This window comes from Rhinolophus sinicus, chromosome 8 (assembly GCF_057876585.1).
Source record: "Rhinolophus sinicus isolate RSI-liver-muscle chromosome 8, RSI-T2T, whole genome shotgun sequence".
Lineage (NCBI taxonomy): Eukaryota > Metazoa > Chordata > Mammalia > Chiroptera > Rhinolophidae > Rhinolophus > Rhinolophus sinicus.
In genome coordinates this window covers 58716388-58788476 of record NC_142508.1, presented here as the reverse complement: position 1 = coordinate 58788476, position 72089 = coordinate 58716388, and the positions used below count along the sequence as shown (strand labels likewise).

Genomic DNA, 72089 nt, shown 5'->3' with positions numbered 1-72089 from the left:
CTTAATCCCTTCAGCTTTTTCACCCAGCCTCCCAACCCTCCTCCCATCCAGCAACCATCAGTTTTTTCTCTGGATCTATTCTGTTTCTATTTTGTTTGTTCATTTATTTTGTTCTTTAGATTCCACTTATAAGTGAGACCATACAGTATTTGTCTTTTTCTGTCTGACTTATTTCACTTGGCATAATACCCTCTACTTCCACCCATGTCGTCGCAAATGGTAAGATTTCATTCTTTTTTATGGCTAAGTAATATTCCATTGTGTATATGTATCACATCTATATGTAATTGTCTATTGACGGGTACTTGGGTTGCTTCCATATCTTGGCTATAGGGCTCTCACATGTTTTGAATAAAAATTATTTGTTAATACATTTCAATAAGCATTTTGATTTTCTGTACAGTTATTGGAGCCAAATTTAAGTGTTGGGAATTTTATTTGATGGTAGGTAAAACATCTGTTGTAATTGTAGATGCTACTTTAAATTCAGTAAAATTCTATTTTGAAGAAAATATTGTTTGATTTTGTAGCAATAATTCAAATGGAAATTTTGGTATAATACTGCATCTCGGTAAAATCCATGTTCTTAATAAGTTGAGAAATCTATAGATTAGAAATGTATTTAAATTGGCATTTATCACACACCAGCTAGGATGTAGAAGGTCAGGAACTTGAGCCAAGTCTAAGGAGAAGCATTTCATGAGAATTTAGGATATAAAGAGCAACATACCGTGTGCAAGAAACATTGATATTGTTCTCAACTGCTTCATCTACCTAGAATACAAAAGGGGGGGGGGGACAAATAATACAGAAGTCCTTAATAGGTCCAAATATTAAAATTTAAATTACAGAACCCACAACAATGATATACAGAATAACATAGTGATAATTGGGAAGGTCTTTAAGAAAGCTTACTGCTTAGAAAAATTTTGAACCATGTTTTGGAAAAGGAGGTGGCAGCTGTCCATTCCAGAGAGCCAGCTGGAGCATGTGGTTGGGTGGGTGACTGTGTGTAGATGCAAAAAGCAAAGCCAGCACAACATCTTTAGAAGCCTAAAGGTTCCCAGCAGCCAATCAGGAGCTACAATCTCTAAGTGGAATGCTAGATTTTAAAGGTTGTATTAGGAATGCTAGACAAAATGGAAATATCACAGCTTCTTAAACATAAAAGAAGATATAATGAAATTTGCCTATACTTAAGAGTACCCATTTGGCAGCCATTTATTCATTCATACATTCAACATTCACTGAATTTAGCTGAATGTGTACAATGTACCAGGAACTGCTTTATGCAGTGAGAAGAGACCAATAAAGAAAACAAAATCCTTGTCGTCATGGAGAACTAGTAGAGAAAACAAAGCATACTTTATATAAATCTTAGATAACAACACAATATAGAAATGCAATGAAGAAAAACAAGGCAAGGTATGGGGATCCGAGCAGTGGGGGTACCGCTAAGGTGACCAGGGAATTAAGCTAACTGCTTACATAGTTCACTTTATATATATTATAACATATTTAATCCTCACCTCAATTGTATGCTATTATTTTCTTTTATATAGAAGGCAGGTATGCTACTATTTTCTTTTTACAGATGTGGAAACAGACACACAAGATGGCTTAGAAACTTGCCCAAGAGCGCATAAGTAGAAAGTGGCATAGTTATTTCAAAGTCATACTGTGTGGTTTGAGTCCATCTTGCTAATCATCACGTTAATACTGCTCCACGACTCTGAGGAGATGACTTTGAGCTGAGACCTCAATTAAGCAAGGGAGTCAGCCATATGAAAATCTGAAGAGAGACTAATCCAGAGGGAACAGCAGGTGCAAAAGCCCCGATCAAGGGTATGCCTGACATGTCCAAGAACAGCAAAATTGCCTGATGGGGCGGAAGCTGAGTTAGCAAGAAGGAAATTGAAAGGAAACTGGAGTCAGATCGTGAATATATTGTGGTCCATGGAAAGGAGAGTAGATAATAGAGGTCTAAGTGTAGAATCAGAAAGATCAATTAGCGTAACACCATCCAGGTGACTAGTGATGCTGGCTTGGACTGAGGTGTTGACAAGGGTGATGGTCTGTTTGACTATCCACTTGGCGAGGCTACAGTCTCCAGTTATTCATTCGAACATTAATCTAGGGGAAGGTATTTCTGTAGATGTGATCAAAATCCCTAATCTGTTGACTACGTAAAGGAGATAAACCTAGATAAGCTGAAGTGGACCAAATTGAATCAGTTGAACGTATGAATGAAAGCAAGAGTGGACCTGAAGTTTCCCTGAAAAAAGGAAAATCGCCCACCCCAGCCCCGCAGGGGCAGCTGCTTCAATTCTTCGGGACGGACTGCCCTACAGCTTTCCAACTTGCCTATTCAGTCTCCACAGTAACATAAACCAATTCCCTGCAATAGATCTCTCAATACATAGTTCCTATTGTGTGCTAAAGGGGTACACATTGGTCAGATTCAGCATATATGCTGAAGGTAGCGTTAAATATTGGATACAGTGTGGAAGACAGAGAGAAGTACTCTCTTTGCCAACAATAGCACACTGTAATTCTTCTCTCATTGCTGCTGTCAAAAACTGTAGAGTCATCACTTTCTTAAACCTCTTTTAGCATTGTCTTCACACGCCCTCCTGTCTATGGGCAAAAATATCAACAAGAACAAAGCCAGTTGTTCTGCTGCATATCTGGAGGAGCCGTTAAAAATTCCTAAGGCTGTTCAAAATACCTAAGTCTGTAAATTCCTATGAAGGGCCCAGTTACAGAGTTCTTCCCTCAGAGCAGAGACCCTTTGCCGAGAGGCCTAACAGATGTAACAGCAAACAAAATCAATGTCTCCAAATGGGAAAATAGTTAAGTGAGATTTGGTCCATTCACACAATGAAAATTTGTAAGACATTAGAAAATGATGTTTGACCAAAAAAAGTAAATAATAAGGCAAACTAACTATACTATTTTGCCATTAAGGCTGATTCACTATATTTGGGATAGTAATTCAGAGTTCAAACTTTTATGTAAATAGAGCTAGATTTAAATCCTGGGTTAACTGCATATTAGGGCTCATCCTTCTCCGTTTGTTTAAACCGTCTGAACCTCCATTTCCACCTCTCCAGGTTAATGTTGTGAATAGAAAGGCTGAAAGCGCGCCAGTCAACAATCAGTACAGAATAAATCTTGGTATCCTTTGTGATAACTAGGATATCATTGTGTATTTTGTGTGTGTGTGTGTGTGTGTATACATATATGAAAAATAAATACTATTATATAATATAGTTAATATACATATATACACAGAGACAAGATGTATATGTATTATTAATTAGCCTAAAAACACACAAAAGTTTTTTGATTATATACTGAATACCAAATGTGAGTCTCTGGCTGGGTTTGGAGGTTCATTTCATTCAATCAATAAACATTTACTAAGTGCCTTTATGGTCCATGCACAAAATGCTAAGTACAGGGGAAAGAACAGTAAATATAGTTATTTTTTTTTTACTGTTTCCTTTATTTTCCAAGCTTTCTATAATGAGTTTGAATGACTTTTTAAATACTTAAAATTATTGTTAAGCACAATGTAACTTCCCAGTTATTATAAAAGAATATTAAATATATTCTCTCTAGCAGTGGGTGTACAGAAAGGAAACACCAAAAAAGTAACTACGAGGCACCCAGCTGCACCCTGGATAAGAGTGAGTCACTCTGAGCCTATACCTAGCACATCTGCTGTGACTTTCTCTGCTCTCTATGCTTAAGACTCAAATGCCCTCCAGCAGCTCTTGGGTGAGTCCTGCTACTTTTTCAGTGAGGTGTCATCACTGCATCTCCTGATGGCCTTCAGAGTCTCATGGACAGATTTCCTCTGGCCACCAGGCTTCCTGGAAATGTTCTCCAGCAGGAGTTGCCTTTACAGAAGTTGCCTCATCTGTGTTGAAGACAGAGAGTGTATGTTTGGCTCAATTACCCTTTCCACTACCTTCTGTTTCCTGGCTGGAAGAAGAATTGTAAGATATATGGTGTGTCTGGCTCTCCTATCACAGACATCCTCCATGTCCTCAATTTCTGTCTCTGTAAAAGGAATGCAATAACGGCCACCCTGCTCATTTCCCTAAATAGAATAGGTCAGCAGTTATTAAGTGGGTTTAGCAATGCAAACATACAATACTGATATGGAAGAGTGTTATAAACTGTGTGACGTGACTAGGAGCATGTCTCCTTAAAGCATTTTCCTTTGGGGCACTGCTTTCATATCTTACAAAAAGAAGGCCACTACCTGGACCAATTTCACAAAGAGCTACTACAAAGAGAATCGAAAATGTTATTTTAAGCTACTGGAAAATTATCCTCCAAAAAAAATGTCAGCTTAGCGCTTATCGATAATAATTTGAAATACGCAGAATGTCAGGGTGAACTATGTACTGCTGTCCTCACAGATAAAATATACTACATGAGTTCAAAAGCATTTATTTAAATGCCTCTCCTGAGAGGTAACAGGCCTGCTGCTGCTAGAACATTCGGTGCACTAGATGCAGAAAACCCAAGGAGTCTGTGGTTCTGGTGGAAGATTAAGGCCTCTCAGCTCCCCATGTCACTGCCAGCTCCCAGCGTCCTCATCAATCTCTCCAGCAGGCTGTGGGGGTATTGCTTTCTTGCTGCGGTTTTATAAACAGGAGGAAGTGAGCTATTGTTGCCACATACACTCATGCCTGAGTACGAAAAGATAAATAGTTTAACTCTTGAGCTTCGGAAAGTAGAAAATCAGGCTAAATTCCAAGAAAGAAGGAAATTAGGTCACTGCATACCCACAGAAATTGGTTCACAGAAAACCAAGTGCCAGCTTATTCCCTAAGCTCCAGATGCTGATGTCCATGGTGGCATCACACAGACATCAAAGGGACACTGCAGAGACGAGCACCGAGATTATTCATCAATATGCATTATTTGTTTAAGGGTGGTTCTCGATTCCATTTATGCTTTCCCTCTGTGTATAACATCCATGCCAGAATTAATCATTCCTTTCCCTGTGCTCTCCCAGCAGGTTAGTTGTACCTCATTCTGTCTTGCGTTGCCACCAGTTTATATCAGCTAGTCTCAATCTATTCTCTTCCCTTACAGCACCTCACCCCTACCGGACAATATCCCACACAAGATACACCCCACGGGTAGACCCACGGTAGTGCACTGTGCCCAATTCAAAAGCACAGTGTTCTCAGGATAACCTTGAATCCCCTCTGATTTTTTTTCTAAAATAAATGTTCCCAGAAGATCTGCAAGGCTTTAGAAGAACTGAACAACACCGTCAACCAGTTGGATGCGATTTACTGGTATAGAACACCACCAACAGTGGAATGGGCCTTCCTCTCAAGCATACACAAAACATTCGCCAAGATAGAACACACCCTGACAAACCCAACAGAACTGACATCATAAAAGGTATTTTCTCTGACCATAAAGGAATTAATCTAGGATTTGACAGAACTATAATAGGAGAAAGCACAATTATTTGAAAATTAAAGAAAAAAACACACAAATAATCCACATGGGAAAGGCTCCATCTCCAGAGAAATTGGGAAATATTTCAAACTGAATAATAATGAAAATATAGCATACCTGAATTTGTGGCATACAGCTAAAGCAGTCCTTGGAAGGAAATGTTTGGCATTAAATGTTTATATTAGAAAAAAGATATCAAATCAATAACCCAAGAAATTAGAAAAAGAAGAACTAAATAAAGCGAAAGCTAAAAAGCCCCATAATTCTACAGCTCTCACAATCTTGGCATCTATAAAAATTCCCGTTAAGCAATATCTCCAATACCAGGCTTTCTGTAAAAATGTGAGGAAGTGTTTAACATTTCCAGACAAAACACTCCAGTTGAAATATTTGAGTTGCACAACATTTATAGAGCTCCATTGTGAATGAGGCATTTTCCCAGGCACCGGCAGATGAAAAGGGCATGGTTCCTGCTCTCATATGTTTTCATCATAATGTGAAACCAAAAATTAAAAGCTAAAATTGAAGTTTAAAATATGATGGGAATAGTTACACCAATGCACAGGGTGGAGTGTTGCGATCAGGGGAGTCCATGATGACCAGTTTTCTTGAAATTCGTTACTTGTACTATATTTTATTAACTTTGCATTTAATAAAATTGTTTGTAGAGCTTATAACTTATCAAGCTATACTCACCTCTAGTACTATTTCCACCAAAAGAGAACTATGAGAGATAAGGTAACCATGATTACTCCCAGTTAAATTAGTGGAAACTGAGACCTAGAGATCTTATCCATTATGAAGACTTAATAATAGTTTCCAGGACATGGACAATCACAAGCTCTGACAAAACGGGCAGGTACGGGACATGGAGGGATGGCAGCCTCCAACCCTGCCAGCTCCTTCCTTCTCCTTTAGGACGTTCCTTCTCTGATGTAGAGAAGATGCCGTCTCTGAGGTAAGTGGGGGGAATATTTAGTTATGAAGCAATTCCACTTTATCCTACTGCTTACCTGATTGTTTCCAGGAAGCCATGCCTCATAAATCCATCTCTTCTGGGAATATTTACTGTATGCAAACCTTGACCAGGGACATCCTGTTAGAAAGAGTCAATAGATACAGATGGGGCAATAATTAGTTATGTCCCTGATGTGTAACTTAATTTCATTTCACTCTTGCAATAAGTACGCAAGGCAGGCTTTGTTATACCCATTTTAAAGATGGGGAAACTCCAGTGCCGGCGACATATGTGACTTGTCCATAGTTTAGCTCAAGGCAGGGCTGGGGGTCCCAAGGCTGGCAGATTGTGTCTGCATCACATCATAGTTTTATTATAAGTGCACAGGTCTGTGTCATCTGGCTCTGGAGCAGGAACTGAGGAGGGTCTCCTACAGGGCTGGCCCTTGAATGACCACTGTGAGGCCTCAGAACAGACGGGGTGCATAGAAATGTTAAAGAAATTGCTGTTGACTCCGTTGGGGATAATTTGATATTCAGGCAAACACAACAATCCCTATGGGCCTGAAAAAGTAAATGCACACACACCCCACCCCCAACGACTTGGAACTGTGGAAAAATCTGCATGAACGTCTTTTGCCCTTGAAATTCATTTTATAAATTTGTAGGAGATTCATCATAATAGTTTGTCTATGAAGGTACACGATTAGCATCACTAGGTTTAATATTACTTGGTAGGTCTTGACAAGAGATCATTGGTCTTCTAGAAAACACATAACGTAAGGTTGGGACTAATTTTGTGACATCAGTCTTTAAAAGTCTTGGAGCTGTTCACTCTGTGGAGAACTCTGTGGGACTTCTTTTTTTTTTTCCTTTTGATGTGGACCATTTCATTCTGTGCTCCTTTTTCCAACTCAGTGTATTTTATAATGATATCCATCATGTCTGTTTGTCAGTTTATGGCAGCTTAAAAAAATTGCCTCAAGGCCAGTAATGAGAAGAAATCTTTCCCACTTCCTCTAGATTGTTTTATGTGCTTCACAGTTTTCTGCAGCAAATAATAAAAAATAACATTGCTTTCAAAACTGTCCTTTATCTTGCCTCCTTTTCTTCTCCTTGTAATACCTTCCGGTTTACTTCCCTTTGCTTTACTATGCTTATTCTACTGTTTTCTTCATAATTAACAAGATATAAACGAGAATATAGTCTCAAAATGGAAAGACTTCCAAGGGCCTTATTTCAGCTAGCCTTTAATTCAGCATAAACTATCTGGAGTAATATAGACCTAGATATAGATACAGATATAGATATAGATGCCTATTTATCTATCTATGCTTAGCAAACAGTCCAAACTTTAAGAAATGTTTTTTTAATAGCGAAATCAGTGCATGCTAGGATTAGGGTGACCACTTAGCTGAGTTCTCAAGAAACTTCTAGCTAACTTTAATATGGAAAGAAACTTTTATAGTTTCTTCAGTTCCATTCTATTGGCACCTGGAAGCGGAATGAGTCTTGGAAAGCTCAATTCTTACTGCTGTTACTAGAAATACATTGGTAGTAATCAGGAGAAGTTGGAGGGTTTTCCTGGATGACGTATCTTTTACTCCTCTTTTTCCCCATCTTAAATCCCAGCCTATCTAAAACATCAAGTTGTGTAATAATTCTATTCTTGGATTACCACTTAGCAGTGTTTGGCATTTTCACAAAACATTATTTCCACTCCCACTCTACCACCCAAAAGCCTTAAGCTACCTCCCAGAGTCAGCAGGCAGGTAGTAAATTATTCCAAGACCAATATTTTCTAACGAATATTCCCCCTTTCCTGAGAATTATCTGTAGTTAACATGCTTCAGCAACTATCAATTCTTGATCACCCAGCACTTAACAGGGGATGCCTGGAAAATCAGTCTTTCGTAACCGAAAATGGTGAATAAACAAAATTTATGTTTATTTGTTTTTGACCTCAATCAATGTTTGTGTGAAGCAATGAATGAATGAGGAGACGGATGGATGGATGAACAAATAAATGGACAGATGGATGGAGGAAATAGGTCTTTGGGGAAAAGCCCAGCTTTTAAACTAAATTGCAAAGCAAACTGGTGCATGACAGCTCCAACACCTCCCTCCCTGACATTTCTCTGTTCTTTGTTCCTTGAGAGGAACAGCTGGAATCATCTTTCACCCTCATGTACAGCACACCAGCCTCTGCTAAACTCTCCCTTTCCTTAAAGCCAGTAGTGATTTGCTTACATTTTCCCTGGGATCAGGGAAGGAACCTTAGTGACTTAAATTTCTTTGCTCTCTAGATGCCCATTGGCCCATCACTCTTTATACTTTGAAGATAAACAAACAGAGAGTAGTTATGGAACTGTTAGGAAAAAAGCCATGGTGTAAAGAAAATGAAATAATTTTTCAAAAGTAGTTGAAAAGAAAGTTGATACAGCTGAAAATTTTGAGTTGTAGGCCCACAGACAATCTCTGATTCTTTATTTAGGCGTAAAATTCCATCAATACCAAGGCAGAGCCAGTGTCCTATAGAAAAATACCAATAAAAGCCCAGCAGTCTGGAGGAGAATACCCCCCCTCCCAGAGATACAGTAACTTTTGTGCGGATCTGGACCAACTGGGTTCTGCAAAGGTAAAGACTCTATGCCTGCCTGGACTCTCCCAAGGAAAGCAAGAGAAAACCGAGCCTGAACTTTATTATGCCAACAATATAATTCCAGGCATCAATGGAAAAAAAACAAAACAAAAAAAAAAAGTGTATATATATATATATATATATATATATATATATATATATATATATTTCTGTCTTAGTCAGTTTGGGCTGATATTAACAAATTGCCATAGGCTGAATGGCTTTAACAACAAACATTTATTTTTCAGTTCTGGAGACGGGAAAGTCCAAGATCAAGGTCCCGGCAGATCCAATGTCTGGTAAACAGCCTGCATCTTGGTTTGCAGACTGCCGTCTTCTCACTGAAATTCACGTGCCCTTTGTCCTCTTCTTATAAAGCACTAATCCCATCACGAGGACTCCACCTTCATGACCTAATTACCTTCCGAAGGACCTACCTCCAAATACCATCACATTAGAATTCAACATACGAATTTGGAATTTTGGGTGGACACAAAAGGACTACGGCTACTAATATAGTATAATATAATATGAGATACGATATATGATATGATATGTAACATAATATGCACAATAAAGCCTTTTACTCTCAGCTCTCAAACATTATGGGGAAACTGAGGCTGCTTAGTGACTCACATCCACTCACCATCTTTTAAGACTTCTTTTCTTCTCTCCTCTTTTTTTGCTCTCTTTCATCTCCATTATCCACACATGCACAGAATCATATATTTTGTCGTGTTCAGTAAAAAAGGAGATATGCTTATCCAAAGCAAAGTCCCGTGTGTGTATATGTGTGTGTGTGTATGTGTGTGTGTGTGTGTGTGTGTGTGTGTGTGTAAGTCAGTAGTTTATTAAAAGGAATTAACTGTCTAATGAAAAGACTTTGACAGTTAGGTATGGGATTCCCTTGAGCACAAACCAGACTCTTATGGAGAACCTCATCAGTCACTGTGAAATCAGGAAAAGGTGCTAACAAGCCAGGAATAGGCCACAGACTGCCCACAGCAGCAGGATATAATAAGGCCCTCTGTTGGATACTTTTGCTTACATTGAAAAATGGAATTCCTAGGCAATTTGTTACTTTTGAATACCAAATATTCATCAGCAATTTACCATGCTTTGGGCTGCGATCTCCTCTTAGTTAGTTTTTTGGGTTTTTTTCTGGGTGCTGGTCAGTCATTACATTTAGGTCATCAGCCGTTTTGGCCCTCCCTGCCCTATGATCACATTAAATCTGTTTGTCTCTTCACAAAACCATCCTGCTGAGGAGTTCATTATCCAGCCACAGAAAATTGATAGGTGTTGACTGAGAAAAAGTCTCCATAGTGGGAATGTTGGCACCACTGGATGACAAAAAGTGAAGCAGATTATTTTTCTGAATTTCTCAGCCTTTATACCCCAAGTTTCCAAAAGAGATTTGTAAACGCTTCTCACCCTTACTGAAGCAAATAATCCTTCATCTGTGTATTATCTCATGGGATCACTGTATTTTTCAATCACGCTCTTGTGAAATTTTAGCTTACGGTGGCTAAAGGTAGTTATATTTTAGAATGTCTCTAGATAAAAGCAGCAATATTCTATTGTGATAATAATAATATTGTGATTAGCGCTATCACTGAAAATCTATTATATACCAGACATTACTGCTATGAACTGAATGGTAGGGGCTGAATATTTATGTCCCCCCCAAATTCACATGTTAAAACCCTAACCTCCCTCCCCCCCATGTGATAGTATTTGGAGGTGGGGCCTTTGGGAGGTGATTAGAGTTAGATTAGATCATGAGGGTGGACGCTCATGGTGGGATTAATGCCCTTATAAAAAGAGGAAGAGATGCAGGGCTTATCCTTGTCTTTACCTCTACTCTTATATCCCTCCCTCCACTCCCTGTTTAATCCTCTCAGTCTACAGTAGGGTAAGACACCTTCACAGCACAAGCAGAGGGATTGGCTTTGGACAGGTAAACAGGTGGGTCCTTTAGCCTCACAGGAGAAGACAAGGACAGGAAGCACAAATGAAAGGAAGTGAACATTCGGGATGCAGACGTGAGTGAGCACCCATCGGATTTTCTTTGAGAAGAGAAGTGGAGGTGAGATTTACTCCCTGAACGCTTACTTAACTTGATTGGATTAAATTGGATTGGATTGGAGAGGGCAACTGACCCAAATACAATAAAATGAATAAATAGGACACTAACAACGTGGAGAAGCACTCAGAAAAGAACCAAATAAATTGAACAAAGAAAGATACAAGAAAAGAATGATCAACTCTGAACTGTTTTTCCTATACCTGCTCAGAGCTTCTCAGCTTCCCATTTAAGAAACCAGAGGCCTGCTGTCTGATAGCTCTCACCAGCAATAGACCAAAATCTTAGATCATCTTCCCAAACTGTCGCAACTCCTACTAAAAACCAAATCAGCATTTCTTAAAGTAGCTAGCTTTGAAAGACATAGGATAAATTGTTCTCTAGGGCCTGTTTAAGAATTTGGAAAAAATATAAGGCGATTTAAAAAGCAATAAGCTATTTTACTCAGCATTCTGACCATCGAAAAATGCATCCTCCTCTAGCTTTCAGCTCTGTCCCTGCATCTTTGATTTTCATCACCAAGAAATAACATTGCAATGCTTCTCTCCAAATGAATATGTTACTGGCAGTGTCCAGAGTGGGAGAGAATAATCAGAAAACACATATAAGCTTCTCTGCATTCTTCCTGTTAACTGATTGATATAATTTTCACAATTAAAACCATTTACCTTTATCCAAAAACTTTTTTTTTATTTTCTTTTTCTTTTTTAATTTATTGGGGTGACAATTGTTAGTAAAATTACATAGATTTCAGGTGTACAATTCTGTATTACATCATCTATAAATCCCATTGTGTGTTCACCACCCAGAGTCAGTTCTCCTTCCATCACCATATATTTGATACCCCTTACCTTCATCTCCCACCCCCACCCCCCTTACCCTCTGGTATCCAATAACTTAATACAAGAAAACATGCAATGAGCTTAGGGTCTTAGTAAGATATAAAATTTACAAAATGCACCAATACTTGCAATTGAAGTATAACTGTCAGTATTAAAATTTTAATGATATTCAATTTGGTATTAATTTCATTTTATGATGACAGTCACACTATTTCTCAGTAATAACACTCCATTTCCAATTAAATATTGATTCATAATTTTAGATTATTTGCTATGTATTTGTGAATTCTGAAAAATTGAATATAATGATTATTTTTAAATTTCTATAGAAATTTTGAAAATTTTTAAGACCCTTGGAAATCATTTTATTTTCATCCAGAGTAACATTTAACAATGTTTAAATAAACTATCAAAGATGCATCCACTAAACACTGTGTTGTCAATATTTTGGTTCACAGAAAAAATGATAGATTATAATGTTAAACAAAAATAAGCAGGATAAATACAGTGGATTGAACACACAGAAACACTTGGATCCCTCTCCAAATTCCACTAAAGTGCGAGTAAAGGTATTTTTAGACATTGAGACACAAGAACTAAGAGAATGGGAGAAGGAAAAAAAAAATCCACACCACATTTTGGAAACTGGGAAACAGAATTCCATTTGTATTACCCAAATATTAGAAAAAGACAGAAGAAAGACACCTTTTCATGGCTTAAGTGTAGAGGGAAGGAAAGACTACTGTTCCAGGATTGGGGATCAAGAACAGTAAACCCCAAGGCTTGGGATTCAGGGAGGAGAGATCTGTGCCTAGAAAACAAGACTACAGCTAGGTAACTTGAAATGTGAAATGCTTAGCCCTACATTTCAGTTATTATTATTATTTTTTTAGTTAAATTGGCTTCTGGTGACCGAACCACCATTTTTAGCATCTGTTTCCATAGGAAAAGGTGTTTCCCATTAATGCAATCTATTAATGATTCTATACTTTGAAAGCTCACATTTGTAACATCACAAAGCCCAGTCATTCATCAGCCAGATTGCAAAAGTTCACTCCTACAGATAAGCCGTTTTTCATAAATCATGGTGAAATCAGACTGGTAAAGATGGCTCATAAGTCTTCAACATATCTCTCCCTGCTTAGCACCTCCTTGATGCCAGAGTTCTAATATATTGCTGTTGCTTTTCTCATGCATGGCTTATCTCCCTGAATAGGTTATAAGCACAGTGACAGCCAAGGACCATGACTCACCTCCCCCAGACACTCTCAGAAGAGGTCTGGCACCTCACAGTCTCACCCTACACTTAAGTGTTTAATTTCTGATTGGATTCATTTTACCAGTTCATGGCATATGGTGTCGCAAACCCAGAATTCCAGTGGTTTCCACTCAAAAAACTCAGGCACACACATTACATGCCTACGATGGCTTCTAAGGGGGCCAGCACGCACTGTGGTGTCATACAGGCAAAGGAACCTGAGTTGCCTCAACTCCGGAACTTGTCCTTGTTATAAACCTGGGGCCACACTGGAACCACACTACAGCGCCCCTTCATGGCCCAGAAAAGCATTCAAGCCAAACAAAGCATAGCAGAGGGTAGTCAGTTTGGAAACCCCAGCAACTAGACAGTACAACCTAGGAGACATCTGAAGTAAGAGGGGAGTAAGAATTCCTATCATTTTCTAGGGCAGACTGTGGGGGGTCTCCTGGGTTTCAAGAATCCAGATAGGCTGGGCAGTGGGGGGGGGGGGGTTACTTAGTATGCAAAGAGAGTCTGAGAATCAATTGTCGCAACTGGGGCAAGAAGAGCCTTTGAGAATCTGGACATGTGGGAAGCCCACTGGGGACTCCTGGGAACTGCCAGTGAGACTTGCTCTGGGCAAAAGTCCCTGTTTCAGGAGTTCTGCAGGGACGTGGTGAGAGAACAGGTAATCCCATAAATTCTCACTTCACGTGCCTTTGATTTTTTAGTGCTTAGCAAGTTGCCCTCACCTGTGCTTTGCTCACTGCTTCATCTGCTCTCAATCCTGTTTATGTTTTATTTTACCCACTGGATACTCAGTGCTAGTTTTTGCTTTACGCTAATCATAGTTGCCAGCTATTGACTGAATGATACTGCGGCTAGGGAAAGGAGAATGATCTAGCAGGAACATTACAGGGTGAAGATGCCAAGAAAAGCAGAGGGCGAGAAGCCTGGCAATCACACTGAGAAATTCATCAGACAGTATCTGAAGAGATCTGTAGATTTACAGTCTCCTGGTTACTTTGAAAGAATACACCACATATTTAAAAATCAAAATACATGCTTCATAGCATGAACCTTTCACTGAATTAAAATGGAAAGGCACTATAAACATAACAAAAAAAAAAAAAGCCAGACTAGGATAGAGTTGTATGCCAACAATTAAGAGTAAGAGGCGCAAAATCTGTGTAAATGGCCCATTGGACTTGAAGTGGTGGTAGAATGATCCAATATCAACTCATTCGGTGGGGAGAAGGCAGGTTAAGGCACAGGGTGCTCTCTGAATTGAGTTCATAAAATTTATAAAGATACATGAGACAGTTTCCATGATGAAGCACCAACAAGATTACTTATGGCTGAGTTGGGAGCCTTTGTGGAGATTTAGGGTCGCCAAGAAGATAACTTAAGGCCCAAGTCTTGAGTATTGTGAAAAAAAAAGCAATATTTGAAGTTGAATTGTGACTAAAAGTTATGATAGCTGGAGTATATATTGTTTCACTCAGAGCTGATTCTGTATGAGAGACAATGAGTCCCAGACAGCGTCACGAAAAAAGATGATGGTCCCTTTTCAAAATTTTTTCATCTACTACTCTGCTCATTCTTTACCACCTCCGATGTTTTCTCACCCTGTCCGTGCATAAATTTACTGAGATAGGGATGCCCAATTGATTAGAAATGCCTCCGGGTCACTTGGAAACAAAGTGGCTCAGAGCACTGCTGGACAGGACAGCTTAGATAGTCACAAATCATCTGCGTGGCACGGGACCAATGCTGCAATTGGAGTGCACACTTCACTGGAACTCAGAGGAAGATGAGCTGAATTCCTGCTGGTGGAAGAGGGAGGGCTCCGGGCACTTCCTCTGGACCTTACCCATCTGGAGGGATGTCAATACGTAGACTTAAGCATCCAAAAATGTTAACTTTTGAATTAACTCACGAATGGTTGAAGAAACTAGATACAGTCTGTTAGGGATAGAGGAAATCAATGGAAAACATTAGAATTGTCTTCAATATTTGAAGGATTGCCAGGTTGAGAAGGATGAATGTTTGTTGTGAGGTTCTCCATAAAGAAGAGCCGGGATGAACCAAGGGAAGAATTCAAGGAGGAAAACCTGAGGTCCACAGAATAAATTCATTTCTAACAACTTGAATTGAAGAAAATCTTGTTAAAAAGTTAATCTTTTCCTTCAAAAATCAACACAAAGAGACCAATATAAAAAGAACATTCTCCACATAAATAGTCACTCCATCTAGTCAATACCTGGAAAACATACAATGTTGAATCTATTTTTATAAATATGTTAATTATAAATGTTAAAGACAAACACCCCTTTAAAAAGTGTATTCTATGGTGGTTGTTCCCCCATGCCCCTGCCCCCGCATAAACAAGTGAGCTGTGTAGAAGAGAAACTCAGTCAGAAGTCATTTGTATAAGCATTGATCAATTATGAAATCCCACAGCAGAATAATAAGAGAAAAACTGAATTCAGATGAGTAACAAATATGTCAACAACCGCTTTGATGACAAATTCCGTATAAATACATTAAGCAATATGAAAGAGCGCAAAGAAAGAATTTGACACATTTCGATGTCCCTGCTGGCACACACATTCTTCAGAACCCTCTAAAGACCTATTTCTCTGTAACTAGGTTAAGTATCATCGACAGGTGTATTTCAGAAATATGGTAAAGGCACTGAGATTTACAAAAAACGCAGTGGATCTTATTCCTTATGTCACAGTAGAGCTGTGATATATTCCGAGGGCAGACACTCACTCTAATCGTTTGAAACAGAGGGACAGGATCATTCATCCAACTAATCAATATGAATTCCCTGGTCCAGAAAAGAAGTATAAATCAACAGCTGCTCCATGGTCAGTTTCCACATCCACCCCTCCTCCCAACCCAAGGAAGGGGAAAAGAAGAACATGTGCCAGCAGGAAAATGTCTCAGGCTTTTACACTGACGGACACAGCCATTGGGCTGCCAATTCTCCATGGCAGCTGTGCTTAGATCAACGCGGCAGAGGGGAGTTTGTGAGGCTTGGGTTTTTATTACTTTGTGCCTGATCACAGTTTAGGGTATTGCAGAAGATGCTGTTGTTTGTTAGGAACTGTGGAAGGAAAGAAATATGCTGCCAAGTTTGCCCTTACCCGTCTAGCGCGATGCACATTCAGATAAGGGAAGTATTTGGCTTGGCTTGTATCTGGTTCTAGTTAAAGCTGACCAATCGCTGCATTTTTGATGGACACCGAAAAGATACCAGACAGGACTAAGATGCATCTCTCTTCCGCATTGTAATTCTCCCCTTCCCTCAGAGTCAGCCAATGAATTCATGACTGTTATGGTAACTTTGCCCACTCAAGAGCGGAGCGTGGCTTGACATGTGCACGGCCTCCCTCCCCCTTCTTTGCTCTGTGTGTGGATGCTCATACATCATGCATCCTCAGCAGCCTGTCTATTCCTCAGTCATGGCACTGACCCATGGAATGGATTTGAGATTATAGTAATTTCCTTTTCTAGCTCACCAGGCCATGGACTTCGTACATGCGGAAACAGATTTCTTTCACCCTTCTGATGGACCTTGAGATATGCTGCCCATGTCACCCTGCAAGAAAAGGCTCATTGCCCCAGCTGCTGAGCGTGCTGTCAACCTTTAGCAATTGCCTCAGCTACAAAGCTGCCTTGCCCAAGGTCATGCCCCTTCCTGGGGTGGCCTGTATCTAATGGCTGACAGATGTAGGAGTTTAATGTCCTGGCTCAATTTGGGACAATTCTGAATGGCTAATCCAGCCCCAGAGGCTGCCATGGGTTCAAGCAAGAATGTTGTTGGGCCTGGACTACAGCTCAAATTCTCCAACTCCTAATTTTTCCCGTCGCTTCGACAAGTGTTGATCCCAAGGTCACTCCTTATTAAGCACCCTGCTCACTAAACTGTATCTCTGAGTCTGCTTTGCAAAAACCTCATCCTGAGAAAACCCCTGTTTTCATCCCACTGAAGTCTCCAGCCAGCGGTGTACTGGTAAAGGCTGAAAAACGCCTTTTGGGCAGGGGAGCCCTGATCTGTAACGTTTGTGGATTTCTGCAGTGGAAATACTCCCACCATAGCTGATATCAAACTACTGAGGATTTATCAAGCCACTCACAAAAATCCCTGAAAATTTAACTATTGTTTCTCATAAACGAGCAAGCTTAAGTACCTCACCGTCTTTAATCTCCAGTAGATACATAATACATTTCTGACAAATTGAAGAATTATTATCGGTCAAGCTCTTTGTTGTTAGTGTTTCACTTAATCCTCATGGCGACCTTGTGATGTTATATTTTCCATCTGACAGATGAGGAAACAGAATTTCTGAAATGAAGTAAGTTGTTCCAGAAAACTGAAAAACTTGCCTGCACTGCCAAGACTGGGCAAAGATACGAAGTTTTGGAAATATGCTGGCATCCTACTTATTCAACCATCTATTAATTCAGATAATTATTCAGTGTTCATTTTTTTCCAGCTAAGCCATGAAAGATGTCTAGGACTTAGCCCATCTGGAATGGGGGCAAGTGTCCCAAAGTCACAATAGTAAGAAACTGGTGGGCAGGGGGACAAAGCATTAAGACTGAAATATGGGATACATGAGGAACGGGAGGAGAATGAGACTGGGGAGAGACAGAGAGAATGGCCAGGCCCAGGCCCCTGCCTTTCCACTATGAGGTTATCGTCTTGGATCAACATTTAACTGTTGGATTAATCATTTAACCTTGTGTGAGTCGCAGGTAGTTAATTATGTTGCTATTAAGTTGGTGCAAAAGTAATTGCGGTTTAAAAAGTTAAAAACAATTGCAAAAACCACAATTACTTTTGCACCAACCTAATAGTTTTTCAAGGGTTCAGGGACTGCTTATGACCTTAAATTAACATCCCCAGAAATGTCCACGTTAGGGAAAGGAAGAGAGCAAAAAGACCTAAACATAGTCAATAGTAATTAATATATGTATTCCTTCAAATCGTAACTCACGGTGTCAGCAGGTCATCAAATTGACTTAGTGTTAACCAGCATTTTAAAATAAATAATAGAGTAGAAAATATCAGAATGCATCAAATAATACTGTTTTATGAAGATTTCATTTATCTATATTTACAGGCACACACACAAACACAGATATGTATGTATTCACACACAGTGAAATGTGGTGAGAGGCACGAGGCCATCAGCCGTGCAAACCCCATGCTTTGATTCCCATCACTACTCCCTGATTGCATTATGACCCAGCGTGGGAACCTGTCTGTGTGGATACTCAGGGTCCTCAGATTTTAGACTGACAGATTGTTTTGAAGACAAACAAATTCATATAGAGCCTGGAACTGAACAGTTAATAAATGATGATGAGTTTTATGGAAATCCATGATGTAAGAAGAAATTGTCTTTTAGGTTCCAAAATTTTTAGCAGATAAAAGATGCAGTGCTGAAGAGAAAGGAGAACATTATGAGAAATTGTACTCAGGAGGTTTTCTTATTGAGCATTAAAGCTATCGCAGGATTGGTAAGAAGGCAGTTTGGTGGAAGTACCAATACAACGCAGGATGTAGACCACGGACGCCGAGTGAGGTGATAAGAAGCCACTTGAGTGACCTCTCCCAGCTGGCCCCGAGTTTGCTCCTCACCACTGTCTCCCCCTTAGCCTTCCCTTTTGACAAAAATTTAGATATCTGGAAGAAACCTTCCATTTCTACCATCAGGATTACAGAGTAAAAACAAACAAACATGCAGATGTCATCAGTGTGGGTTTTCAGGAAGTTTCCTGTGAAGATTGTTTCCAAATACTGAAAAGAACTGTGTCACCAATAGGTGGCTTTTAACTTTTGGGAAACTATTAAATAAAGTTTTAACTTTGGGGAAACTATCATTTCTTGTTCTAAAGTCAAAACAAATCAAACCCTAATCAGGAGAGAAAGAGAGAAAGGGAGAGAGAGAGCTTTTTAGGATCATGAGCATCAAAGACTTTTAAATTTAGAAATCTAAAATACTTTTAAAAGTTTGAGAAAACAATTTTAAATATTAACAAAATTTTAGGAAAAAATGTAATATATGGGAAACTTTAGAAATGGTAGAAGAAGCCTTTCGTGTGGAGAGAGGAAAGAAATACATAAAGCCAAATAACCTCTAATAATAAATAGCAGTTAAAGAAATATTACAACAAAATTTGGTAAAATTTGCTTTAAAGGGGAAAATACATTAGACAATGTTTTAGTTATTTATTCATTCCTTAACTGCCACTGGGTCTATCTTTTTTTTTTTTTTTCACTGAAGGAAAAATTTTATAGACATATTTCATGGCAAAAATGACAGAACAACATCTGCTCATCGGGGGACTGACCCCACGTAGCATATTTTTTCAATACAAATTGAAATACTTGGGTGAAGGATCAGTTCACCAGGGAAAAAAGAATTAAATGATCCTTGCCCTTAAATGTATTCTCTGGGATCTCGTGGGGAGAGTGTTACTACATGTGGGGGCAGCTCTAATTACAAGAGGTAATTGCAGGTGAATACAAGGCAATTCCCGATCTCAGATGATAAATTATACTGCGAGACAAGGACACCCTGTGTGAAACACTAAGGCTTCCCTCTCCATGACATGGCAAGGAAATGCAAGTCCAAGAAAGACACCCAAGAAAAAAGCACATTTGACAAATACCTACTAACAGGAGCTACTTAGTTCCATCTGCAGTGGAGTTTTAATCAGTAAACATATTGTAGATTAATACCAAAATATACTTATTTGTTAACAGTAAGTAAAAGTCTCTAAGATGAAAGAGTGAATAAGCTGTAGTGGAATGGGGTAAGGAAAGCATCTTTCTTAAATGCTACATAACTTGAGGGTATATTCCAGATCTGAGAGTTACTCGTAAAGTCCATATTCCGTAATTCTTTGTGACTAATGAATGCTCACTGTTAATCATTTCTAACTCCATTAGTCTTTAAGACACATTAGAATCACCTGGAGAGCTATAAAAATACTGATTCCGGGTTCCACTCTCAAGGATTATGATTGAACTGGCATGGGCAGCAGTCTGAGAATCAGGATTTTTAAAAGCTGTCTAGGTCATTCTAAGGTAAGTCAAGGTTTGAGAACCACCACTTTATGGGCACTTAAGATCTGGCTGCTCATCTTTTCCCTTAAATCTCACTGATTCAGTTAACACACTTTGCTGTGGCTCTGCCTCATTCAGTCATTCATTTGCAATTATTTCTATAAGAATACAAGAGGTGTCCTAACAATTGCTCCCAGCTACAAAGCAGTGTCTGATGTTTCGCCTTCTCTGGTTCACTGTTTTACAGCCCTGGTGAGGGCTCATGTTGTGAATCCTCCCTCCCAGAAAAGTCATACTCTGCCAAACGCCACTGTCCTCAAGACCCCCATCACCTCAAAACCTCCCATGAATTGGCAGCATAGTCTCCAGGCCCTCGTACACAATACTCCACAGAGATTTTGTTTCAAAACAGTCTTTGAGTCCATGAGACAAGCTGGTATTCAAATATGCAGGAAAGAAAAATCCCATGATGTTTCCTAATCCCCCCCTCATTATCTTCCAAATGTATTTGAAAGCACAGCCTGTCTGTATTTCACTGTAAAGTTCCTCTCCATTTTGATGAATTCCCAGTTAACACTTGTCTTCTCAGCTTCTCATTTCTCTCTCTTTTTTTTAAAGATTTTATTGGGGAAGGGGAACAGGACTTTATTGGGGAACAGTGTGTACTTCCAGGACTTTTTCCAAGTCAAGTTGTTGTCCTTTCAGTCTTAGTTGTGGAGGGCGCAGCTCAGCTCCAGGTCTAGTTGCTGTTTTCTATTTGCAGGGGGCACAGCCCACCATCCCTTGCAGGAGTCAAACCGGCAACCTTGTGGTTGAGAGGACGCACTCCAACCAACTGGGCCATCCAGGAGCTCAGTGGCAGCTCAGCTCAAGGTGCTGTGTTCAATCTTAGTTGCAGGGGGCGCTACCCACCATCCCTTGTGGGACTTGAGGAATCGAACTGGCAACCTTGTGGTTGAGAGCCCACTGGCCCATGTGGGAATCGAACCGGCAGCATTTGGAGTTAGGAGCATGGAGCTCTAACCGCCTGAGCCACCAGGCCAGCCCCTCATTTCTCTTTATTCTTCCCACCTATTTTATGGATACACAAACCCCTTATTTTCAAATCTCAAGATCAATTGTACTTCGGTTAAGTTTATCCTATAGAAATGCACAAACTTTTGCATAATATTATATATTCAAGGGTGTACACATGCAATGTTATTGGCGCTAGCAAATAATTAGCAAACACCCAAGCATCTCTCAATAAGGCAATGGTTAATAAATCAAAATGTTCCCATCAATTGCAATATTAATAATACTAAAAGGAAGGAGGTGTGCTTGTACATATACAGACAAGCTCTGATACTTTTATATAAAAAAGAAAGTAGCAGAACATGTATAGTATACCCTATCATGTAAAATGTTAGTTGCTATATGGAAACACACACACATACACACACACACACACACACACACACACACACACAGATACATACAAATGCATAGAAAAAGAGGCATGGAAGAAGCCTCCAAGCTATGACTAAAAGTGATTAGATGTAGGGAGGGCTGTAGAATTGAGAATGTAGTGGGATGAAGGAAAATTTACACTTCTGCTTTCATCATTTTTATAATTCCTGTATTCTTTACATATATCTACAGCTTACTTTGGGAATTGTTTTTAAATTAAATGAGAAAATTACCCACCAGATATAGTAATTAAGTCATTGGTAAACTTGGCAAGATCGTCAGTGCAATGGTGGTGGTGGAGGTCAGCAGACAGTGGGTGATGGGAGTGTCTCCAAATCTTTTTGTTGCATCATTTTATTATAATAAATCTACTGTCACATACCCAAAGATAGATCCAGGTTTTATGGAATCTGAAGCTTACATAATTTGGGACTCTCTCTTTTAAAAAAAGAACAAAAAACTGTTCCTATAAAATTATATTAGAATAAGAAATCACAAATATCAAAAACTCAGAATATATCCAGACAAAAATCATAATATTTTATTATTTGTCTAACACACTTTGAGTAATAATTTTCCAAATATTAGCATCTGGCTCTGGATATTTCATGCCTTTCTCTTCCCACTATTTATGGTGCGCAGAGCCGTAGGATGTGGTTCTATGACTCCAGAGATTCTGGTCCTGTGCTTTCACATCATGATGCAAGGTACGTCAGCACGGTGGATGGGAAGAATATTCCTGGAAGACATTGCTATACTGGTATGACTAGCAATAATGTAATTATATATAGAAGGGACTGCAAACCATGCAATATATGATAGTAACCCTAACCATGTGTATCTCTGAATCTATTTCTCTTGAACTGGATTCCCAAAATGCCCATGACCTTTCCAATACTGACAAGAAGAGAAATAGGACAGTGAGTGAGGCAAACTGTGCGTGTGTGTGTGTGTGTGTGTGTGTGTGTGTTTTCAAGAATAATCTTGAGAATATTAAGCTCCTGATGGGGAAACTATCAGGAATATATGTGGAAGACTTTGAAATGAGCAAAAATGATAACCGGCATTTTGTCTAGTGTACCTTTCCAGGCTATCGAGTGTGAAAATAACCCAGATACACCGGTTGTATCACAAATCTCTTCTAATAGTTTAGCACCTGGAATATTTCAAGACACCAACCATCTCCCCTCTATTATGATGGCATCACTGTCTTCTTAAAAACCTGTGATGTCTCTTAACTGCTCTAGACTCAAGTCCTGATTCCAAATCTTGACAGTCAAGGCTTTCAGAATTTGGTCCTGTACCAAATTTCACATCACCCCATAGGGTGTCCCCATCCGATCCACACCCATTTATCTACCTTAGAAATTATTCTCCAGACAAAATGCTCTTCCGTATCTCACTGACTTTCTAGAATATTTGTCCTTTCCTCTTCTTCCATTCAATAAAAACCTTACTTATCCTGTAAGACTTAACTCAAATGCTGCCCTCTAGGTAAAACATAGCTCATTCTATCTCATTGGAATTCATTGCTTCCTCCTCAGTCTCCCCAGGCATTTTGCATAGAACTCTATTATTACACATAACAGAACACATAGCAGTGTCAGGCTTGGAGTTGTAATTGTGCCCTTGTGGACTTTATGGGACCCAAGTGGATCTTGATCTCTGGCCTGCTAGCATGGAGCAAGAGATCAATAAATCTCCGTAGACTTGAATTAGGCTGGATAATTGCCAAATTATGTCACTGAAAGTCAGTCTTGTTAGAAAGCCTGTGAAATGCCAAATGTGGCCTTTACTAAAGGTTGTATTATAGAAGAAGATTACTAAGCAGCTATTGTACTCCAGTGTTAAAAGCTATTTCTCTGGGAAAAAAGAAAAGTTAAAATCATGACTGTCATATAAACATAAAATGAACACTTGTAAAAGACTTTGTTTAACTCATTAATTAATAAGCGGATGGGTAAGAAGCTAAAATTTGTTCAAAGAATTCTGAAACGACAGGCATAGACAGGCAATCGGGAATACTGAGATGAATTTACAAACAGATAGAAAACTGGTGAAGAGCCACAAGGCAACAGTCAATTATATGGCACCAAGCAAAATTTATTTACATTTTGATGGACAATAATCATTTGCATTACTATCAGTTTTCTACAATTTACAGACTTATAAAGTAGCTCAAAGCCAGTGAAAGACACAGATAACCTGGAAAGGTATACTAGAAAGGACATCCATTTTTCATTTTTGCTCATTTCAAAGTCTTTCACATTTTCTAACATCCTCCTTCCCATGATCATAATAATTTCAAAGATTATTCTTGATCACAGAAAAGGCAGGTCTCATTAGGATTGGTCTAGCAGCTTGCTACATGTTAATTGCCTCTTTCCTTGTCCATCACCTCCATTAAAATGTCAACTTCCCAAGGAAAAAGACCCAATTTCTTCACTGTAAATATTAATTCTTTCTTCAGTAAATTCATATTTTCTTGGTTTTGATGATAATAGTTTGGTCAAGTAAAGCCACCGTAATGTGTTTTCTTTTTCCCTCGAGTAGAAAATGTATAAACTGCAGAAGCTAAAGATATATATTTTTTTCAAGTACGTCTTTATCTTGAAAAATGAACTCTTCAATATTAAGGAGTAATGACCTAGTTTGCTGCACTGTTAATATCAATGTGCTCAATCACTAAAGAGCACAGAACAGCTCTGATAGGCTTGTTGCAAATTAGAAACATCACACAACTAATTCCAGCTTTACCATTTCGTCTAAAGAATTTCAACCACATTACTACTGTTTTTGAAATCTGCTAGCAATTTCCTGCTTATAAGGAGACCAACTTAAAGACCCAATTAAGGGATGCTCACTGTGTTTCTATAAAAAGGTGCAACATATAGGCAGACTCTACATTTGAAAGAAACACTGTTACGTGTCGTTGTAACAGAAAACACTGGAAAATGTTTAAATGCCCAAAGGGATATAGTTTTACGAAAAGGTGATTCATTAGTAACATGTATTGTCATGCAGTTATTTTTAAATGATCATTTCTTAAAACTATGTTTCCAAAAGGAAAATACATATAATCCATTAAAATGAAATAGAACATAAAGATTTAGACCTACTTAAAAATATATAATCACTGGAACAAGGCTTCAACAATAACGATACATATTGAAAAGCAGTGGATTATAGGACACGTTTTCTATTTTTGACATTTCCTTTGTTTGTTACATCAATGTGTTACACATTTCTTAAAAAGAAAGGAAGGAAGGAAGAAGTGGTGTTCTATAAAGTCTCTTCTGTAGCCTATAATTTGGGTCCTTGTAATCGAGCAAAGGGTTTCATTATGCTTTGTTTCACTAACAAACATCTGATGTCCTTCCTCGGGTGTGATTTTCATTATAGCTATTTTCAAAGTGCTTGAATTGGGATTTGTTACTTAGTAAGAGGCCTCTTGTTCTTTTAGTCACTAACACAATTTTCACATGGCCTAAAATGCAGAAGTCATCACTTTGTTGAATCCTTTAAGGACTGGGTCACCATGACCTTGAAAATTTCAAAAGAGGAAGGCTTCGACTTCAATAATACCACCCTTCAAATGAGAGGTTTGGGATTTATCATCAGCTTCCAACACTATACCTCTCAGGGCACAGGACCAAAATAGACTGGCATGACTTGACCAAGCTTGGTTTAAGGAGGGACCTTACTAGATTGAAGTCTTGCCCAGTTATTCATGGAAGTTGGTTGGCAAGTGCCAGGAAACAAGCTCTGGGTCAGTGCTGTGTTCTTATTAAAATCGCCTTAATGGAAAATGTCTCACTGGTCAAATGACCGGTTTTTGACCAATTTTTGTGGCAAAAGGAATACCTCCAAACAGATTTATATTCTGTGAAATGTATAAACACCCATTTTATACATCCACAACACATTCTGGAGGAAGCAAAAATATATGATGCAATAAATAACAGTTTATATTTATAAATGTCATTGCCTATGTTCATTCCCCCACTTCTCACATTGCAGATAAAAAGCTAAACTGACCTTACTGTCTAAATGGAGGAGCATACATGCTGGGGTGCTTTTGAATCTGTCATTTATTGCTTACTTATATGCAAAAAATTCTGTTTGAGTATCATTATAAAGTATCGTATTAATTGGGTCTAGATAGAGATTCATGCTTTGGAGGGTGATGTGCTCACCCATTAGAGGTGGATCAATGCTCTCAACCAAAATGTGGTTCAGTTGCCGAGACTCATGACACCACACACTCACCCAGAAGGTATGGACAGATTTACTGCTCACATAATGGAGTTCGCTGTAGAGACCTGGGTGGGCTCTCGAGGCACTGCTGAGAATGCTTGAGAGAGCAGAGAAAAACAACTGGCTTGGCATTTTGTGTTGGTCACAGGGTGGGATGGGGTGAGGAGGACCACGTTTGAGCCAGGGCGTCCTTTGTTTGAACGTCATGCTGGTGCCAAAGGAGGAAAAACCTGGGCTTTCTTACCACCCTTCCCAAAGGTGGGGCAAGAGGGGAAGGAAAGAAGAATGATGAGGCTCAAAAGCTGTCAGTAGTCAAACATCAAAAATGAAGTCAGACTCTTTATTATAAGGGGATAAAGTGGGAATTCAAAACAAGTCTATATTCGCTTACCATTCCCATTAAATCTCTTGTCTCCCAAACTGTTCCCTTTACAGACTCCTGCCCTCTTCAAACCACAAAGTGGAATTACAACATAGTATGGAAAGCAATAAGTAAATCAGTAATTATAATTACAGAGAAAGAGCAAGAGCAACTTGCCCACTTATTCGACTACATTTATTCGATATACATTTATTCAAATGTATAATTAATTAATGGGAGCAGATGAGAGGAATGTATTAGTAAGATTGGGGAAGTCAAGACCGGAACCATGTTGTGAAGAGGTGGAGAGCAGTAAGGAAAACATTTTTGACCAAGGAAATTGAATGTTTAAAGGCCTGGGAAAAAGAGAGCAAGACCCATTGAGAAAATATTCAAGAGCTCAGGCATGGCTATACTGTAAAAGAGTCCTGAGAAATGAGGCTGGAAGTTTCCATGTAGGTCAGGAACAACCTTGAAAACAATGTCCCAGAAAGGTGTGGATTTAAAGGATTTTAAATAAGAAAGCAACAAGATTACACATGCGTGTGAGAAAAACCACCCGGGCAGCCAACTGAAACGGATGGATAAAATGGAAACCAGACGAGAAGCAAGGATACTTATGAGAATATTTTGCACATTGATGCAAAAATAAAATGAGAAAATGACCAGATTAGTCAACAGTGGGGAGAGTGAAGATGTGAGTAGAGATTTTAAAGAGATGGCTGCTTCAGGACTTAGTGGTTGATTCCATGACTACGAAGGGTGGGTAGGGATGCAGAGTAATTAAAGGGCAGAGACAATTAGGAGTGGCCCCTGATCTGGATGAGTAGGCAGGAGACAAACATATTTTGAAGAAGGTGAGCATGAGTTGTCTTCCCGGTAATATCCCAAAAAAGAGAGAGAGCGTTAACGAGAGTGAAGTTGGTGACACCAAACTACTCCAGAAAAAAGACAGGATGAGGCCTCTTGCCCTTCTAAAGGTACAAAAAGATGAAAGTTATATCTCATGACACCTCACAAAATAAAAACATTGCTCCCTAGGGTAGTGATACTATTCAAGAAACTTTGCATGAGGAAAAAAAAGTTTAGAGCCAAGTATAGCCATATTTCATAAACGTTTAGTTTAGGAATGGGTTTATAGACTAGTCTTTCCTGAAAAAAAATTTTTCACATACACTTAGTGATGTCATACCTGGTAGAATACACAAAATAATGTCAGGAAAAATCAGAAAATGAAAGTTTGAACCATACACAACTATTAGTTGTTGCTTAATTGAAAAAGCAGCACAAGTACTGGGTCAAGATTGCAAATAGTATTAAAGGGTATACAAGGAAAAGTAGGTCACCTCCCAGGTCCAGAATGCCAGGTCTCCTCTCTAAAGACAATGACTGTTGCCAGCCTCTTATGTGTTTCTCCAGAAATCGGAATCGCTTTGCTGTGAACACAGCAACTGGCTTTCCAACTAATCTTTCAAAAGGACTTACCGATCAAGAAGTCTGTGTTCCAGTGTCAAGACCCACAGAGCCAGAACTGCCCCTTAAGTGAATTAAGCAGCTGAAGAATAAACAGATCAAAGTAACCAATGGCTCTGAGACCTGGCTGAGTCCCTTTTTACAAGTTGAGTGATTTATTATCTGCTTTTATCTCCTGCAAAGTTTCAGTTCTTTCCATCAGGCTTCTGGCTCCAGGTGGTCACCTGTCTCTCAACAGAGCTCTGAGAATTGTCTTGCCTTAGAACCAACCTGCAACAGCACTGAGTAAGTGGCAGTAATCTAACACTGCAAGAAGGATGCTTAAACAGAGGCCATCTCCTCCCTAACTGGGGGTAAAAATAGTTGCCAGGGGAGAAAAATACTTTGGGAGGTATATTTATGTAGTTACTTCTATTTCATAAACAAAAAATTCAAGGATGTAAATCACGACCACAAAATACTTCAATCCTGAAATGTCTTACTGTTATCCTATCGTCCTTCTAAATATGAGATGCTTGGATAAAGCAAAAAATTTTTAGGTAACCTTTTTTTGATTATGAAAGATACTGATACATTTGATAGAAAATATGAAAAATCCAGGAAAATTGAAAGAATATTAAAATAATCATCATGTCACCATCTAAAGATAACTACTGTTAACATCTGTCTAGCTATTTTCCATCTATATACATTACAGTTGTGCTTTAGATTTTTCTGAGTTTTTTCCCCCCAATATACTAAATTTCCTTCAGACTCAAATCAAAAGAGATATGACAGTGGGCTTTTTGTGTCTTTGTCCCCAAGCAGGGAGCCAGCTGTTTGGGCAGGTGTGGGAATGAGGTAGAGTTCCACTGCAGCAAGTGTTGAAGACATTCTTTCCTTGTACCTTCTACCTCCTCCAGCAGTGCCCTGAGTTACAGAAATTATTCCCAAAACCTGCTCTGTGGAAGATGAGCTTAAGCAAGTGATTTGCACCTATGAGAAAGATTTGTTTGTTTAAGAGTCTCCTTAAATTATAGTTAAGACAGATTTGCTTTGAGTGCTCCTGGTTCAGTTTTAACATTGGGAGAAAGCTCAGCGATAACAAGGGAAGATTATCTGTGCCTATTTGTTTAATGCCAGACTGGCTTGAGCTTCCCCACCATCCAGACTGTATCTATTTTTTCCCCCAGTAGTTTAATTAAAACAAAAAAAAAAAAAAAAAGAGGGGGAAGGGACACAGAGCCTGTTATGGGGAGAAATCTTCCAGTCACATTTTTATATTCAATAACTTAAGGCTACTTTTAAAATACAGTTTCTAATGGAAGTAGAGTATTTATCACTGCCTTCAAAGATACCAAATACTGTTCCAATATAGTCTGGTGCAACTGATGACACATGGAGTATGAATCAATATAGGAAATGCAAGTTACATGGTAAGTCTAGAACACAGCATCACAAGCTCTAGTCAAGTTACATTCTTATGCTTAAATAAAGTCAGTAGATTTTTTTTCATCAGCAGACACTGCTGTATTGCTCTTTTCACAAAGGGATTAGATGACGTTGATATTACTGAACATCAGGTAAAAATAAATATAGATGCCAGTACGAATAGCAAATATGAAAGGGGAATAATGCTAAGGACACTGTTCAGTATAGCAAAATAAGCAACAGCATATTCTCCATCTAAAACTAAGCATCGCATACAGTCTCAAAAATTGAAAACAGTTTTGCTAATCATATACGATATTATACTACTCTAAAAATCCTAAATGGGTGTCAAAAAAGTTGGTTTTACTATCATCTTTCATAATTTAAGCTAGTGTTGAGAAATCTTTAATGACAATAAACTTTTCTAGAAATGTAAAATGAATTCATTGTTTCGGATGTGTTTGGTTGTATTTTGCATCTTGGCTCAAGTCTAAGGATACAGTGTGGTAATCTGGTTTTAGAGGAAAAAGAGAGGCCATGAGAGTAACATAGAATAGTCCATCCAGTTAATTAAGGCCTTTAAAAAAACGAATTTAGACATAATACCTGGACTATTACTATACTGCTCCCTTAACCAGGTCTCCCTGGCCCGGCACCACTTTCCACACGCTACCCCTTCAACCAATGGGAACTTTAACCTGAGTCCTTCAGGTATGTCTTGGTATCTCTGAGAATGTGTATTCTGCATTCCACCAAAGACCTTCCGGGCTTAATAAGGAAGGCAAACAAGTGAAATCGAACTGAGCGACACTGTTGTCAACTAACCACAATATAATTTAAGTGGATTTGAATTTGAATTTGCAATTATTAGAATCCCTCAGATTTTTCTCTTTTGGCTCCTGATAATCCACGTCCTCCTTAATCCTGTGCATCCTCGCTTGCTCCTTCTGATTAATTTAAGTACATTTTTAGAAAAAGTAACACATGCATATTTAAGACTCATAAACATGGTTAAAAAGAAAAACACAAGCAACAGAAAAATGTATGTGATACACGGAGGTATCACCTGCTGCCCGGATCCCCAGTCCCTAGGGCCCTCTCTACAGCAACCACTGTTACCAGACGTGGATCTCCTTCCAGAAATAGTCCCAGATACATATGCACACAGGTGTGTTTATATAAATGTGTAGCTCTCTTTTTCTTCCCCACAAAGTGGGAGCCTACTATGCATATTGTCAGTGTTTTTCTTTTCCACATAGCACAACGAGTCAAGATCGGTGAAGGATATTATTATATATGTCTCTATTATTATAGTTTTATATGCAACCAAGGGGATTATTCAAGCTTCTCAAGGTCACTTCCACCTAAAAAATCACAAAAGTGTCACCTATGTCTTCTTCCAGATGTTGAAGAACAGAACAAGGAGAGAGAGAGCCTGTAGCACTCCCTACCCCAGCAAATATTAATTAGCTCTCAACAGGCTTTGAACCCACTTAATAGTTGTGCTGTCCTGGTCACATTGTTTCATATCAGCGCCCGGGGAGGTAAGTCAGGAGCACCAGGAAACTTGAACATATGCAGAGCCATTTCCTCAGTTACCTCGAGTTGCAATTTTTATTGATTTCCCCCTATTCTTTCAGGTTTGGGGTGGAGGGGAGGCCTTTACAGTTTATGCTTTCTTATATACAAAGTGCTATGGACAGTAAGTCTTTACTCAATGAGAATGCTGAGAATCGCAACAAAATAAAGGTAGTGATAAAGACTATGAGCCAGAGTAGCTAGGTTATCATGGACCATAGATTCTCATGTCTCTCCAGGGCACTTGCAAACTGCTTAAAGTTCAAGGACACATCATAGCATTGCATACCTGAGTGTCACAGAACAGGTCATTTCCATGAGTCAGAACAACACAGTGACCAGATGGATCTCTGTGGGGATTTCCAATTCATCTGGGGCACTTTGACTTCTAAATCTAGAGCTCTAGCTTTTCTGTGTGAGAATTCATTGACACAAAGCAAAATGAACACATTCAGTGGACCATGGTACTTTTCACTGCTACACACATTTTCCAGGGAGTACGTACCATATGTTTTCCCTTTCTTTAAGCTTCTACTTTTGGTTCCTCTGGCAGGCATAATTCATTTACTACTGTTGGCCTGCGTCTATGCTTCTCAGTAAGTGAATAACCCAATAAAAATAATTGCCTTGATCATCTTCTAACCCCATGTTTTATGCTGAATCATATATATTGTGGCCATTGAGAAGTAACAGGTAATATTTAGTCTACGGACAACTTCCAATGACATAGTCTGTTGGAAAGAAAATATACTCTGATCATTTGAGGGAAGAGATGAATACAAAATTATGGTTATACATATGGTTTCAAAACTAAATACTGTTTATCACAGGTATGCTTTAAATCATTGGTGAAACTGTAAGGTTTTATTTATAAAATATAGAAAACAATGTTAGTCATATTTTAATTGTGGGTTTTCAGCATTTTTGTACAGCATTTGTAGGCACACTGCCACTTTTGTGAAATTTTTATATTTTGAACTTTTGTAAGGATGTCATTTCAAATCCAGTATTGTTCCCTTATGTTGACATTTTACTCACTCTTTCATCTTCGTAACAGTGCATGTCTTCTAACTGCGCTGGTTGCAATGCTATCTGCAGGAAGTAAATACTACAGTGCACATAAAGCTCACGTGAGTCATATTCTAGATGAGGAAAAACAGATAATTAAATATTACAATTACATCTGTAATGTCTAATTATTCTAATATCTATAATTATTTGAGACTTCTTATAATGTGACTCCCTGGATGCAATCCAATATACATTTTATTTGTGTGGTCACTTTTGCTAACTAGGTAATTAACATCGTTTCCTTTCATCAACTTTTCATGCCATCCAATAGATAAGATCCGTATAACTTCAAACATGTGAAAACTTCTATTTTATAAAATTTCAAGATTTTCACCCATTTATTCCTATATCAATCAACAATGCTATGATTTTTTCCATTTAGTAAATATATACATATTCATATATACCATGTTTCCCCAAAAATAAGACCTAGCCGGACCATCAGCTCTAATGTGTCTTTTGGAGCAAAAATTAATATAAGACCCGGTCTTATTTTACAATAATATAAGACTCGGTCTTATAATATAATATAATATAATATAATATAATATAATATAATATAATATATCGGGTCTTATATTAATTTTTCCTCCAAAAGATGCATTAGAGCTGATGATCCGGCTAGGTCTTATTTTCGGGGAAAAACAGTATACACATATGTATATATTTACTAAATGGGAGATATATATATATATCTTACAAGGTAGAAATTATTACCAAGGCAGGAAATTGACACCCAGGAAAGCTAGCTAACATGTCCAAGTATTTATATGGCATGTGGGAGCCAAACCTACTGCAGGCAAGCTCTTATAATGTGGCAAGGAGTGAGGTCATAGCCAAAGGATTTTATTATTGCCACAGACAACATCAGAAGAATCGGGAGGAATGTTCTATCCTCGGTGCTGTTGTATCAATCCCTGTGAAGGAACATGATTAGCCAATGGGGCATGTGCTCACTCCAGGACCAATCAATCATTTGGGCCATATGCATATGGTGTTACTACTGACCAGCCCGAGATCACCTTGTGGTCAATGGACAGAAAACTGAGTGGAAGCCCCGCGAGCATTCTATGCAATGAGTGGTAGGGGTGAAGAAGGTCCCCATAGAGATGAGTGATGTTACCAGAGGAGGGGGAGAGTGCTACATTAAATACACACATACGCATAACACAACTCCAAATTCCTTCCACATGCCTCCCATTGAGAAGTCGGTCTCATTCCCCTGGACTTGAATCTGGTTCTGTGCCTTCTTGACCAACGGAATATGGTGGGAGTGATGCTGTCGAGTTTATAGTCCAAAGAGGTAAGAAACAGGCAGCTCTCTTCTCTCTTGGAATGCTCACTCTTGGAAGCCAGTCGCATTGTTACAAGGAAGTTTGTGGGGAAGCCCACGGAGGGAGGAAGCAAAGTCTGAGGCCCTCATGCCCAGCTGAACTCCCAGTCAACAGCCAGGACTAAATGGCCAGTCATGTGATGGAGCCATGTAAGTACATCCTCCAGCCACAGTCAGCCAGGTCCAGCTAATAGCCAAGCCTTCCCTGCTGAGCCCTGCCAAAACTACATGTTTGTGGGCTGGTTATTCTTGTTCTTTTAAGTCACTAAGTGTTGGAGGCATCTGTTATATAAAAATAACCAGAACAACCAATCACCAAGTTTTTCTCTTTCTTTTGTTTTGAACACACAAATTTTGTTCAGCACCCTTTTCCCAGCCCTCTAAGTGCCAGCTTGTGGGAGCCAAACCTATGCATGCAAGCTCTTATTATATGGCAAGGAGTGAAGTCATGGCCACTATGCCAAGCACATTGTACTTGGGCTATAAATATTCATGAAATAATTGAATTATACATTCAGAAGGCATTACCATCTCTTTGTAATGGATAAATGGCACCAAGAACTTAAGTGAATTGCACAAGTGGGTCTTAAACTGAGCTGGAAATAAAAGATTTTCATATGAATGCATTATCTATTAGGACCCTCAGAATAGTCTCTTCGCATTAAGTAAAATCCAACTCTTTCTCATTAACAAGATGATGGTTGGTGGTGAATAGATTCTGAGCTTTAAAAATAAGAATGCTAAAGTATCTGGAAAGATAGGTTATAAACTATTAACAAATAGATAATTTTGGAGAGTAAAACTTGGGGTTTGAGGAAGCAATCGATTTTACCTTCTGCATCATTTTTATTTCTTACAATGAATATACATAAATTTTATACTTTAAAACGACATCAAATTTCCTAGTAATGAAATCTACCTAAAGGTTAGCAGCAACTGTCTTGATGATATGATTATGAGAGTTTTACATTGATATTTAATATCTAAATCATATGCTGGTAGTGAACATACGTTCCCCTACAGATCTCAAAGAATTGAATTTCAAATTCTTTTCCACTAAGATCCCAAATGGTATAAAACATTAAAAAAAACAAAACATTGTACATTACCTGGATGTGTCATACAAGATCAACTGTAATGTACCAAGCTCAGATTCACACATGAAGAAAATTACACATCTGGTCACCCACTCCCACATGCACCAGGAAGCATTACGGAAGGAGAGTTTTGCTCTCATAGGACATAACACCAGTAAGAAAACTGCTTATCACTCCCTAATTAAACCTTGTTACTCTTGAAACTTTTATCTTGCCACAGCAGAGTTTCTAGAAAAGAAGTTGGAAATGTGCCCTTTCTCATGGTTAAGTGGGAAGATGGTAAAAGAGCCCATTTGTGTCTAGTTCTGAGGCTGAAGCACTGCTAAGGGCTACTAAATCTTTGATACTTCTGAAGCTTTCATACTTACGTAAAAGCTGGAAAATTCGTTAATATGGTATTTTAGATTCTCCTCAGTTATAACTGAACATTTTCTCTGGGCATAAAATTTCAGGGTACTCACACTTTGCTTCCTTATTTTCTATTTCTATCAGTAAATTGAGCAATTTTCAGTACAAATTACAAGTTATCAAAGACCAAGCATTTTATTCATTCATTTATACATTCAACCCATAGCTAAAGAGCAGGTACCATGTAACAGGCAATCTACTGAAGAAATATGAAACTGGAAGATATATAAAGAATAATTCCAAGTGATGTCAAAAACACGGCAGTGTGAGGGGTCCCCCTTGATCTCTCCCCTTGAGGTTACAAGTTGAAAAGCTATAATTCAACAAAGGATTTCCCATGCAACACACAAACACGTCTGAGAGATCAGTGCATCGAAACATACGAAGGTGGGCGAATCAGGGTGAACAGGGTAGGAGGGAAAGGAGAAGAGCAGAGACAAGTACCATAGATGCAGCCCAGAGCTCACTGCGGTCCCAGGTGAGGGGAGGATTGAGACTACAGGTGCACTCTCTGTAGCTCCAAGTATTCCTGCCTGAGTGAAGAGCAGGACCCAGTGACTGGGACAGAGAACCTGGGGCAAAGACCAAATACAGAAGTGCGACAGCTGTGGTGTCACTGCCAGGCAGAAAACAAAGCCAGTGAACCAGGCCACCTCCCACAACCCTCCCAGTGCTAGCAGTGGACCCCAGAAGAAACTGTAGCCGTGCATGGTTAAAGAACAGAATATCTACATCCCTGAGAACTGGAGAGATAGTTACTGAGCAGCAGACACACACTATGGCTAATTCCAGTGACAAAGAAGGAGATACAGGAGCGAGGCAGCTGTGGTCTGGCAGTAGTTATTACTTGGAGGAGAACAAAGACACAAACACACCACTAGTCTCTGCCAGCCCACCCTGCCCCCATCTTCCCCAGTGGATCCCAGCAGGGGCACCCAGGGCTGCTGAGGTACACAGCTCAGCATCTGGCTGCAGGGGGAGCACTGGGATTTCAGGGACTCAGAATCCAATTGCCCACTACTTCCTCCTGTGGAGGTTGTACCCTGAGACCAAGGTGACCTGGTCACAGAGGAGAAGCCCACTTCCTCAGGAAATCTTCCACTGTGAGAAGCCAGAATAGGGCAAGAGAGAATAAAACACTTCAGCACTACCTACTGGAAAACAAAAGAAAAACTTCTTTGTACCAACCTGCTGCAAAATTCATTCCTATAGATACCTAGGAAGAGAAATTATCCAACAATTGCAATAAATAACCAAAGTAACAAGGAAGCTCAGAAAGGAAATGAAAAATCTCCAGAAAATAAACTTAAAGACATGGGAATATGTAACTTAAATGACAGAGAATTCAAGGTTACATTTCTAAAAAACCTTAACAAAATGCAAGAAAACTCAGATAGGCAGTTTAATGAACTCAGAAATAAAATCAGTGAACAAAATGAAAACTTTACCAAAGAGACTGACATTTTAGAAAAGAACCAAGAGAAATTCTGGAGCTGAAGAACTCAATAAAAGAGATGAAGAATGAAATAGCCAGCTTAGGAAATACAGCTGACCAGATGGAGGAAAGAATTAGTGATATCAAAGATAGAAATCTGAAAATGACACAGATGGAAGAAGAGAGAGACTTCAGAGTTAAAAGAAATGAAAGAACTCTACAGGAACTATCTGACTCCATCAGAAAGAGCAATATAAGAATAATGGGTATACCAGAAGGAGAAGAGAGGGAGAAGGGCACAGAGAGCCTATTCAAACAAATACTCGACGAGAACTTACCAAACCTGTGGAAAAAACAGGATCTTCAAATCCAAGAAGCAAACAAAACACGCAATTACCTCAATCCTAAAAGGTCTTCTCCAAGGCACATTATATTGAAACTGTCAAAAATTAATGACAAACAAAGAATTCTCAAGGCAGCCAGGGAAAAGAAGGCTACAAACTACAAAGGAAAGCCCATTTGATGATCATCAGAGTTTTCAACAGAAACTCTAGAAACTAGGAGGGAGTGGAATTAAATATTCAAACTATTGAAAGAGAGAAAGTATCAGCCAAGAATAATATGTTCAGCAAAGTTACCCTTTAGATATGAAGGATTAATAAAGATCTTTCAGGTATACAGAAGATGAGGGAATTTTCCACCACAAGGCCTTCATTACTGGAAATACTGAAGGAGGCTATTCTACTTGAAACAAAAGGATACAAATCTATGAGTAAGATTAACAAACAGAAGCAGGAAATGGCAACACCTATACAGAATAGGGCACTATACACTTAAACATACCGTAAAGGGTAAAGGAGATTTAAAAAATATGAAAAAAGGAAAAAGAGAAGAAGACAATTTGCTACTGCAATTCAGAAATGAACTCACAGCATAAACAGGGTTAACTTGTGACAACAAAAGTACAAAACAGAAGGGGATAAAGGTCTGAATTTGCAAAGGGGAAAGGAGATAATATGCATGCTGAAGAAAAAGGACTACTGCATATATAAAACTTTCTTTTACATAAACTTAATGGTAACCGCTCAAAAAAATCCAGAACTGAGACACATAACATAAAAAAAGAGGAAACAGAGGGGGGAAAAAAATCATGGAATACCACCAAACTAAAATAACAGAAACACAAAGGCAAAGAAACAGTGGAGACACTGAGCTACCAAAAAACAAAAGGTAAAATGGCTACAGGAAATCCTCATATATTAATAATGATCCTAAATGTAAAAAGGCATAGAGTAGCAAATTGGATCAAGAAATAAAACCCAACCTTCACGAGACACATCTCAGCTGCAAGGAAAAATATAGACTGAAAATGAAAAGGTGGAAAATGATACTCCAAGCAAATGGCATCCAGAGAAAAGTGGGTGTAACCATGCTTATATCTGATGAAACAGACTTAAGGATAAAAAAGGGAATGAGACAAAAATGGATGTTTCATAATGATAAACAGGACAATACAAGAAGACATAACATAATCAATACATGACTTCACTCAAATGTGGGATATAAAACTGAAAGTAACAAACGAACAAACAAAAAAATCATACACAGACAATAATTTAGTGGCTTCCAGAGGGTAAGGGGGGGGTAGAAGAGGGTAAAGGGGGTCAAATACATGATGATGAAACTGGGTGGTGAACACACAATGCAATATATAGATGATGTATCATAGAATGGTACACTTGAAACCTACATAATTTTACTAACCAATGTCACCCCAATAAATTTAATAAAAATTAAAAAGAATAATTCTTGCTCTAAATGTCCAAAAGGATGATCTCTTATCTGACATGGGCTATGTTAATTGTCTACCCAGCTATAATCCCTACTGTCTAGAAATCAAATTTATATAAACTGAGAGTAGAATGGTGGTTACCAGAGGGAGGGATGTGTGGGGGATAGGAATGGGGAGATGTTAGTGAAAGGATACAAATTTTCATTTATAAGATGACTAAGTCCTGAAGATGTAAAGTATGTTGACTATAGTTAATGATAAAGTATGGTATACTTGAAATTTGCTAAGAGAGTAGATCTTAAGTGTTTTCATCACACACACACACACACACACACACACACAAACAATGACCATATGAGGTAACAGATGTGCTAATTAGCTTAATTGTGGTAATTATTTCATGATGATAACATTTATAAACTTATCACATTGTATCCCTTAAATATATAATTGTACCAATCATACCTCAAATATATAATTTGTCAATCATACCTCAATAAAGCAGGGGAAAAAAGCTGGCAGTAGACTTAGTAACAGACACCTCACCCAAGAAGATATACAGATGGCAAATAAGCATGTGAAAAGATTCTCCATACCGTACGTCCTCAAGGAAATAGAAATTAAAACAAGGAGATACCGCTACACACCTATTAGAATTACCACAACCCAGAACTAGTGAGGATGTGGAGCAAGAGAAACTCTCAATTACTGCTGGTGGGAGTGCAAAATGGTACAGCCACTTTGGAAGATGGTTTGAGTTTCTTACAAAACTAAACATACTTTTACCATGTGGTCCATCAATTGCACTTGCAAAGAAGTTGAAAACTTTTGTCCATACAAAAATCTGTACACAGATTTTTATGGCATCTGTAATCCTAATTTCCAAAACTTGGAAGCAACCAAAATGTCCTTCGGTTAGTGAATGAGTAAACCTGTGGTCCATCCAGAGAATGGAATAGTATTCAGCACTAAAAAGAAATGAGCTGGACCGGCCCGGTGGCTCAGGCGGTTAGAGCTCCATGCTCCTAACTCCGAAGGCTGCCGGTTCGATTCCCACATGGGCCAGTGGGCTCTCAACCACAAGGTTGCCAGTTCAATTCCTCGAGTCCCACAAGGGATGGTGGGCAGCGCCCCCTGCAACTAAGATTGAACACGAGCTGCCGCTGAGCTCCCAGATGGCTCAGTTGGTTGGAGCGCGTCCTCTTGGTTGGAGTGTGTCCTCTCAACCACAAGGTTGCTGGTTCAACTCCCCCAAGGGATGGTGGGCTGCGCCCCCTGCAACTAGCAACAGCAACTGGACTTGGAGATGAGCTGCACCCTCCACAACTAAGATTGAAAGGACAACAACTTGACTTGGAAAAAAGTCCTGGAAATACACACTGTTCCCCAATAAAATTCTGTTCCCCTTCCCCAATAAAAACCTTTTTTAAAAAAAAAAGAAAGAAAGAAATGAGTTACTGAGCCCTGAAGACATGGGGAAACTTAAATGCTTATTACTAATTGAGAAAAGCCAATTTGTAAAGGCCATATATTGTATGCTTCCGAATAATGTGACTTAGCCAGGGATTTGGGGAGAGGGAAGGATGAACAGGCACAGCACAGAGGATTTGTCTGGCAGTGAAAGTGTCGGTATAATACTATGGTGGTTACATGTCATACATGTGTCCAAACCCATAGAACGTACAACACTAAGAGTGAACCATAAAGTAAACTACGGACTTCGGGTGATAATATGTCAATGCAGGCTCATCCATTGTAACAAATGTACCATTTCCACGCAGGATGTTGATAGTCAGGGAGGTTGCACACATATGGGGATAGGGGGTATATGGGAATTTTCTTTCTGCTCATTTCTTCCACAAGCCTAACACTGCTCTAAAGTGTAAAGCTTATTAATTTAAATTTTAAAAGAAAGAGTAGAGGAAAAACACTGTTAATAGTCACCATCTCCAGGCAATGAAAATGTAGCTGCATTTCTTTTCTTTTTCATACTTTTTTACATTTCCAAAATTAACCACTATTAGAATTTATTGACTGCTTTAATTTTCTAGTCAGAAATATGTATTTACTGATGATATCTGAAGATTTTGCCTTTCTCTTAGTTCCCAGTATTGCTACTCTAATTTAATCTTCAATAAACTCATGCCTGAACTACTGCAACAGTACCCAAGTGAGGTTCCCCATCACCACACCTATGCTTGGGTTCACCCTACATATATTACCATATAGCATTCTTCCTTAAGTACCATTTCATCATGCCATGACATTCTTCGAAGTCTCTCGCGTATCCATTGTCCTCTTCTTAAATCCCTCCCATCCTTCCAGGGTTGGTGCCTGCTCCCTCCCCACATATACATTTCTCCATTCATCTTCTTCCAATGCTCCAACCCACAGTGATTGTTTTCATTATGTTATTTTATAAAACAAAGGCCAAGTCTTCAGGAAACTGTAAACCAGTGTATGCCATATATTGGTTTCCTGGTCTGTGGTACATGGCGCCATCTCCTCAACCAAATTTTAAATCCTGTCATCTCAGGAATCATGCATTACACTTGCCTTCTGTGTCATCAACTCCATTTTTGATGGGCAAAATAACATGACACATGGAACTTGCTTTAAAATGTTCCAGCAGAAATACATGTGTGTGTGATGGTAGATTAAAAAAAGATTGACACAATGACACAATGTTGATATTTGCTGAATACAGATGTTAATTATATGGGGATTTAAAAAAATACAATTTCCCTAGTTTGTGTGATTTTTGAAAATTTTCATAGTAAAATGTTCTGGAAAAGGAGCTTTGTAGAGTGTAAGACTGTTAGATTCCATTTCTGAAACTTTATCAGAAATGTTTGAGTTCAACATCACTCTGTAAGTCACGTCTTAAACTCTTTCCCAAATTATTTACACAGTCAAATCCATCCATTTTGCACACATATGATTTTATTTTTAATATAAACTATTTCACTTATACAAAAGTTCCTACTGACTGTAAGTCATAAAATGTTTCCATTTATATAAATTATACAAAGATTAAATACCTAAAAATTAATTTGGAAAATAAAGTACCTGACTTGTGACATCATTTTTTACTGTCCAAAGAAAAAGTGAGCCCCACTTCTCCTTATTTTGCATCATTTTCATACACTGACCTCAATCTGGGTTACAAAATGGTAATATTATTGCAGTAAGCATGATTAATTCACTTATTTGTTTATGTAGTTTATAAATCATTTTAATTAAATAGCAATGTCAAGGAAGTTGAGCCCTCGCATTTAGAGCTTTAAAAAAAATGAAATGAGGCAGAAAGATGATTTTCATCATGGCAAAAAAAAAAAAAGCTAGTTTTGGAAAGCATTTTTTCATATTAAAATCACAAACAATTAAAAAAAAAACAAAAAAAAAAACCCCTGACCCCTTCCCCCAATGAGCCCTCTTTAGTTGTGATAAATGGAAGCTTATAAAAGTACCACAGTTCCTATTTAGTAACTAGGAAAACTTAGGCTTAGAACGTCTCAGTAGAGGCCCCAAGTCTCTTCATCAACCCACAGCAGAAGTATAAATAGAAAAAAGCATGCAGTTACTCACCATGTAAGGCGCCCACACGTGTCTTCAAATAGGTGGGAATGCCTACCACGCAAATGACTTCTCATCATCTCTATTCATGTCATGCTTTTCAAATTCCTAAAAAATGTGGTCTCTAGCCTGGAAATTGTACACAAGAGCTTAGTTTTTTCAATCCTCATTTTCCTCACTCATTTAAATTGAAATAATAACAGCATGTACCCCCCACAGAGCTGTGGTTATTGAGATAATGCGTGTGGAATGGTCACAGTGCCTAGTATAAAAAAAATCTCAAAATGTGAAAATAATAATAGAATTTCAAAAAGTAGATATGGGATTATTTTTTTTCCCTCTGTTTATTTTCATCACTCAAGATTTGGGGATGGTTATAGACAACATGGTTTTGTAGGTGGTATTCTTGCCTCCCATGTCCCTGAACCATCCTCTGGCCTGAACTTCCTATCAACTCTCTTGAACAAGGATCTAATAAGAGACAATTTCAGGAACCAACTGTGCCCAACTTTAAAAAAAAAAAAGACTATAAAATTGCAAATACAGAATTATGTGCAAGTGTGTGTCTTATTTAGAGTGATAAGAGAAATCACAAAGGTTATCTATAAAAATCTGAAAAATACTACCATTATCACAAAATCCAAACACATGATATTATATTAATTAGGCACCTTCTAGACATCCATAAAATATATATTTTTCCTTTTTGTAACCTGCATACTCTTTGACTGCTTTCTTAAATGGCAATAATTTTGCAATTTAATTTTCTCTAGGAAGAATAGAATGTTAAATTAGTTTTTCCTCGAACATGGTTGATTTGACTCTCTGTTTGTTTCGACAGTTGATGTTCATAAAACATGAAACTTCACAAATAGATATACTTTCTGATTGTAGTACTACTCCAGAAGAGTGCCTAACAAACAGAAATTCTGATAAATTCTATTTCATACTATTACCATAAAAAAATGTAGAGTATTATGTATAATTGTATATGCTACATATATTCCTATGAAAAATAAGAGATGAGAGAAACATGCCTAAGGTTACACTTCCGGCAGATTGCTGAACTGGGATTCCGGAATGTTCCTGACAGCTGGCATCCGTTATTACTCAGATTATTACCCACCACTCCATGCAATGCCTTCCAACCTAACACCCGGACCTCTCACATCTTCATCGACAGTGAAGAGGAAAGGGACATGAAGGGAAACAAACTAGCATTTACTGAGCATTTCTTGTGTGTCTGGCTCTTATATTTGGCACTTTCCTTATCTCATTGACTCCTCAAAGAAACTCTGAAAGGTCAATGTCATTTCCCCCAATTTACAAATGAGGAAACTGATACTGAGAAGTTCAAGGTTACAACACTTAAAGAGAGGCAACTAGGACTCCAAAGTCCATGTCTTCCCACTATACAAATCTGATTCCTTAAAAATGTAAGAGAAAAATGTGGAGTGTCTGCGACAAAATTTAAAAATTAGATTCCAACTAACTTATTTTACTTATTTAACAAATACTCTTCTTGGTTCCATCCGTTCTTGGGTTGTAAGTGAACCAAGAAAAGTACTTGGTATTTGCTGCACTAAACACTCGTTGATTATGGTTAACCTCATGCAGACCTACCGTGGCTGACGGACCCTTAACAAACCTATGTTGGTGAGGAAGGGGAAGAAACCATGGGAAATACACAGTTGCATATTTTGGTATTTACAGCAAACATGCATTTTTGCTGCATCCCTACAATGTTTAGTGCCACACCCAAAAAGCATTTCCAAATCCATCAAACTCATTTGGTGACACTTTATCTCCAACAACACTAGAATACTATTCAATACATTGTCCGTAATACTAATAAAACCACATAGCTCCTTGTGATGACTTTCTTGTTTTTGTGGGGGATTTGGGTTTCTAGCTCAATTTATTATGGTGGGGAAAGGACTGCCTCCTTGTTTTATTTTTTTTTTTATTGTGGTAAAATATACGTCACATAAAATTTACCATTTTAATCATTTTAAAGTATACACTTCAGTGGCATTAAGTATTTTCACATTGTCTTGCAAACATCATCATCTATCTCCAGAACTTTTTTCATCTGCCTAAACTGAAATTCAGTAACCATGAAATAATAACTCCCCATTTCTCCCACCTGCCAACCCCCAACCCCTGGCATTCTATTTTCTGTCTCTATGAATTTGATTACTCTAAATACCTCATATAAGTGGAATCATACAATATTTGTCCTTTTGTGTCTGACTTATTTCAGTCAGCATAATGTTTTCAAGGTTCATCTATGTTATAGCATGTGTCAAAACTTCATTCCCTTTTAAGGTTGAATAATATTCCATCACATATATATACCACATTTTGTTTAGCTGTTCATCTGTTGGTAGGCATGTGAGTTGTTTTCACCTTCAGGCATTTGTGAATAATGTTGCTATGAACACTGGTGTACAAATACCTGTTCTAGAATTTAAGATGAGGAACTTAGCATTGTAAATACAGTTAGCTTGAAAATCAGCACAGGGGACCCTGAGGGCTCCACCCCCAGTAGTTGGGTCTGAGGGAGGAGTGGGAGGGAACACATTTGAGGTTCTGCCATAATCCCTGCTTGTCAGAGGTAGCTCCTGTGGCTTTGGCCAGCATTACTTAGGGTTATCCCAACACTGTTGTCATGGTCCAGTCTGAGGGGGGCGAGTTGTAGCATTTCCTGAAATATCCCATCTTATGTCGTGTGCATACATCCCCGGGTCCACATGAAGTAACCTCCAAATATAATACAAGAAGGTTCAAACTCAACTTCCTTAGAGCCTTCACTTCATGGATGACAGAAAGAAAATCTTGTTCCACTAGCACCAGTGGGGTGTTTCTCTGGGGCAACCCCACCAAGCAAGATCAGAGGTCATCTAGATTTGGGAGCCAACAGGATATTTTCAAAACAGCTAGACCTGCATGGGTCAGTGTTCTTTTTAATTAAGGTAAACATATACTCTTTTCTTGGTCCTATTGATCAACTACTCTAAGGATTTTAGGGTAATTACCTGGTACGACACTAACCAAAATCTACAAATGATACGATTACTGTATAAATTATTTTTAAAGATCGGCTTTAGCATGAGTGAATTGCTGGTTCTACATTGATTTCATTTTGAAGTTTCATTAATAGATTGATTATTTCTTAGGCTTCTAGTTTCTGATCAGTTTGGCATTATAGATCATCCATTTAAGAAACTGTAAGAAACAGTCTATATTATACAATGAGAGGGTGAAGGAGAGGAATAAAGGGAAGGGTCTGGATTAGGATTTTTACCTACCATCTTCACCAGAGCTCACTGCTGACTAGTCAGCAGTGCCTGGTAGTTTGCTTTGTAATCCCTGAGAAATTAAATGGGGTTTAACAGAGCAAACTCTTTACTGAGCTTCAGGATAATAAATGTAGACCTCCAAGCAGAATCCCTGGAGTGCTCAAAGAACATAGGCCAGGAGGGAGCTGGGGAGTACAAGTGTCCACATCCTGTGACAATCCTGACTCTGCATTCTCAAGAACGAGCACTAACTGTCCTGGGGTCAGGACCTGGGGCCAGGGCCTGGACAACTTCAGGTCCCCTCCTTTTTCCTTTAGGATTCTTTAGAAATGGGGGGTGGGAGCAATAGTGAGTCACACAGCATTTCACTCTGTATTTCCATGATTTAAACACAGGTTTTCACACCCCAATGGCTCCGAAATTGAGATATGTCTTATGATGGATCACGGTTGGCCAGACAGCAGCTGTGGCCTACTTATTTCCTGAGCATATGTGAACTTTATCTCTCTTCTTCTTTTCACGTGTGCACAAGAGCCACACAGATTTTAACAAATCTACATTATGTCTAAATAAGTAGAAAAGGGCTCTTTCAATAAGTCTAAGATTACGAAGAAGGCATTCTGCCGTGGTTTAATTGTTGGCATTTCTTTTTTTCTTTCTGGAATACCCAAGGGTACATCTTTAAAACGACACTTTACATTTGATGAAATTATAGTGAGTACTAGTAATGCTTCATTTATTTTTTTCATTCTTATACTTTGAAAAGGATGGAGATTCTAATCTTCGCAAACCCAGAAGATCCTTTCGTGCATTTCCAGGATGCACACATCTCTGTAACAGCCGCTTGGAAAAAACTTGACAGGTGATTTCCTCTTGCTTAACAATAATAATACAAACACTGTTAAAAGTAATAAAGAAGGGGCCGAATCTGATCTTCTTAGAGACACTTTCTTCCTGGATACAAGCTTTTATCAGAACTGCCCTCCCTGACACCACGGCTGGATGACTCTGCAGAAGGTTCAGAGACATCACTTGCGACCTTGATTAGCCCATTGGCTCAGTGAACACAGCTGTTTCTTTCTAAAGTCTTCAAAAACAATCAAATTATTCTCCAGCTCCTTGAGTTCCACAAAAATCTTATTATCTCTGGCTGAAATGAAAGAAATATTAATGCAAAAGGAAATCATTTCTTCCTGGGTTACTATTCAAATAAATTGTAGCTTTATTCTTCCCCAATTTATGAAAACCCTCTCGTTCCTTGCTCCTCAGAGTGGGACCTAGGATCCTCAAGCCCAGACCTGGTGGAGCCGAATCTGCCTTTCCCCAAATCTCCATGTGTGACACCCTCAGGCTTCAGAGGCACAGCTCTCGGTCTCTTCTGTGCTCAGACTGAATAAGGGAGTGATTTATTTTCCCGAAAGAGGTCATTGCATGTATTAATCCTGGGACTGTCACTGTGCCGTCTCTTTCCTAGGAAATTGAGTTTATTTTTGATTGTGATGAGACTGACAAAGCCCGATGAAGTAACTCAGCAACTCAACACTGATCCGGGAAGTCTCATTTGCAGCTCTCTCCTTTGAGAAGAAACTCTTGAGCCTTCCTGCTGAGAGTCCCCGCTTAAAAATGTGTGCCCAGGCATGAGAAGGAAAGCTGCTATTTCAAAGAGGAGTGAAAGCATTTGAAATTTCATTTGAAATTAGAAACTCCACTGCATATCTAGTCTGTTTTATGGGTTACTTTTTCTAATCTGGAAGAAGACTGTTTCAAGTAGCAGTCTAAGGGAAAAGCATCACGGCACATGCAGTGTTTTCTTATCCTCTTATCCTGCTTCCTCCCACAGCGTATCATTCTGCCCAGAGTGCATCAGAAGAAGAATGACAACAAATCTATTAGTTCAACAAGTATCCTCCATATGCCTTCCAGGGGTCTGGCATATTAGGATCGAACCCTCAAATCCACAAGAAAACGTAGGCAGAAGAGTGAGATCTTTTGAGATAGTGCTTCTTCTAATATTAAAACCCCATGTATTTTAGACATTGAATTAGGGATTGGTGATATCTTATTTAATAATAGCGATACATACTTGTACATTGTTAAGAATAATAAAAGGTAAAGAAGTTTGACGACTCCAGACACAGTTACTCTCTGAATGCAAATCTATCGGAACTACCCACCACCATGAATGCCTCTGGGTATATGCCTCTCTTGAAATGTCACTTGAGATCCTGGTTAGCTTTATTGAGCAAAAGTTTGCATACCATAAAATGTATCCAGTTCCAGTATACAGTTTGGTGAGCTTTAGTAAATTTATACAGTTATAGAATATTTCTACCACCCCCAAAATTACCCTCATGCCCATTTTCAGTCAATCCCTACACATCTATAGCCAGCCCTAGGCAACAACTGTTGTTTTGTGTCTCCATAGTTTTGCCTTTTCTACAAATTTCAAGCGGAATCCAGCAACGTGTAGTCTTGTGTGTATGACTACTTTCATTTAGCATGTTTTTGAAATCCATCTTTGTTGTTGTATCTATCAGTAGTGTTTTCTGCTGAATAGTGTTATATTGTATGGAAACACCGCATTTTGTTCATCCATTCAACAACAAAGGGGATACAAACTATTTAGTTTAAAATTTTTAACTTTTATGAACTTTTATGCAAGTCTTTGTGTGGACATCGTTTTCTTGAATAGATTCCTAGAAGTGGAATAAGTGGTTTGTATTGCAACTCTATGTTTAAGATTTTAGAAGACGGTCAAATGCTTCCTAAGTAGCTGCAAAATTATTTTTTTCATTAAATTTGAAGACATTAGCCATTATTTATTTAAACAAGTTTTCTACTCATTTCTCTCTGTCCTCTTTTTGGAATTCCCATACATTGGTTGCTTAATGTTACCTCTCAGATCTCAAAAGATTTCTTCATTTTTCTTCATTCTTTTTTCTTTCCTTTATTCAGATCGGATAAATTCTATTGATCTATCTTTATGTTCTCTTATTCTTTCTTCTGCCATTTCATATCTGCTGTTGAGCATCTTCAGTGAATTTTTCATTTTAGTTGTTGTATTTTCCAACTCTAGAATTTCCATTTGGTTCTTTTTTTGTAATGTCTATCTTTTTATTTAGATCATTAGATGAATCTGTGTCCTCATGTTTTCCTTTCATTATTAAAACATGGTTCTTTGGTTCTTTGAGTTTATACATAATAGCTACTTTGAAGACTCTGTCTTCTAAGTCCAACATCTGGGATGTCTCAGAGACAGTTTCTATTGACTAATTTGTTTCCACAGTGTGTGTGGATAACACTTTCCTATTTATTTGCTTGTCTCATAAATTTTGTTGTTGAGAACTGTATGTACCTTTTAGAAAATATTTTATAGCAAATCTGGATTATGATGTTCCTGTTACAGATTTTGTTGTTGTTGTTGTTTAGTTATGTACCAGGACTAACACTATATAGAGTCTGTCTGACCTACAGTATGTGGGCTCTGAAGTCTGCTCATTTAAAAAAAAAAAATGTTATTTTTTTATGTCTGGCTTCCTAATATCACCTCTGGGTCAGCACAGCTTAGGGGTCAGCCAATGACTGGTTATAGGTTATGCTCAAATGCCTTGAGCCAGTAAGACTTCTAACTTTTGCCAGTAGATCTGTGCGTAGGTTGGGAAGTGCATTAAAAATCCAAGGAGTTAATAAGTCTACTGGGCCTTTTCATATCACCTCTGCATGTGTACAAGGGACATGTGAAATGTTGGGAACCTCTCTTCTGTCTCCTAACCATATGCAGCCTTATTAGGCATGGGCACAGCTGTATAGACTTCCAGGAATATGTGAGAGCTTATCGTTGTCTACTATGGCTCTTTCATTCCCAGATTTCCCTGTTAAGTTTCCGGCTAGTCTGTCTCTCCATTGCTTCTCCCATGCAGGATTAGACCAGGTGTTATATTGGTCTTCCTTGTTCATTTGCTACTGTATACAACAATTCCCACAGGCATTCTTTTATTCCATGCCACTCCAATTTAAGCCAATCCTCTCTGATAGCAAAGCTTCTGATTTTCACATCTTACCTTGCCCTGGTAGAACTACTATGCCAATGGTGGGAATGGGGTGGGACGAGAGCACCCTCAGGCTAAAATGCCACAGTCTCCCATTGTTCTTATCCAAGGTTCAATTATTTATCCTTAATAAATTCTTGCCAAATTATTATATGCCTTTGGTTAATTTCCAGAGTCCTAAAACGGTTGTTTTTGAAAATTCTGTCCACTTTTATCATTGCTTGTTGATAACAGGAATTGCCTTACTCTGCCATTTTTCAGTCTGACCATCTTTGTTCATTTACCTTCAATCTTTTTTTGTTTTTCCTCTATTCACTGGGTTGGATAATTTCTATTGATCTATTTTGAAGTTCACTGACTATTTTTTCTGACAGCTAAAATATGCAAGTGATCCCATCCAATTTTTTTATTTTTTTTTATTTTAGTATTGCCATTTTCAAGTCTAAAAATAACATTTGGTTAATTTTTTATCATTTCAATTTTTCTATTAAGATTCTTCATTTGGTGAATCATTGCCATCATGTTTTCCTTTAATTCTTTCAACATGAATCTCTGAAATATTTATAAGCATTGATTTTAAGTCTTTGACTGCTAAATCCCATCCTCATAGAGTCAGTTTTTATTGCTTCCCTTCCACCCCCACCCTGTGTATGACTTATATATTTGTTTCTTTGTATGCTTCATATTTTTTATATTGAAAACTAAACATTTTAGATAATATATTGTAGAAATTGTGGATTCTTTTTGACATAATATGTGGTAGGAGCTGTGGGTTCCTTTTTAATTATTCCATAAATAATAATAGTGATTATTATTATTATTACTTACTTGTCTGGGGAAAAAAAGAAAAAAAAAAAAACCTGTCCCAATTAATTTGTTCTTTTATTCTTATTTTTTATTCTGGTTCCTTGGGGGTTGCCCTTATGTCTGTATAATTTAATGGTCAGGTAATAATTTGGGAGCAATTTGTGCTCAAGCATCTCAAGCCGATAATACTCCCCACCTCTACCAACCAATTTGTGTTTACACTGGGGAAAGCACTCAAAGTCACAGCTAATTCGCCAGTGTCTCTTGGTGTTCTCGCTTTACTGAACTCCCCCAGGCCTATACTGCACATGTAACTTCCTAGACAGCCAAAGATGTGTAGAGAGTTTACCTCAGCCATTTCATAGCTCTCTCATTTCCAGGGTCTCCCTTTGAGAGCATACACTTTAAACAAATACTATTCTATTGAGATATTCTGCTTTTTCAATCCAATATGTCCCATAAACATACATAAATTAGAAGCTGATAGTTCTTTATCCAATGAATGTATGGAGATTCTGTGTTTTGGTTGCAGGGTTGTATTAAGCGTTTGCTAGTGTGTCTGGAGAAGGGCCTTCAATTTCAGAATAAGCGTTAGAAGAACAAGTGAAGCACTTCTCAAATTTATCCTGAAGTCTTCATGGATGTAAGTTTATACGGTGCTTGTAGCATTAACTAGTGTTTTCAAAACACCTGCCCTCTATATCTTTATGCTTGGGTGATAAAAACATGCTGAAAGATAGAGGCAGACAAAAGCACAAACGCAGTGCTTAGAAAATTAAATTACAGGAAACCTCGATGTTTGTGAGGGTGCAACATGTACGTAAAGGTGAACCAAGAACTATTGATTTTTGTAAATATGGTATATACATGTTGTTTCACATTTTAAGTGAGGGATTGTATAGAGAAGCTAAAATTCTAAGTTTCTAAAGTTCACAAATTTAATAACTTCCCAATAATATACAAGTAAAGCAAACAAATCTTTTCTAAAAATTTAAATCGCCTCAAGATACTGAGAAAAATAAGCAGTCATTTTGTTTTGTTTTGTTTTGTTTTTACAGAACTTGAAGATATTTTGGTAAGTTTTTTTTTTTTTTTTTCTGTAGCATATAGTGTACCATAATGGCTGGGTGCGTATATTCATTAATTTAAAGTAGAAATACTAAAAGCCCTAGGAGACACAAGAATGCCTACTGTTAAGATTCTTTGCTTAAGACCCACATGTCACAGTAATTATCTGGTCCACCTATTTAAGGAAATAAAAATAATTTTCTTCGACTGCCCATAGAATAGAATCCCTGCCCAATGACACCTTTCCTTCAAGACAGGTATTAGCACTCCTGATTCTGGATTGGTTAGAATTACTCACTCCTAAGGTCTCCTGTACCTTTACAAACTGAAGAACTGCGTGGCAAAGCAGGCCCCTGTTCTCATAGCTCATTAAGCGCTTTCTCGGTGAGTACCCACTTACAGAATGGAGAGAAAGGAAGAGGGAAAACCCCAAAGAGAACAATTAATCAACTATTTTTTCACTCCCCTGCATTTTGTTCCTTCATTAGATTTTTCCCTCAGAACCAAAACCACAACCAAAATTAGCAAACCAATAAAAAACCTTCCTGCCATATGACTATCTCACTCTTTTCTCCCGTTTGGATGCAAATGAAAGGTCACCCTGTTCTTGGCTGGAGGCCTTCAAAAGCAGTACTTTGAATCGAGTTCTCAAGTCACCTATCTGCTCAAACCTTTTATTAGGAGAGGAAAATAAAAGGTGGTGTTTCTTCCAATAGTAACTACCCAATATCACACGAGTCTCCCAGGCCAGCCACCTAAACTCTTGAGTGGACATTCAAAGAGTTTTTTTCCTACACTGAGAGCTGTATCTTCTAATTGAAAACTGCAGGGATGCTCAAAGATGCTGCTCTCTGAAATGTCTGTGCTGCCTACATTGTCTTTTTATCAATCCCGAGGGTAGACGTTCTCACTAGGAGATGAGTTTCACTAACCGTCATTTCATGAACAGAAGATAAGAAGCCCAGAGCCAAGAAAATATGTAGACTACTTCACTGTAAAATTATCAGCTCAATCAATTTCTGGTTCTTCATTGAAGCCTAAGTTTCCCTTTGAACCCGGAGAAAACTAAGGCTTTCTCGTATCATTCCTTCAGGTGCAAAGGGAGAATGGGCCATCAGGTACAAGTACAAAGTTAAAAAAAAAAAATTAAAAAAACTTTAAAAGGGAAGAGGATTATGTGAGGGGAAAAAACCTAAAAGGCACATATAATAATCCTATAATAGTTGCCTAGAGCTATCTAAAAGTCTTGGTTTCTTTCCAGTAAAGGTTTGCTCAAAGGAATTGGATTCAGTCAGGCATAAATTGAAATCCTAGCTTAGTCAATTACCAGATGTATTTCATGGTTAATTTCTTTAACTTTTTTGCACTTCAATTTATACCTGTAAAAGAAGGACATGGGTAGAATCATTCCTTTTTGTTCACCCAGAACCTGGCATGAAATCTGAAAACATCTGTCCCTAATATTTTTGAAGAAAGAATGAGGAAAGGAGGAAGCAAGCACTCTGCTTCTGCTTAATAAACTCGGAAGTATGTTGGTATAGCTTCTTTAAGTCTCTTCCATTTCCAAGCACACAGATTTTCTGCAAATTCTGTGCAAAAGATCCTTAACTAAATCAAGTGGAGAGTGTTTGAACTGGAAGGACTGGAAAGGAACAAGATGATGAAATAGGCAGTCCTGGACCCTCCTTCCCCCACAGAGACCTGGATTCAACAGCACAACAACAAAATACCTGTGAGAAATCCAGAAACCAGTTAAAGGGCTCCTGTACCCCAGGTGAATGAGACGCCAACCACATCAAAATGCAGTAGGAAATGCATGACACTCTCCATTGCGGCTCCGTCAGGGCCCTTGTATGGGTAAATATATAGACAAATACAGAAGCCTGTGATATTGAAAAGTAGGTAAATAAATCCCTTTTAAATATGTATAGAATTTTTTCAGGTGTAAAAATTTTAAATCTGTGTTAATAGATATTCAATATAAAAAGAGCTAATATGTGTCAGTTACATAACACACAAAAATTAATTCAAAATATATGAAAGACCTAGATATAAGACCTAAAACTATTATACGTCTTAAAAAAAAATAAAGGAAACGCTCATGATGTTGGACTTGGTAATGATTTCTTGGATATGATACCAAAGCACAAGCAATAAAATAAAAAAAACAGACAAATGGGACTACACCAAATTTAAAAACTTCTTCACATCAAAAGAAACAAGGAACAGAGTGAAAAGGTAACCTATGAAATGGGAGAAAATAATTGTAAATCATGTATCTGAGAAGGGCTTAATATCCTAAATATATAAGAAACTCCTACAACTCAGCAAGAAATAAACTAATAACCCAATTAGAAAGTGGGCAAAGAACTTGAACCGATATTTCTCCAAAGAAGATATACAAACTACCAATAAACACATGAAAAGATACTCAGCATCACTAACAGTTAGGGAAACATAAATCAAAACCACAAAGAGCTATCACCTTCCATCCATCAGGAGTGCCAATATCAAAAGAACAGAGAATAAGTGTTGGTGAGGATGTGGCAAAGTTGGAACCCATGAGCACTGTTGATGGGAATGTAAAATGGTGCAGCTATTATGGAAAACAGTGTGGAAGTTCCTCAAATTAAAAGTAGAACTTCCATGTGATCCAGTAATTTCACTTCTGGGTATATACAACCAAATGAATTCAAAGCAGGATTTTGTTTGTTTGTTTGTTTGATCTAAAAGCAGGATCTTAAAGAGCTATTTGCACGTCCATGTTCATGACAGCTTTATTTACAATAGCCAAGAGGGGAAGCAACCCAACTGTCCATCAACAGCTGAATGGATAAAGAACAGGTGGCATATAATGAGGCAGAAAAGGAGTTAATAAAAGTGAGCTCGAAGGGGGACTGCCCAGGCCTGCATACCTTCCCCTGGGACAACCAGGCTCATCCCCCTAGAGATAAATTAAGCTGTCCGAACACCCTTAGAAAGAGAAGATAAGACCCTAAAGGGAGTGATCTAGTTTTAACACCTGCACAAACTGATAGAGCCTGTCCTTTGTTTGAATTCCAACCTCATTAAAATAAAATGGACATTATGGCTTGCCCCCTCCCCCACGGGTTTTGCTGTATGCATGCTGGGTAAGAACATGCTCAGAAAGAAACTAGTTATACAACCAACATATGTCAATCAAATGACCTCAGTTTATATGTCTATATGTAGTGTTTAAAGAATAGTTTCAGCGTTGCAAAATGAAAAAGTTCTAGAGATGTATTGTACAATAATGTGAATATACTTAACACCACTGAATGGTACACTTAAAAATGGTTAAGATGGTACATTCGATGTTATGTGTTTTTCACAATAAAAAAAAAATAGAAAAAGCCAGATTGGTTAAATTTTCATTTGAACTGGTTTGTTAGGTTGTTTTTCCTTGGGTAATATTTTTGGGAAACAAATTTTTTTAGTTCAATAGGAAAAATAAGTATTTAGATTCAATGTGCAGTTCCACAAAATGTGCCAATCCAATTAAGACTATTCCTAATGGGCCAATCTGACTTGGGTGGCAGATAGTTGGTCTATTTTAAGCCAGCCTGTGGCTATTCTGTGGGTTCATTCTGCACTTCAAGCACTCTGGGGCTACAAACACTACTGATCACAGCCCTGATTTCCTAAAAATGTCAGGGACATTTTGTACTTTTTCTCTGAGGTGTTAAATATCAGGCCTGCCATTAACCAGATTGTGATAACAGACACAATAAAGCCAACTGCAAAGTTAACATTAAAGACTATTTCTCCAAAGGTCATCCTGCAGCTGGAGAACAGCATAATGACCCTCTTCTTTGAGGGCTACTGATTCCTAAAAAGATGTCCCCAGCCCAGCTTTGCAACTTCCACCTCTCCAAGATAGCAAACAATTCAAAGATAATTCCTGCTGACTCTAACCCCTCCTAAGAGTCATTTAACACAAACCGAAGCCTCATTATAAAAACAACAACAACAACAATCCCTCACTGCTCCTTCTTACTAAGAGACACTTCATAGTTCACCCAGCATGCCCTCCCTCACTGCAGTAAGTCAATAAACCTGCTTTGTTAAACAAAAGGTTTGCCCCGGGTGGTTTTTAGCTATTGGAATTTTTTAGCTCCCTTGCAGGAAAAGAATGTTTCCAACAAATCCCAAACTAGCAGGCTGAGGAAGAAGGGCGTGCTCTTCCCCCACAGTGAGGCTAAACCTGAGACTTGTAAAGAGTTATTCCCATCTCCTGGCCTGCCTCCCCATCAACCAGCCTGCCCAAATCAGCAGAACGGCTGGAAGCTGGGGAAGATGCTCTCTCTCTGTGCTAGACTCAGCAAGTTTCTTTCTCGAACCCAAACCAGTATTTTCCAACCTTTCCCTGAAAACAGTTACGTGTCCTTGAGATCCTTTCAATCAAATACCTCCTTCTTAAAGTTTAGCATTTGACACTCATCCTCCATCTCAGGGCAAGACAGATTTAATCATTCAAGGCCTTGCTGAAATGTTATCTCTTCAGAGATACCTTCTTTGATCACTTTAAACTAAGTAGCTTCTTCATGGACAATCTCTAACCCAGCATCTGACTTTCTTTTTTCTTCTTAGCACTTATCACATAAGGAACACTGAGCATTTTATATATTTAGTTCACTACTTTATCAAATTCTCTTCTTAATTTTCATAGTTTATAGTTTCATGGGGTTTTTAACTTAATAATCATGTCATCAACATGCCTCTTTTCTACAACATTTATTGTAAATATGTCATTTCTTGTTCATGTTGCATTAGCTGTTGATCCAAAGAAAGATCAAAATAGAGTAATGACAGACTCTGATTTCAAGATTTTTTTTTTTTGGGGGGGGAGCAGGGTTTCAAATATTGTTATAAAATAAAAACATTTTATTTCTGTAAGGAACTTTAGTGGTTATAAAAACAGTTTCTCTTTATCTTGCAGAATAAAACTGAGGGCTGAAGTGTGGAGGCAATTTGAAAATGCCCTGTTTTACTGGTGACTAAATGCCAGGTGATGCTTGATTAGAAGAGGGATAAGGGCGAGAGCATATTTTAAGTTCTATACAAGTTTAGCATTTTGCTTTCTTGAATTAATGAATATTTTTTAAAATGAAAAATATATAATGTATACAGAGTTTAAACAAGTATAAACTGAAAAACCGTGAATAGTCCACTCACCTTAATAAATGGGCAGTACTAGCAAAACTCTCACTGTGACACTCTTTAATCACCTCCTTCTTTTATATTATATTGTGGAAGGGGCAAGGAACTATTTTGAAATTTCCCTTAATCATTCCTCTGTTTTTATTTGTAGTTTTACGACGTATGTGTTTCTGAATTTACACGAATGGTTTCATACTGTACTGCATGCATTAACAACTTGTTTTTTCATTGTTTTTGAGAGTCTTCATTTTCATGTTAATTCGTACTGCTACGTTAATTTTCAGGCCTGTACAATAGTCAAGTGTGTAACAATGCCATAATTGATCCATCCTCCTACCGTGTGGATAAGTTAAAGTTAGCTCCTTGGGCTGACAGCTGAGGTGACTTGAGACAACATAACTTAACTATTTGCTCTACGAGAGCCTCCTGCAAAACGATAAGACTGCAAACCTGATAATTACCTTCACTACTATCTGCAGGAAATTCTTGCAGTTCACTTTATCCAGGCAAATAGTTTGCACATTTGGAGAAACAAATCTTTTGTAAGGACTAGAGTGTGTTGATCTGGATATACGGTGAGCTTATCAGAAAAATGACATTAAGAAAATCTCTATTAACCCAAAAGGAGGCAGGAAAAGTGGGGAAAGGATGGAAGAATAGATGGGACAAATTGAAAACAACTACCGTAGCAAGATGGCAGATTTAAATCTCACCATATCAATAACATCAAATGTAAATTCTCTAAACACCACAAGTAAAAGACTGTCAAACAAGATACAAAGCAAGAACTATCTGTCATCCACAAAACAGCAACTTTCAATATTAATAATAGGCAGGTTAAGAGTAAAAGGATGCAAAAAGATATATTAATAGCATGAAAACAACGATCAAAACAGAGCTGGGTAATTTAATATGACAAAATTCTCTGGTTACTTTCTGGTGTAGGGGCAAGGTTGAAAAAGCCACACAGGAATGAGGAGTCGTTTGTGAGGCTGGTGGGGAGGGAAAGAACTGCCATACACACTTACCGTGACAAGGAGGTCACGAAGGTCTCAGGTTGCAGGATCCAGAACATGCAGCTGAGCTGGGTCGCTGTCAAGGCTTTGGACTGCTATGCCTCTCTCTGTAGTCCTGCCACAACCCCATCATCACACCAGATGGCTTCTGTATGAGCGTGAGGCCATCCTGGAGTATATTTTGCACCAGAAGAAGGAGACAGCCCGGCAGATGAAATCCCACAAGCAGAAGCGGGGCGCAGGGCATGAGGAGCAGAAACTGCTGCAGAGACCTTGGCGCAGGAACAGGTGCAGGGCTTCCAGGAGAAAAAGGCATGCATCGCGAACCACGCCCTCAACCCCTCACACCCAAGGCTGCCTCAGGGCATGGCCCAAATGACGCCCAACTTGCAAGCAGGGACCAGGACAAAGCGCCGTCTAACCTCTGGATACTGTCACTGACCCCCGAGGCCAAGGCCATCACGCTGGAGAAGCCCTCCTGCATCGTCAATAGTCCCATGTTGGGGAAGCAGTAACGCAGGTCGGACCTGACGCATGTGCGCTTCACACCGCTCACAGGCTGCGTGGAGAAGCTAATTCAGAAGGACGAGGTAGGCCCGGTCAACAGAGGCAAGCTTATCTTCGACCTCGCATCATTATGCTGCACGGCCTGAGTGCGCGGAAGACCAAATAAAAGGGATTGGATGCAGGTAAGAAACAATTCTGGAACCAGATTGCCTGAATGCAAATCCTGGCTCACTGCTAACTAGCTTGCCTAAGTTATCTTAAACAATTTCTGCCTCATTTTTTCCATCTTTAAAATGGGGATGTTAATAGATTCTTCCTCCAAGGGCTGATGTGAAGATTAAATGCATAAATATGTGAAGTGATTAGTACTGATTCCAGTTTTTAATGGCAACTGGCCTTAATATTTACCCTTTAAAATAGTGTTTGCTATCTTTAGTAAATAGCATTTGCTTAAATAGCTTCTTTCTAATCCTGCTCTCATTGTAGTTATTCATAATAGCTCTACATTTTATTGAATAGTTTTTCAACATCTATTGATATCCATTAGTTTGTTGTTATAATGGAATAAGTTGATAAAGTTCCTATTTCTGAAGTCCTTGCTTTACTGAAATTAATCCCATTTATTTATATTATAATTTTATAAATGGATAGCTGTAGTCAGACTTATAATAGTTTATTTGAAATATTTGCTTCTATATTTGTAATTGGAATTCATCTTTTTTTTTTCTCGTATACTATTTTTCCAATACTTTATACATTGAATTAAGGGTCTTTCATCTTTTCCTGTGGGCTGGAATTATTTAAAGCAGGAATTATTTAACATAGGAATTGCATGATGTATGAATTCAGTTGAAACTCAGCAGTAAAACCATCCAAGCCTGCCACCAAATTTGGTTCTGGTTATTGGTCTGTTCAAATTTTCTATATCATTTTGGGTCAAATGGGATATTTTATGTTTTGATAACAAGTTATCCATTTCTCACAGAGTTTCCAAATTTATCGTCATGAGTTTGTACAAGATGCTTTAATATAAACCCTTAAACTTTTCTGTGGTTGAAGATTATATCTGATAAACATTATGCATTCTCTCTCTCTCTCTCTCTCTCTCTCTCTCTCTCTCTCTCTCTCTCTGACAGATTTGCCAGGGATTTCCTTTTTTATTCTTTTCACAGAGTAAAATGTATATTTTGTGTCAGAGAACATGTAATCTATTACAAAAATTTAAGAAACAGTGTCTTAAACAAGCCAAAAACTTCATTTCTGTCTCATGTAAAAGAGGCCCAGAGGTGTACAGACCGGGACTGGATGTCAGCACCCTGCCATCAGCAGGGACCCAAAGTTAGTCTTCATGCTCTGGTTCCCAAGGCCTGGCTTCCATCTTTGTGATCTTTAAAATTCAGAATAACTGTTAGAGAGCTAATGATGAGAGTGGTGTTTCTGTCCAGCAACAGGTAGGAGGGAAAGATAAAAGGATCACTTCACCAATAATTTAACCCCCCTTAGTAGCCTGCCCAGAAGTTCCTGACCATACTTTTCTTTGCATACCATCTACCAGAAGGTAGTCATAGAGCCACAGCATGAGGCAAGGGAGTGCTAGGAGCACCTGGAGTAAATGTCCATCTGAAAAACAGTTAAAAAAATCTAAGTTCTATTAGTAAATGAGAAGACAGGAATGGATATTGGAAGTATCTGTTATAATTCCATGTATCCTTTCAAACGTTTCTGCTTTTACTTCTACTTTAAATTTTAATAGCTTTCTTCTGATTTAATTTTTCTTCCTAATTTCTATTGGTTTCTTTTGATACTCATCTTTTAAATCTGAGGTCCAAAGTTTTTGTGTATTTTTTGTCTTTTTAAAAAAATTACAGTAAAACACTTTAGAATAGACGTTTAAAATCCTATATTCCATTGCCTCATTTGCTAGAGCTTAACAACCCTTACCCGTGGGGTAACTGTTTATGGAGCTGTCCAAAGACAGCTGGAACTAAGAACATTAGATTTTAGGGTTTATGATCTTTGAACATATATTCCCTGAGCTGGGTGGTTATTTGACATATTAAATGTCTCTTCTTGAGCATATAGTCCCTCATATCATAATTCATTTAGCAAATTGCCTTTTGCCAGACATTTAGTGGTCTCCAATTCTTCAAGATTATAACTATTGCTGCATCTGCCATCCTTAAGATATATCTTCATCCACCTGTGTAATTATTTCTGTAGGATTAAGTTTTAGAGGTGGAATTGCTGTGTCAAAGGGTATAAAAATGTAAAATCTGATACCCATCACAAAACAAGTTATTAGTTTGGTTGTTTTTTGCCCTCCAAAAAGTTCTCCAGAAAGTATAAAATTGCTTTCTCATACATTTTTGGTGAGAGCATAACTTGCTAAAGCTGATAGCAATCTGGTAATATCAGCCAAAATTTAAACAGGTATAGCCACTAATGCAGCAAGTTCTCTTTTACGAGTTTTTCTGACTTGCTTTTGTATGTACGTAAATATACATTGTATGTGGTAACTTGGAAATATAACCCAAAGACATTAAAATTAAGGGGAAAAATCACTTTGAAGACACATATATATTATGATTTCATTTGTAAAATAAAATTCTCTGTGCATGTATAAACGTATATAGGTACTTAAATGCAATGTAAAGGCATGAAAATACGTATCCAATAATGGTTAGTAGTTACCTCTGAGGAAGGAAAGATACTGGATCCAGCACAAGGAGATTGTAATAAAGAGCAAGGTCCATGTTTAAGTAAATATACTTTTGAATTAAATGTATCTTTTCCACTGAGAATATATTTTCATTTTACTATAAAGAGGAAATGGGGTATTTATTAATTAAAATTCAATTAGAATGTTGGTACATACTTTTATCTGTACTATCATTTAAGTATTTAGCAACTTATATTGCTTAGTTATTTATATGACTGCTTTATTTGTGTTTCAGTTCTTCAAAAACATCATCAAGGGGCCGGCCCGATGGCTCAGGCGGTTAGAGCTCCATGCTCCTAACTCCAAAGGCTGCCGGTTCGATTCCCACATGGGTCAGTGGGCTCTCAGCCACAAGGTTGCCAGTTCAACTCCTCGAGTCCCTCAAGGGATGGTAGGCTCCGCCCTCTGCAACTAAGATTGAACACAGCACCTTGAGCTGAGCTGCCTCCAGGATGGCTCAGTTGTTGGTTGGAGCCCGGGCTCTCAACCACAAGATTACCAGTTCAATTCCTCGAGTCCCACAAAGGATGGTGGGCAGCGCCCCCTGCAACTAAGATTGAACATGGCACCTTGAGCTGAGCTGCCACTGAGCTCCCGAATGGCTCAGTTGGTTGGAGCGCATCCTGTCAACCACAAGGTTGGCGGTTCGACTCCCGTAAGGGATGGTGGGCTGTGCCCCTGCAACTAGAAAATGGTAACTGGACCTGGAGCTGAGCTGCGCCCTCCACAACTAAGACTGAAAGGACAACAACTTGAAGCTGAATGGCACCCTCCACAACTAAGATTGAAAGGACAACAACTTGACTTGAAAAAAAGGCCTGGAAGTACACACTGTTCCCCAATACAGTCCTGTGCCCCTTCCCCAATAAAATCTTTAGGGAAAAAAAATCATCAAGGAGCTAGGCACTTTCTCTCTTGCTACTCTGCTAGAACATAGATTGGTTGTCACTGTCCTAGTGTCACATAGAGACCCAACAAAATCCAGTGAAAAAAGGACTACTTTCACAGTGCTCCTCAAAAAAAAAATCAAAGACATCTTAGCTAGCAAACCACCAGTAGTCCTCTTCTACACACACACACACACACACACACACACACACACACACACTCCCTCCCTCCCTCCCACCTTCCCTTCCCCCCATGGTCATAATTTTTCCCATTTCTGTACCTACTCAGTCCCTGGCAAGGAGAATTAATACCATGATAGGCTTAAATGAAGAACCTCACCATCACAAGGAAGGTGGGTTCCTGAGAAAAACCTGGAATCTTTATAAAAGCAAAACTGGGGTAAGACTATTGCATTACCAACAAGTTGTGGTGATGTGGTGAAACAGATCCCTCCTCCCCCATGATAACTACTTTCCCCCTTTTGATTATTTTAAAATTAATTATTCTGAAGTTTGGACCTCGAAGTAAGTCTTACAAGTGCACTTCCCTCAGGAGGATCAGTTGTCATGCTTCAGCCCGTGTGAATTGTGATTGGGGCTATTTATATGGAAAGCACATGTACCTGTTTGGGGTCTAGGATGGTTCCTGTTCTGCTTGCATCCACAGATTTGAAAGTTCCATAGGGAACTTAATGGATTACCACAGTTAAAGAGTATAAGAGTTGATAAATCATAAAACAAATACCTAGTTTTAGGAATTTATCTACGGCTGAGAGCCACAGCCCTTCCCCCCCCCCCCCCCCCCCCCCCCGCCGAAAAAGAATCATCCACATATAGTAGTTGCCTAGCATTGGGGCTGGGTGCAGAGAGTGAGTTTAGACCAAGAGAACAAAACCCATAGCCAAGGTTGGACAAATATTCCTTCCCCTATCATAGGATGGGCTTCCCAGAATCAGAGAGTGTCTTGCTACAAATAGAACTTTGCCCTGAATTAGGAGATCATTCTATTTATTTTTCACCAAACCAAGCCATATAAGCCAAACAAGTGGGTAATATTTCATCTAAAATTTTTAACAACTTGCTAAAGATCAGGTGTAGGGTAGAGTAAGACTATAGAACCCCTGAGAGATTCAGACACAAAGGGAGCTTGTACCGACTCACAGATGATTCTTCATGGCCATCACTGGGTACTTAAAGAAAGATGGAGGACAGGGTGGTACTGGAGGCATAAATCCCCACCCAGATCCTCCTCCCCCATGGGACAGAAAGTAACCACAGCAACAACAAACTGCACACCTAGCTCAACTGCTGTTAAGATTTTCTGTTTATCTTTTGTGTTTGGCAGTTTAAATATAATGTAGCTGGCTCTGTAATTATTTGGCTTGGTGTTAATTAAGGTTCTTGATTAATGAAGTAATGTCTGTCACCAGATTTGGAAAAGTCTCGGCTTTTATTTCTTCAAATATAATTTCTGTACATCTTTTCTCCTTTCTTTCTGGTTTTCCAATGACACATATATTAGACTTGTTGACAATGTCCCACTTCTCCTTTTTGCTCATTTCTGGGTTTTCTGTTGTTTTTCTTTGCTCCTCATGCTTCATGTACATTGACCTTTGCTTTGATAGTTCTTCAAATTTAGTAATTCTGTTTCTATTGTGTTCATTCTGCAGTTAACCCATTCACTGAGTTGCTTGTTTCAAACACTATATTTTATTTCTACAGAATTAATTTGATTCTTTTTTATAGGTCACTGTTCTGCATTGAAATATAAATTTTACTTTTTAAATTTTGTCTTGTCTTTTATTTCATATATTATTCAGTTTTCTGCAGCCCTTGCCTGCCAACTCTAGGTCTGTTTCTATTGACTATTTTATCTATCATTGAATGCTTTTGTTCTTGTCATATAGGGTAACATTTTTATTGCATGCTAGATATTGTGAATGAGACTCTATATTATGTTATCTTCCTCTATGTTTTCTTTTATCCTAGCTGGCAGTTAAAATACCAACAGTTTACTTTGTTCCTGTTGGTAACAAAACTACTTTTAGGTTTTGTTAAATTGGGTCTGCTACAGTTTTTACCCATCTGGCATTGACTTTATGGGATCTCAATTGAATGTCCTGATTGTTCATGTATTTTAAAAATAGAGGGTTTTTTTTTTTTTTTCTGAGGAAATGGTAATCTTTCTTTATTTCCAGCCTCTATAAACCTGTTCAATTTTCTGCTCATTAAGTGAATTTGAAGCATACATAATTGGTGGGGGGAAAACAACATTTGTTCAACTTGACCACTGCTAAGTTATACCAGTTGTGCTTTCTCTATAGTTCTGTGCATAACAATGCCAAAAACTATATTTTCTAACCACGCAGCCATAAAAAACAAAGATATAGTGTGAGAAAAATCTCAGGATTAAAGAGAAATAAGAGTTTATTACAAACAAAAACATAGAGTCTCCTGTTCTTTTAAATCCCCATTGTGTCTGCATTCATAGCGAGTGAACTAAATTGAACATTAACAAGAATGAATGTCAAGTTCCACACTTGAATTAAAAATACCCGTTGCAAAGAATAAAATAAATAACATTTGACTTTAATGAGGTTCTCATCTGAGAATAAAACTTAATATGGGTCCTAAAGTTAAGGCTTTAAAATTAAAATTAAACATATATTGGTTAGGAGGGTTTAGGTACCTGAAGATATGGGTATCTGAATATTCTGTAAGATCCAAGCATTTTCTGTCTCCATGACTACAAATGTGTCACTGACCTTCCTTACAGGACATGTCCTGGAATATCCTCATTACTTTCCCCAAGCCTGACTCCAGTGAAAGAACATGAGAATGCAAAATTGGACCCTTAGTAGTGTGGCAGCATGTAAATACAAAGAGAAGCCAACTAGAAGCATGGGACCTAGAGCTCCAAGTTTTCCAGAAATATCATGGGAAAAATTGAATAGTTTGATTTTCTCTTTCCCACTTTATTTTGATGTTTCCGAAGAGCGCATATCTAAAGTTTGCAATCAATTTTGTTTCCCTGAGGAATCAGGCTGCTCAAGTAAATACAATAAATGATGTTTGTAAAAAATGTAGAACAAGAAAAAGGAAAGTACTAGTGGTCTGTCTAGAACTAAAATTCATTTTACCTTATAGGTTCTTACAAGTTGTGGCAATTATTCTCGTTGAAGTTCAAGTTGGAGAGCAGTTAGTTAACTTGGGAAATAACATGAAAGAATGATACCCATGTTTAACTTATTAATAACTATCTATTTGAGTTGGGTAAGCACATATTTCATATCGTAAACATCCTGGATATCACTTGATGGATGGGATATATGAGACTTGCTCCTAATATATGCTAAATGACATAAAGTGGAAATCCATTGGAAGCTTTTACCAAATGCTTCTTTGTGTTAGATAACCTGATTCGGTCCTTGTGGTTCAAAAGTTCTAAACTATGGCAGGCAACCCACTTAGAATGTCAAATGGATGTTGATCATATACAAAGTTGGGTGCATTTAATTTAATGCCTAGAATAAAGAAAATATTTGGTTTTTTTTGGTGGAGTCATTCTCGGTTAACATTGATTGACTGCCAACCACATTCCCGAGAACAAGGACCACGTAGTGGGCAGCACGTAAAAATGTTGCTTGCTTCAACTGAATGTTGAATCAATACCAACTTCCTTGCCTCTTCCTATACATTTTTTCCCTTCATCTCCAAAATTTCCCTATGAGGTGTTTTTTCATGCACATTCCGTAGATGATGAAATTGAAGCCTGAAGCAGTTAATGGGCTTCTCTGACCCAGGTCCCAAAACTTGAGTCATCGTGCAGAGCGCCCCCTACCTGTGCCCCTAACAGGGTGCAGTCGTATGGCCTGGGGAGCGAAAAAGGAACTGGAGTTGCAGTTGGTAAAAAAAAGTAGATATACCCATGTGCTCCCTGCTAAGTAAAGTGAGGTTTGTGAAACATGTTGGATTCCAGGCGTAGAGGGGACAACAAAAAGACAAGCGTAACCGTGGCAGCATAACCATGCACAGGACACCACTTGGGGAAGCTGTGAAGGCAGAAAGGGAGCTCATTGAAGAGCCATGGATGGGGAGATAGAGAGTGTGAGATTGTGATTTATAATAAGACACATATACCCAGGAGCCCAAAAAAATGTATTCACATTTTAAGAGATGTTAACACTTTGGTCACCGTTGCTCAAGCCGGACTTCGCCGTAATCAGTAGTGTCTGGATGCTGATGGTAACCACTCTGATCACCTCTTGTCATTACAGAAGTCAGATGTGACTTGTGTCCATCTTTTGTTATTGGTATATACTGAGTATTACAATTTTAGTACAGTTTTCCTTTCTTAAAATGTGTAGACATTTTTTTGGCACCTCTGTATTTGGTCTCCAACCTGTTCCTGGCTAACAGCTCCTAAAACCCTTGGAATTTCCTGTGATAAGAGCTATAAAGATGTCTTTTTATTATGTGAGTGAGGTGACTTTTGGAAAGCCCTTAGGTAACCAAAGGAAAGGGAACCAATTATGTGATTAGAGGGTTGGAACTTCCAGTACACGTCCCCCCAACCTCTGCGGTGGTGAGAGGAGCTGGAGGGCGATTTAATCAATCACGACTACGTAATGAAGCCTCTATAAAAACCGAAAAGGACAGGGTTCGGAGAGCTTCGGGGTTGGTGAACACAGATGCTGGGAGAGCGGTGCCCTGCAGAGGGCATGGAAGCTCCGCACCCTGTCCCCGTACCTTGCCCTGTGCATCTCTCCCATCTGGCTGTTCCTGAGTTACTTCCTTTTATAATAAACCAGTGATCTCGTAAACAAAATATTTCTCTGAGTTCCATGAGCTGCTGTAGCAAATCAGTTGATCCCAAGGAGGGAGGTCTGGGAACCTCTGATTTATAGCCAGTTAGTCACAAGGACAGGAAACAGCCTGGGCTTATGTCTGGCATCTGAAATTGGGGGTGAAAGCAGTCTTATAGGACTGAACCCTTAACCTGTGGAGTCTGATGTTGTCCCTGGGTAGATGGTGTCAGAATTGAGTTGAATTTTGGGACACCCAGCTGGTGTCTGAGGATTGCTTATTGACACGGGGAAACCCGTATACACACATTGGAATTTACTTAGCGAGAAAGCTAAATTATCTCAGGTGCCTGGGCAAAGGGACTTGATGCGGAAAATGGGCGTCTTGAGAACTGACAGTGAGGCTGTATGATAGAAAGTTACCAAGCCAAAGTTGTGAGTGGAAAATGAAGCTCGTTAAGAGAGATGTGTGGTTACTTAAATTCCACGGCTGGTCACTGGTGGGCCAAACCCCAAATCGGGCCTAAATCATCCTTCCTTTGCTTTAAAAATAATGGAATGTGGTGCCTTGACTTAGAGTTCATATTCTTCAAGATGCCCATTAATCCTTATTCACGCATTATACTACCTGCCTGGCCCCTTACCCACCCACAAACTCCCAGTAATGCACATGGGCCTGTTCCACTGATGTGGAAGCCCCAAACCCCAGTTCCAAAAGGAATAAAATTTAGACCAGCATGGAATCATTTTTTTAACAGCTGGTTGATGGATTTCTATGGGCTCATCCTTGTTTTTTAGCAACTTCTTTGAACCTGACTTACAATTATGCAACTATAGTACCTGCTAGAATCAATCAGCCTTCCAAAACCAAACACGCTCATCTTTATCCAAATGTAATTTATCTGAAGTGCCATGTTGGTGTGAGCATTATGTATTAGGCTTTTATTTTCTTCTTAAATAATGAAACACCCTAATGGAAGCTATTCCCTCTAAATAAATTTTAATGAGCACTTATTTGCCAAAATTGTTCTTTCTCTGGATGGCAGAAATTTAATATGAACTTGAATTATCAGGGGCTTTTTTGTTATGATGGGCTTTGGGAATAAATCATACAAAATGACTTATTTTCCTCTATCTTCCGAAGCTGCAAGTGCTGCTGTCACAACTTCCGCTTAAATGCAAAGGGAGTGTCAGCGTTTTACCTTGCATCTACACAGGAAAATGTCACATCAGAAAGCATGTCAAGGTGTAAGATATTACCGGAGATTGAAGTAAAAGAGTAAGAAGCCTAATTGCTCTAGAAGGGCATGTCTCCCAGACTTTGATACTACAAATGAAAATGCATGTGTCTGCTACATTTTTTTTCAACTCCAGCCATTGAATTGTTTTTCTGAGGAAAGAAAGCAAATGGGAACTATGACTCTGTATCCTGGCAGGCTACTGAACTTGGGTTGCATTGTGCTCACCAAGACTTAGAGCAGGGCCAGATGCAGGACTTGGAAACGTGCCTTCCCGAGAAGAGCTCCAGCCTCAGCAAGAATTATGAGCCAGTGGAGTCAGGAGCCAGATCAGAGAGTGCTCCCTTAGACTTCAGAAAGCACACCATTAATTGCTCCTCTAGACTTTCCACCTGAAATACTGCCAAAGGGAGCCATTGCCATTTCTGAGTTTGTTTTTGTAATAGCAATGATCCTGAGCGGGGTCATTGAGTTCGGTTTTAAAAATCTGTATCGTATACCTACTAGAAACTTCTGGTTATTAAAAAAACAACAACAAAAGAGAGTTTCCATGTTCAAGAAGCACTGCTAGGGGATGAAAAACGCACAGCTATGTCAAAACTCCAAACTCCAGTGAATATCAGTCAGATTCCTCTTTTTAAACCAGAATGGTGCCAGCTCGGTGAGCACCTCCGAGGGGGTGCGAGGGGGACACAAAGGCAGCAAAGTTCCTCCTGGGTCTGGTGGGAGAGCTGCCACCACATGCTGACTGGCTCCTCTACTCCCCAGCTGCGTGGTCTTGACAAGGTCAATTAATTCCCTAAAAAGTCTGCTTCCTTAACAGCTAAATGGGAAGAGCACACCCATCTTGTAAGACAGTTGTGAGATGCACACAGATAGTAGACATTCAAAGAATATTCTCGTCACCTCCTCTCCTCTGAGCCATCTCCTGTCACCTGTGCCCCCTCCACATCATCATAGGACCCCTACCCACCCCCTCAACCTCCCCCACTTTCCTACCAGTTTTGGCCAGGACCAGCTCTGTCCACAGAAACAAGCAAAGATTAAAATATGGGCTCTCAGAAGATTTGGGAAATGGCATTCTTTAGTCCATGTAGAGAGAAGTCCATGTGGAAATACTATTAAATGTGATTAAGATTATTTTATAATCAATAATAGTAATACGCTTCTCATAATTTAGGTATCCTAATACCAATTATTCCTATTAAAAAGCATAAAAATAACATTTATAAAACATTTAAAGGCTACAAAGCACTTTATATTTTATAATTTGATTCACAGAACAATCTGCTATTATTAGCAGGACAAGAAATTTTATTACCAATTTTAAAGACGAGGAAATTGAGACTCTGAGGATTTAGATGGCTTGATCCAGTCACAGAGACTTTCTGGAAAAACACGCTCAGGTAAACCTTTGCTTCCAAATCATATCTCCTTATGGCATGTCGTATTGCCTGAGTAAATGTTGGTAAAACAGGTCTAGACTTGACTTTCATGCTGTATCAATATGCCTACTCAACAGCTCAACTTGTGAATGTCAAGTAGGTATTTCAAGCGAGGTCCCAAACTTTATTCATGAACTCTCACCACACATCTTCTGTTCCCTTAAAGCTTCCTGCCTTGATGCAGGAATTACCAGTCAACCAGGTGTTCACACCAGAAGCCTCGTGGTCACCCCGACACCCCACCTTCAGCCACCCAGTGTCCTGTTACCCATCTCAGTGGACTCCACCTCTTAAATATCTTCTGACTCTGAGTCTGCCATCCTAGGCAAGCCACCATCGTCTCTTCCCTCTCCTCGCCATGGCCACCCAGAATTCATTCTTGCCCTGTAATCTGATTCCCCAGAGAACCACCAAAGTCACCTTCTAAAGCATAGATGTGGAGCCACCCCTTCCTTACCTAAATCTTTCCTCAGTCTTCTCAGAACGTAGTCATATCTTTCATGCGTTAGCCACTGCCAGCTGCTTTGAGCTCAGCTGTTCTCACTTTCTGTCTCCCCCCAATACCTCCCCAGAACTGTTCTGGTTCCAGGCTGACAACTCTCTTCCCACCTCTGGACCTTTCCATAAGACACTCTCTGTGAATGGCGTGTCCTTGCTGCTCACTACACCTGCTTCCCGCCTAGTCTCCCTCAAGAAGTCTTCTGAATACTGTATTGTCCTGATGCCTTTTTCTCAACTCTTCTACTCCATGTGGTAAGCAGAATAATGGCCTCCTCACGGATGTCTGCATCCTGGAGGGATGTCTAACCCCTGGAACCTGTGAATATGTTACCTTACATGGCGAAAGCGACTTTGCAGATGTGAGTAAATTAAGGACCTTGAGAATAGATTAAGGAAGATTACCGTGGATTCTCTAGGTGGTGCCAGTGAAATCTAAGGGTCCTTATCAAGGAGAGGAGAAGGCAGGCGAGTCAGAGGAGGAGACGTGACGAGGAAGCCAAGGTGGGATGCAATTACTAGCTGGGAGCCACAAACCAAGGAATGGGGGCAACCACTGGAAAAGATAAGGAACTAGATTCTCCTTAAGAGCCTCCAGGAGAAACATAGCTGGCCAGAAGGCCTTGACTTTAGCCCTGTGAGACCCATTTCAGACTTAGGACCTTTGTTTTGTTCTAAACCATCACTGGCACTGATAGATTAGTCACCTTCAGCTCCCACGTCCCAGGTCCTTTTAGGCTCCCTTGTCTTGTTTACCTGACATTCTGTACCTCTCTTAACTGCACGGAGATCTCTTGCAAATACGTGCTTGGAATATTTTGTTCAATGCCCATCCATCTCATCAGAGAGTGTGGTACACCTCCCATTACCTTTTTTGGTCACCCCTGACTCCCCAGATTCTAGCATAGGATAGGACTTGGACCAAGAAGAAATTCATTCATTAGGGAAAAGGTTCACAGAGCATTTTTGTGGCAGTAATGAAAATACTGAAAATAAATAGGCTGTTTTCAAAGAAAGGGGCAAATTACAGGCAACGTGTGTTGATCAAGCAGAAAAGGACTGTCTCCCAGCGCTAGCTTACTACCTCTCCAAGTTGGCACATGGGTGGGTAAATGCCACATTGCAGGGAGTGGAACAGACTCTCCAGTGAGCTTCTGAGTTGACTTTGGATGGCAAGTGGTCAGATGCCTCTGAAGGGCAGAGATCTGGCCTTCTGGGGTCTTCTACTCTGAGAGGGAGTCTTCTGCTAGGCAGAAGGAACGTGGGGCAGTGTCTCCGTGTGGGGAAAGGGGAGTATCTTTGAGCACCTACCATTTACTCATACTCACTCCCCAGTGGCCACACACACACACACACACACACACACACACACACACACACGTTGTTTAGGATGTAGCAGGCAAGCCCTTCCTCTGAGGAGGAACTCCAGTGCAGGGCTTGACATGATCCATTCCTAAATTGCATGCATCTGACTTCTAATTCTGCCTGTGTCAGTTCTAGTGATGGGACTGGAATCAAATCCCTAAATCTCATTTTCCTCATCTGCAAAATAAGTTTGTAATACTCCCCTCCTCAGATTGTTCTGATATTCCAAGGATTAAACATGCAGATTAGATACCCGGTGCATGTCACATGCTCCATAAATAGTAGGAATGACAGTTGTGGTCTGAGGGAGAGGAGGATTATGCGTTTAATGGGGAGCTTTTGGAAGCTGTGCGCTTTCTCAGGGGCATCCACAGTTACAACCTCCTTGTATCCCCACCTTGCCAGTGAGGTATCTGGCTTGTGCACGTGGTGAGATTTGCCCAGAACCACACAGTGTATAAATGGCAGAATGTTTGATCATTCTAGAGCCAGAGTGGCCTCGCTGAAGGTGGGCTTGGCTGTTCTTTTACGGAGGGAAAGAACAATCAATACTTCTGCACGAACACTGCTGGAGAGAATCCTGATGTGAGCACAAAGTTTCTGGGAACAAGAAATTGGCAAAGCTCACTGTCAACAATCAGAAGTCGTCACCAGGAGAAAAGTACTTGGAGGAAGCATTGTTTTAATATCTTCTTTGAAACAGAGCTGATTTCCCTAGACAAACACAGAGCGAAATGCATGTAATTATCTATGCATACAATCCTGCCACCTTATATATATTTAGACGGTGCATTTTTTTTAAGTCAAGAAAAAAGATACAGACGCCATTACTCATATGGTAGCCAGTGGAAAAATCTCTTTTCCCTTTGCTTCTCTCTTGCAGTCATCAGCACACTGTGTTATGATGAATTTGGGGAGTAGGTCAACAAATGTAGCTGTGAAAAAATCTAGCGAGAGAAATGTTTCCTGTTTCCTGGTGCTCGTGAGTGTGAAAATAGATTCAATTGCTTCTTGACTCTTTGCTCCGTCATATAGGAACATGAACTCACAGGGGCAGATAGCCATCCGCGTCGCTCCCCACTGCACCCCCACATACCACCTGGACAACCAGTTCCTCTTCACAAGGCCCGGCTAGGTTCTGTATCTCCAAAGAGGGGAAAGTAGGTCTTGCCATCCGTTTGCCTAGGCTCTTGTGGGACTGTGGGGGTGAGAGTGTTTTGGGGGTAGAGGGGATCAGGCATGTGCCGGCCAGATGGCAGCGTCCTAGAGCTCACGTGACCATGTCTGCCCGCTGCAGAGGACATGCGTTATTCACACGTGTTGAACTCGTTGTTTCCTTCCAACACCCCCTCTAGAGGCCTACAGTGGTCAATACCCTTCTTCCAAATCCACAGAAGCCCCAAGACACATTTTCAGCTACCTTTGGAACTGTCCAGCAGGCCAAAGTCAACTTTTGTACATTCTGAAAATACAACCTGTTGGAATATTCAGTCCTGGGTTCCTCAGAAAAGCGAATGGGAATGAGAGTGGCTGGTCTGCGCCTTTTCACATGAGAGACTGTGGGTGCCAGGCCCAGCGAGGTCAGGGAGAAAGGACCTGTGTGAAGCCACCCT

At 39.0% G+C, this 72089-nt stretch overlaps 1 pseudogene across 1 annotated transcript; it reads left to right on the top strand.

Moving 5' to 3' along the window:
• The first annotated feature begins 22449 nt into the window (after nucleotides 1-22449).
• On the top strand, nucleotides 22450-61902 carry LOC148757585 (nitric oxide synthase-interacting protein pseudogene; annotated as a pseudogene). Its single transcript, XR_016022246.1, has 3 exons — nucleotides 22450-22558; nucleotides 56942-57701; nucleotides 60474-61902. The product of XR_016022246.1 is annotated as a nitric oxide synthase-interacting protein pseudogene (transcript).
• Nucleotides 61903-72089: the final 10187 nt, after the last annotated feature.